A 72,089-nucleotide genomic window follows, 5' to 3' on the forward strand; every position below is an offset into this window, starting at 1 on the left:
GAGTAATGGCTCTTCTTTCAAATGTGTGAATCCAAGAAATAGTTATAAGGCCTGTGAAGACACAGGAAAACATAACCCAATAAAGGGAACAAAATGAATCTCTAGAAATTGACTCTAAAGAAAGAGATATATGAGTTATCTGACAAAAATTCAAAATAACCATCATAAAAATTATTAGTGAGCTCGGGAAAATGATGTATGAACAAACAAGAATATCAACAAAGAGATACAAAATATAAAAAACGAACCAATTAGAAATTTTGGAGCTGAAATATACAATAACTGAATAGCAAATGTCACTATAATGTTTAACAGCAGACATGATCAAGCAGAAAAAAAGACTCAGCTAATTGAGAGGTAATTTGAAATTATCCAGTCCAATGGGCAAAAAGAAAAAAAATTAAAAAGTGTGAAGAAAGCCTAAGGGACTTATGGGAAACTGTCAATTGGACCAATATATGCATTATGGGAGTTTTGGAAGGAAAAGAGAGTAAGAAAGAGGCAAAATGATTATTTGAAGAAATAATGGCCTAAAACTTCCTAAATTTGGGAAAAGAAATGGACATCCAGATTCAAGAAACTCAGATACTTCCAACTAAAATAAACCCAAATAAGCCCACAATGAGACACATTAAAATCTAATTGTCAAAACTTAAAGACAAAGAGAGAATTTTTAAAGCATCATGAGAAAAGTGATTCATCACATACAAGGGATTTCTTAGTAGAAACCCTGCAGGCCAGGAAGGAATGGGATAGTATACTTAAAGTGCTGAAAGAAAAACATGATCATCCACGAATATTATATCCAGCAAACTTGTTCTTTAAAAATAGAGACAAAAAGGGGCTGGCCCCGTGGCCGAGTGGTTAAGTTCGCGCGCTCTGCTGCAGGCGGCCCAGTGTTTCGTTGGTTCGAATCCTGGGCACGGACATGGCACTGCTCATCAAACCACACTGAGGCAGCATCCCACATACCACAACTAGAAGAACCTACAACGAAGAATATACAACTATGTACCAGGGGGCTTTGGGGAGAAAAAGGAAAAAATAAAATCTTAAAAAAAAAAATAGGGACAAAAAATTTCCCAGTTAAACAAACTGAGGGAGTTCGTCACCAATAGCCTTGCCTTACAAGAAATGTTAAGGGGAGACTTTTAAGATGAAATTAAAGGACACTAAACAGCACCATGAAAGCATGTAAAAGTACGAAATTCATTAGAAAAGATAAAGATATAGACAAATACAGAATACTGTAATATTGTAATGGTGGTGTATAAATCGTTTTAAATTCTGGTTAGAAGTTAAAGATAAAAGTATTAAAAAATATATAAAATGAATTAATGGATACAAAAAATAAAAGTATGCAATTTGTGACATCAATAAAATAAAGAGTAAAGGGAATAAAAGAATAGATATTTTGTATGCAATTGAAGGTAAGTTGTTATCAATTTAAAATAGACTGTTATAAATATAAGATGCCTTATGTAAGCCACATTTTTACCACAAATAAAACCCCACAGAAGATAGAGAAAAGAAAACGAGAAAGGAATCAAAGCATGTCACAACAAAAACTCAAAGATACACAAAAGAAGACAGAAAGAGAGGAAAGCAGGAAAAAAAACCAGTAAGATGGAAAAAATCAACAAAATGGCAAAAGTATTACCTAGTAAGTAATGATCTAATATAAATGGATTAAACTCTACAATCGAAAGACATAGAGTGGCTGAGTGGATAAAAAAACAAAATCCAACTAAATGCTATCTACAAGATACATTTTAGGTTTAAAGATACAAATGTTGAAAATGATAGGACAGAAAATGATATTCCATGAAAATAGCAAAAAAAGAGCAGGAGAAGCCAGAGTTATATCAGACAAAATAGAGTTTAAGCAAAATAAACTGTTACTAGGGATAAAGGAGGACATTATATAATGATAAAGGGTTCAATTCACCAGGAAGATACAACAAGTGTAAATATATATATGCACCCAACATCAGAGCACCCAAATATATGAAGAAACATTGATAGAACTGAAGCGAACATTAGATGGGAACACAATAATAGTAAGAGATTTGAATACACCATTTTCAGTAACAGATAGAAGTTCCAGACAGAAGATCAACTAGGAAACAGAGGACTTGAAAAACACTACAAACTAAATGGACCAAACAGATATATATAAAGCCCAAGAGCAGCAGAATGCACATTTTTCTGAAATGCAAACACAATGTCCTCCAGAAAGATGACATGTGAGGTCACAAAACAATTATTAACAAATTTAAGAAGATTTAAACCACACAACATCTTTTCTGACCATAGTGGAATGAAACTAGAAGTTAATGGCAGAAGTAATAACTGGACAATTCACAAGAATTTCAAAATTAAATATCACACTCTTGAAGAACCAATGGGTCAAAGAAAAGATTAAAAGAAAAACTAGAAAATATCTTGAGAAAAACAAAAATGTGAACAAATATATCCAAACTTATGGGATGCATCAACAGCAGTGCTAAAGGAGAGGTTTATAAAGGTAAACACCTAGATTGAAAAAGAAGAAAAATCAAACAGTCTAAATTTACACATCAAGATACTAGAAAAAGAAGAAGAAACCAAACCCAAAGTTAGTAGAAGGAAGGAAATAACAAATATTAGGTAAGAGATAAAAGAGAGAATATAAAAACAATACAAAAACACAACAAAACTAAGAATTGATTTTATAAAAACAGCAAAAAAGATAAACATTTAGCTAGACTAAGAAACGAAGAGAAAAGCTTGGAATAAATAAAACCAGAAACAAAAGAGGACACATTACAGCTGGTGCCATAAAAATAAGGATTTTAAGAGACTACTATGAACAATTATACACCAACAAATTGGATAACCTAGAGGAAATGGATAAATTCCTAGAAAGGGACAACCTACAAAGACTGAATCAAGAAGAAATAGAAAATATAAACAGATCTATGACTAGTAAGGAGAAGGAATCATTAATCAAAACCCTTTTAACAAATAAAATCCCAATATTAGATGACTTCAATGGAGAATTCTACCACATATTTAAGAAGCATTAACATTAATCCTTCCCAAACTTCCAAAAAATTGAATCAGAGGAAATAATTTCAAACTCTCCTTATAAGACCAGCATTACCTTGATATCAAAGCCAAAAAAGACACTACAAGAAAACTATAGGCCAACATCCCTGATGAATATAGATGGAAAAAACCCTCAACAAAATACAAGCACACCAAATTCAACAGCATATTAAAAGAATTATACACCATAATCAAATGGCGTATATCTCCAGGATGCAAGGATGTTTTGCTATATGCAATTAAATCAATGTGATACACCACATTCATAGAATAAGGAATAAAAATCACATGATCATCTCAATAGATGCAGGAAAATGCATCTGACAAAATTCAATACCCGCTAATAATAAAAATATTCAACGATCCAGGAATAGGACATTTACTCAACATAATAAAGACCATATGTGAAAAGCACACAGCTAACATCATACTCAACTGTGTTATACTGATAGCTTTTCCTCTAAGATCAGGACTAGGACAAGATGCCTACTCTCACCACCTCAATTCATCATAGTGCTGAAAGTTCTAGCTAGAGCAATTAGGCAAGAAAAAGAAATAAATGCCATCCAAATTGAAAAGGAAGATGTAAAATTATCTCTATTTTCAGGTGGTAAGATCTTATATGTAGAAAACCCTAAAGATTCCACAAAAAACTGTTAGATGTAATAAACAAGTTCAGCAAAGTTACAGGCTACAAAATTAACATACAAAAATCAGTTTCATTTCTGTATGTTAATGATGAACCATCTGAAAAGAAAATTAAGAAAACAACTTCATTTATAATGGTATCAAAAAGAATAAAATACTTAGGAATAAACAACCAAGGAAGTAAAAGGCTTGTACACTAAAAGAATACATTGCTGAATGAAAGTAAAGAAGACACCAATATTTGAAAAGACATCTCATGTTCATGGTTTGGAAAATTTAATATTGTTAAAATGTCCATACTACTAAAAGTGAACCACAGACTCAATATAATCCCTATCAATATTCCAATGGCATTTTTGAGAAAAAAAAAACAATGTTAATATGACAGCACAAAGTACCCCAAATAGCCAAAACAATCATGAGAAAGAAGAACAAAGCTGGAGGCCTCATATTTCCTCACTTCAAAACTTACAAAGGTATAGTAATTAAAACAGTATAGAACTGATATAAAGACAGACATATAGACCAATGGAACAAAGTACAGAACCCAATAACAAACCCATACATGTATGGTCAAATGATCTTCAACAAAGGTGGAAGACTACATAATAGGAAGAGGATAATCTCTTCAACACATGGTGTGGGAAAACTGGATATCCACATTAAAAAGAAAGAAATTGGACACTTATGCCACACACAAAAATCTACTCAATATAGATTAAAGACTTAAATGTAACACCTGAAAAAAACAGAAGGAAACCTTTATTGGTGTTGCCAATGATTTCTTAGATATGATACCTAAAGGAAGAAGATAAAAGCAAAAACAGAAAAGTGAGACTACACAAAATTATAAAGCTTTTGTATAGAGGCAATCATCAGAGTGAATAGGCAACCGATAGAATAGGAATAAATATTTGGAAATCATATGTCTCATGACAGGTTAACATCCAAAATCTGTAAGGAATGCATACAAGTCAATAGCAAAAGATACATACATACATGCATACATACATGCATAGACAAATAAATTGCCCAATTAAAAAATGGGCAAAGGAATTGAATAAGCATTTATCGAAAGAGGACATACAAATGGCCAACAGGTATATGAAAAGATTATGAACATCACTAATCATCACCCAAATGCAAATCAAAGCCACAATGAGCTATCATCTCACCCATGTTAAGATGGTCCTTATAAAAAAAGGAAAGTAAAAGAAAATAACAGGTGTTGGAGAGTATGTGGAGAAATTGGAACTCCTGTGCACTATTTGTAATGCAAAATGGTGCAGACATTATGAAAGAAAATATGGAGATTCCTTAAAAAATTAGAAATAGAATTATTCTATGATCCACCTATCCCACTTCTGGGAATTTATTCTAAAGAATTGAACACAGGATCTTGAGAAGATATTTGCATTTGCATGTTCATTGCAGCATTATTCAAAATATCCAAAAGGTGGAAACAATCTAAATATCCACTTAAAAATAAATAAAGAAAGAAAATGTGATATATACATACAACGGAATATTATTTAGCCTTAAAAAAGAAGGAAATTTTGTCATATTCTGCAGCATGGATGAACCTTGAGGACTTTATGCTATGCTACATCAGCCAGTCACAGAAGAACAAATACATGATTCCACATATATGAAGTATCCACTGTAGTGAAACTCATTGGAGCAGAAAGAAGAGTTGTGGTTGTCAGTGGCCAGAGAGGAGAAGAAAATAGGCTGTTGCTATTCAATAAGTATAGCATTTCAGTCATATAAGATGAAGAAGTTTTAGAGATCTGCTGTAAAACAATGTGCAAATTATTAACAATACTTTGCTCTTAGAAATTTATTAAGAGGGTAAATCTCATGTTATGTGTGTTTTGCAATACCACAATAATAATGATAATAATAATGATAATAATAACAAACCAAGAGGAGAGATGAAGTTAAAAAGAGGTAGGATAAATGGAATTAGAGGTTCTTGTGGGATTAAAGAATTATGCAGAGGGTATAAGTGGGGTAAGATGGATAGACTTTTTGAAATTGAATAAAGAATATGTAAGACCAGGGTAATGTGTGGCTGTATAGGAGGTGAAGGAACAGATTTTTGAAAGCAGAAAGAGCAAAACACTTCGATTCTAGGGTGTCAGAATGATAGTATTAATCTTAGAAAGGTGCCCAGTTTGAAACTTCAAAAGGACAAATGAGTGGCACATGGACGAATTTGGTAGGCACTGTTAGTAAATAGATATTTTAATGTGGATTTTGCATATAATATTTGGAAAATGACAAGTAGCATTTCAACAGTGACTTAAAGGGAATTCTAAAATTGGCTCATAGGGTTCTGTCCTTAATTCTGTACTATTTAACATTCTTCTTAAAGACTTCAAGACAAATCAATCTGAAAGTAACAGGAAGCTTAAATGGTCCTAAGTGTTACTTCTAAGGGTCATGTCTGGTAATAAACTCAACTTGATGAAAAAAATCACTTTCAAGTACATTAAATAGGTATATCTGAGGAGAAGGTATTTAAGTTGTTATTTTGATCAAATGTAGGAAGGTTATATGTGATAAGATGGGCTGATTGGTTTAAAATAATAGTCCAGAAGACTCTGTATAGATGCCATGATAGGGTCAATAAAATCCCAATGCCTTTCTTGCACAATCTTGAAGAAAGTTCAGTTAATTACATTAATATACATGTCTACACTTTTCCCCCATTGTTTATCCCTTCCCAGGAACTCAGCATGCAACATTTCCAACTCATTCAGCAGGAACTGCTACTTCTATTTCATCTTCTCTCTCCTTACAGACTGATGTATGGCAAGTTGCAGTGTGATCTACAACCAAAACAGAAAACAGCTTTCCTATCTTTGGAACTAACTAGATAAGACATTGCTAGAAATTCTTTTGTAAATACTTTCTAATTAATGGGCCTTGATAAGAGAATATATTTCCTTCTTAAGACTAATCATGAGGAAAGGTAAATAAATGGTTCTGGAAACAAAAGCAGACAAAGTGTTTATAAAAACTGACATTTCATGAAGTTTGAATAACATAACTGCTACACCAGTGCAGGTTAGCTCTGTGTTAAAATTTCAATCCTTTAATTAATTATTTTGAATTTTTTAATTTATTTATTGTTTTTTAGCCATCAAATTACATTTCCATTTTAATTAATATATTTGACTTGCCTAGGTATAAAATTGGTGATATTTTTCTATTGTGTAAAATTTAAAATTGACATCTAATGTGTACATTTAATATTGTTGAGTAGGAAACTTCATGGGTTTTTAAAATTTTTTTAATTAAAATTTTTTTAACATTGGTTTATAACATTACATAAGTTTCAGGTGTACATCATTATATTTCAATTCCTGTGTAGATTATATCATGTTCACCACCCAAAGACTAGTTACAATCCATCACCACACAAGTGCCTAATCACTCTTTTTGCCCTCCTCCCTCCCTACTTCCCCTCTGGTAACCACCAATCCAATCTCTATCTCTACATGATTGTTTGTTGTTGTGTTTATCGCCTACTTATGTGTGAGATCATATGGTATTTGACTTTCTCCTTCTGACTTATTTTGCTTAGTAATACCCTCAAAGTCCATCCATGTTGTCACAAATGGCAGGATTTCATCTTTTTATGGATGAATAGTTTAATCTTTTAATTTAAATTGAAGTGATCAACCTAAGAATGACAATGAAAGCCTGAAAAAATACACAATGACATTATGCCAAATCTTAATCCATACAAAGTGAGGTTTTTATGGCTTCCATTAAAAAGGATTTGTTTTGTCCTCTGTGCCAAATGCTCTCTGAAAATTCCGCTTACTGATCCAACTATCTGGGAATTATTCCTCCTGATTCAACTATCTGGAAATCTCAGTGATGTGTAGAGGAGGTGACTGAAAGAACCAGTTATTATTAAAATCTGGATTCAGTGAGATACTTCAATGATTCCATGAACTTCATCAATAGTATCCTAAATTTTGCGGATGTGTACATTTTTCTGAAGAAAAGTCCATGGATTTTACAAGAATCTTAAAGAGGTAAGTGACATCTCCATCCTCTCTCTCCCCAAAATTTTTAAAAGAACAATTGTTCTAAACATAGTGAAACTTACCGATAAATGACCTTTTTATGTTTAATACTCAAACTCTCCACACCCCAAACCTTATCATATGACAGCAGGGCTTGATGGTTTAGGAAAACAACAGATTTGATGCACCTAGATAGTGTACTCTCAGTACTTTTATGAAGAGTTCAGAGTCTGTTTCCTGTTCATGTTTATGGAAGATTTCTGATGATCTGTGTAACATTCTTAGTAAGTTTTTTTTCTATATTACATGATGTCATTTTGATAAGCAGAATATGTAGTACTTCCAAGAACATAGAAAAAGGTGCCAGACAGTGCTTTGGGATCCCAGTGTGATCTTAAGTTATAAAGATTGAATCTGAATTTCATTCCCTTTGTCAACATGAGCTACTTCTGGTCTTTGTGGGAATAATTTGTCTGTTGTACTTATTTGTTTGGGAACTACTACAGATAAAAATAACACAATTTTAACTCCTGCTATAAGAATAGCAATGATTCCCACAAACTCTTCCATACAGAGGGAGGAGAGAGAGGATCCCAAGGGCAGGAGGTCTGGAAGTGTCATACTATATTTTACTTTACAAAAAAGCAATCTAAAGTTGTCAAGATACATTGGTGATATAACCAGGAGGAAAGGGACACCCACCTCAACAAGTAGACTGGTTCAATCAATCCTGGCAATCAGCGGCGTATTGCAGGATATCACTCATTGCTATGGACTGAATGCTTGTGTCCCCCAAAATTCATATGTTGAATCCCCAATATGATGATATTTGGGGCTGAGGCAATTAGGTGGTAAGTAGGTCGTGAGAGTGAAGCCCACATGATGAGATTATTTTCCATAAGAAGAGAAAAAGAGCTAGCCTTTTCTCTCTCTGCCACTAGAGGATATAATGAGAAGACAGCCATCTACAAGGCAGGAAGAGGGCTCTTACCAAAACGAAATCTGCCAACACCTTGACTTTGGACTTTCTAGCCTCCAGAACTGTGAGAAATAAATGTTTGTGGTTTAAGCCACCCACTCTATGATAATTTATTATATGAGCCTGAGCTAAGACAACCACATATCTTAGGAATGACTCAGCCTCCTTCCCATACAAAGACGGTTATCAATTGCAGCCACATGACTATACTAGAGATGCTTAACATGTCCTGGAAGGAGCATCCCTGGTAGCTGTCTGATCAATTCCAACCACTGACTGCATGCCCCTAGTGCTTTAACTGACCCTTGTTAGAGTTTCAAGTCTTATCTCAAACAAGATACTTTCTAGTGTCTTGATATAACTTGGTAGGTGATTTCAGAAGAAACACTTAACTAGAATGATCATTTTTTTCTCTTTAAAGTACTTATATCTTTATATCTATTGAAGTTATCTAGTGTTTTATACTGTAACTCTCAGTGAGTTATTCTTCAGACTCTGCTTCCCCCAAAGGGTAATAATAATCACAGTCATTCAGCTCTCACTTGATTTTTTGGTTTACCACAACTGAGTTCACATGAATCCAAAATAACCATTGAATTCAGCTCCTTCATTCCAACGAGTTAATTAAGCAGTTGTTAAGGACTGCATGATTGTGTCTCCCTCAAAATCAAATGTTGAAACTCTAATCTTCAATGTGATAATATTTGGACAATGGGGCCTTTGGGAGGTAATTGGGTCAGGAGGGTGGAGTCATCATGGTGAGATTAGTACCCTTATCAGAAAAGACTCTAGGGAGCTTTCTCTCTCTCTCTCTCTCTCTCTCTCTCTCTCTCTCTTGTGTTCTGGGCCATTTGAGGATACAGGAAGAAGCCAGCTGTCTACAAGCCAGGAAGCAGGCCCTCACCAAATACCAGATCTGCTGGCACTTTGATCTAGGACTTCCCATCCCCCAGAACTGTGATGAATAAATGTTTCTTGTTTAAGCCACCCAGGCTGTGTGTGTTATAGCAGCCCAGACCTACTAAAACAGCAATGGAAAAACAATACCTCCAAAACACAGCAACAAAATATAATAATATGTGGATTGTGGTAATAACTTCCAAAAGGTTGATGAGCTTTGACTTTCACTTATAAATCAGTTGTAGACAGCAAAATATAAATCTGGCCTAAATCTGCTCCTTCACTGCTTTGGTACCCATTCATTACATTTAAATGTATGTGTCTAACTAAACATATCATCTCATTGTTTCTTCACAAGAGGCATGTGAAGGTGGCAGAGCAAGGGTTAATTTTTCCCAAAGTCAGTTGTTGGCACAGTGTCTGGAAGATGAAAATGTACTCAATGAACTTTCCATAAATTAATAACTAGTAAACAGCAATACTTCTACTAGAGCTCATAACACTTGGATTCTCACACAAGGATATCTTATAAGCTGTCATTTTCTATTTATTATTAACTTCTTATATGTGTTTGTCTTGTCCAGTCTTCTTAACTAGATTGTAAACTATATGAGAATGAAGATGATGTCTGGTTATTTTGTATCCCTCACAGATTCCACTATTATGCCTTGAATAGAGTGAATACTCAATAAATCTTGTTGATTTCATTTAAGACAGGTTATGGAGACAAACTTCTTTGGTGTAGTTTTAAATATGAGTAGTTAAAACTTGTAAAAATAAGACCAAAAATTCAACAAGTACACTTATGAATAGGAATTATTGTAATTATTAAATCTAAAGGGTCATAATTATCTCCTGTCCTTAAGAAGTCAACATCGAAAACTTTTACCTTTAAGCAAACATTGAGTAACACAGATGTTACAAAACAATGTCAGAGACAAGGATTTTTTAATGTTGTTATTGCCTATGATTTAATAATAGGATTGAGAAATAAAATATTAAATCTTAATTTTATCATTCTTTGTCTAGTCAGAGTTTTTCTATATATGCACATTTCATTGACTATAAATACTGATTTAGGGAGGTATTTTTTAAAGTAGAACTCCATGGGTTCCATGCTGCTAGAATAGCACAGTTACTCCAAGAATTGGCCTTTAATATGATCTATTAAATTCAGACACTGAGACTATTTACTGTGAATACATATTAAGTTTCATAGTAGAGGCAAGAGCTGCTTTTCTTGATGTGACTCTTACAATAAATCAGCTGAATCCAAAATAAATAAAAGGATGGTGTTTTCATAATAAGCTGCCTTGTAAATTCATTCATACATAAAAAAGCAACTGTTGCTGTGGCACAGAGTAAGTTTTATTATTTTTTCCTCTTCAGTTATAAGAGGAAGAAGAAGAAGGGAAAAAACACTTCATTGTGTATAAAACCTTTTGCACTTTGACATAAGTCCTTCCAGCCAAACTCTCTTTTTGATTGAAACAAACTTAAACCATATTCCATTTCACAAAAGCAGAATGTGCTGAACATGTGGTTTTTAAAATAGAAGCATGTGCATCAACTGTGCTACATGAAGATCCTTTCTGAGAAATGTCTCTGGGGAGAGTTCATTACCCAAAGCCAGGGAGTACAGGAAAAGGGTGAAACAGACTGAGATCAAGCATTCCTTAAAGTAGATGGCCCCGGCAGAGTCATAAGTGACATTTAATATGCACACTCAGGGGCTCCTGTTGAGTACCCTGTTTGGTAACCCGGATCAGGATGCTTGTTTAGTGGATAAAAGTGTAACTTTAGAAATTGGCAGGAACTCTTGTGCTTGGCCACCTGTATTCTCAGCTAGAGATGGTGGAAGGGGTATTAAATAAGCACACATTTCAAATTTTGTTCTATTTTGCTTTCTTACAATTTTCTGGTTTCAAAAGAGCCATTTAGAAAACTGGTAGTTTAAGGATGCATTGACAACACTCAGTGGCAATTATGATATAGTTCATATTCTGTCTTTCAGTTGCTAGAATTATTTTTTAAAAAGCTATAAATATAAACTCAGGGAAAAGTAGATATTATCTTTACTTATAGCTGAGGTGAATTGCCATATGAATGGGTAGCTTTGTTGTAGACTTTAGGCTATCAATAATACTATTTATATCTAAAATAAATCTGTGAACTTTGAAAGCAGTCTGCAGAGTCAATCAACAGTGAATATTAGCATTTCAAGGAAATCATCCCTTCCAGTCTGAAAAAAAAAGGAGATTGGGCTGTGAATTTTGACTTAAAAATATAATAATGTTTTCCTAGATCTCATTATGCTTTATGCCCATTTAAGGCCATCTGGGGCCCAGAATGATGAAAGAGTGGTGCAAATTTCTGACCCCCTAGATCTAGCAATAGACCTTTGGATATTAGGTTGGATTAGTAGATTTACTGCTAATCCAAACACTGTAGGCCAAATTCTGCCTGACACATCTGCACTGTGAGTCTCTGAAAATTGTAGCAAGTTGAGCTTTTGAAGAGCTCACAGCAGCCTTTATGCTCCAGGCAGAGGTTGCGTGTGGTTTGCTATCAAGTACAGTTTTTCAGATCTGCATTTCCTCCACGTTTTCAATGGCAGCTCCTTCCCCTCACCACACACACTTCATGGTAATGGCCCTTGTCAGCAACAAACTTAAATTAGTCATATGTTCTTTTTTAGACCAAGCAAATTTTGAGTCAATTTTGTGCATAAGCTATACATGATATTAGAAAGAAGAAGGCATTTATACTCTTGATACTTGTCAAAAGTTTAGCCAAAGAAGCTGTCTGAAAACAAAGATATACATTTATTCCTGCTAAATCACAGATTTGTTTACATTTTTTATCAAAGCAGCCATTATATGATCTGAGGATACTCTTTGGAGTTCCTGAATTTTTTCAAATTAGTGAGTCTGTGATATCAAAACATAAGTGGCACTATTTTCATCTGTTATGTGATAAGGTACATTTTACAATGTAATAATGTAGAGGCATCAGAAAGGAAATCATGTCACCAAGCATTAGATGCAAGAAATAAAATGATTCAGGAATTATATGTGTCATTTAAGACTGGTTGGCACTAAATTTACTAAATATAACCTGGCCTACCACTTATCTGACAAAAGAATCTTGCAATAATACTAATAACAATATAATTTTTGAACCCCCCACTATGTGCCATGCTTTTTACACTCACTAGCATTGATTTTCACAAAATATGATGGGGTAAATATTCTTATCTCCACTTAGCACATAAGGAAATGAGGCTCAGAGAAAATAAATGACTTACGCAGGGCCCAAAATGGAGCCAAAATTTAATCCCTGATATCTCTATTTCTAAAATTCTCAAGTTTTCAGTATGACACTGTTATGGGTTGAATTATATTCCACGCCACACACAGAAAAAGATATGTTGAAGTCCTAATCCCTAGTATGTATGAACTGGGATCATTTAGATATGTACGGCTTGATCTTGATCTTTCATTAATGTTTTATCATGAGAATTTCTAATATTATAAAATATTATAAAATGTGATATATAATGACTACATGATGTTCTATCCTGATTGTACCATAATTTATTTTAAAAATCTCCTAATTTGATACCTTTATATTGGTTCCACAAGTTTTATAATTACAAATGATGTAGTGCTGGCCCTGTGGCCCAGTGGTTAAGTTCGCCCGCTCCGATTTGGCAGCCCATGGTTTTGCAGGTTCAGATCCTGGGTGCAGACCTAGTACTACTCATCACGGCATGCTGAGGCAGCGTCCCACATAGCAAAGCCAGAATGACCTACAACTAGAATATACAAATATGTCCTGGGGGGCTTTGGGGAGAAAAAGAAGAAGGAAAAAAAGAAGATTGGCAACAGATGTTAGGTTGTGCCAATCTTTAAAAGAAAATTTAAAACGATATTGTAATGATTACCATTTTATATAAATAATTGCGCATAGCTCTAATAATTTCCTTAGGATAAGTCCTACAAATTGAATTCCTGAGTCATTTTAAAAGCCCTCACTACATATTACCAAATTGCTTCCTTTAAAAGTTGTACCAATTTTCACTTCAGTTAGTAGTGTATGATATTTTCTATTCCACCATTATCACAGTGGATGCTATGTTTTAGAAATCAAGCGTACATTAATTAGCAAAATGTATGTTAATATTTTTGAAGTAAGTCTACTTCTTGTTTTCAAAGTGGTTTTTAAGATAGTATAAGTTTACTTAGGTGTTACAATGATAATTTTTGAAACACAATTTTTCTTTTATTTTGATCTTTGTGAAAACTTATACATGCAGAGTTTTGTTAAACAAGATATTTTCACAAAGTGGAGACTCTTTAATATTTGTATACTCTTTAATAAGTAGATGGCTTGATTTACAAACAGTTCTAATGTGACATGTCATATATTGACTTTAAAGTAAAGCAAAATACAGATAGTCTCCAGAAAAACATTTGAACAGAATACTTTTTAAATGTACAAGGCCTCCCTGTAGGAAAATATAAAAAGTTTTAGAAAAATAATGGAGAAAAATATTAAAAAATATTATTTCAGTCAATATTCAACACTGGTAAGTATATGTTAACTAATACATGTTTATATGTAAACATAGAAGATATTGAGAAAAATTATGTCATGTAGTAAACATTTTGATTTGATTATATTTTCTTGCTCTGTATATTTTTTCTGTTTACGAAACATGATTAATGCAAGAAAGATTATTTTATTTTTCTTTATTCCTCAAGAACACTGGCCTATATTAATGACCTATTAATTACTTTAAATATAGCTTCCAATAAAATGGATTAAATTAATACATTGAGAAGTGACTAAAACTATTAAACATCAAAATAAACCATACTTAGTTTCTCTTGACCATTTGACTAAGTAAAATAAAATATATTAGCCTAAATGAGTAGGAAGAAGTATTTTTAGTAATAAGTAGAAAATAGATAACTAGTGTTGCAGTATTTTTTTTTCTTTTGGTGAGGAGGGTTGGTTCTGAGCTAACGTCTGTACTAATCTTCCTCTATTTTGTATGTGTGTTGCCACCACAGCATGACTTGTCTAGTGGTATAGGTCCACGCCTAGGATCCAAACCCGTGAACCTGGGCCGCCGAAGCAGAGCACGCTGAACTTAACCACTACACCACAAGGCAGGCTGCTGTAGTGTTCTTGAAGCTTGTCACATTAGCTTACTCAAAATTCCCCAAATCTAAATATCCAATGTTTACAAGTATTGCTACTTCCTAAAATCACTCTCAAAGGATTTTTTTGAGTCTGAAATATGAATATATAAATGGTGGTGGATTACAAAGTAAGAAACCAGGTGGTTATGGATTCATGGCTATATTTAATTTCTTTAATGATATTTTAAAATGTTATTTATTGTTTGATGTATTTTTATTAATGAAATATATAGTATAAATATTACATAATTTCTCTTCCCTTGTAATTGTGAAAATTACTTAGTCATCTGCCCATGTTTTATTGATGATGAGATAGATCCTTCAGGATGCCCCCTTTCCTTGAATATAAAGTATAGTAACAACAACGGCAACCACTTGAATACTTACCATATGCCAGGCCTTGTACCAGGTACCTTAAATGCATTGCCTCATTTAATCTTCATAGCCCTTTGGAGTGGATATCATTGCCTACATTTTGTAAAATGAAAAAGCAAAGCTTAGGGAGGATAAATGGACTCCTTGAAGGCATGCACTATTAAACGGCAGATCTGTTTTGAATCTACATTTCTCTGCTGTCACAGCCAAATGTGTTAACCACCATATTATGCTATCTTCTATTCTCAGAATGCTACCACTCTGCTTTTCTTGACCTGGTACTAGCCTGCTTTGTTCAGCTATAGCACATGTCACAGCATAAATATATTGAAATTCAAAATAAAAATATATATTTTTGTGCAAATGGCCTTAGTGTGAATCGTAATTCCAATGTTATGAAAACTTTGGGACCTTGGGCAAGTTATATAAGCCTTCTGAAACTTAGTTTCCTCACTTGTATAATGGAAATGTCAACTAACACCATTTACCCCAGAGTTATGAAAATTACTTGAAATAATGTGGGTAAAGCACCTAGAACAGTCTCTGGTGTAGTGTTAGGAGCAAAGCAAATATTAGTTCCCTTGCTCCTAGTAAGCTCTTAGCCTACATGATTTTTCCTATATTTGACGATCTTCTCTCTCTTAGTTTTCATCCAGTGAAATGTAAAACTCTCATGTCATGAAAGAACTAAATTGTATCTGTCTGCTTCAACATAAATAAGGAAAAGAGGGAGAGGAAGAAGACAGAAAAAATCAAGGAGAAAAGAAGAGAGAACATAAGAAGGGAAGATGGAAATGAATAAAGAGGGGAACTTTCACATCAGTGTACCATCTGGAACCAATCAATCTGGGACTCTCACACACTCGTTTTTGACAAGTCTGGTAAAATTCTAGTGGACAAATAGAAGACCTTTCAGCTAGGGGCTCAGAAAATCAGAGCCATTTATAACCTGTTAAAAGCAACTTGTGTAAAATAACTGAATTTCTCTTAATAAGGTTTAGCTGAAAGAATATGACTTTCAATTTCTTACTAAATAAAGCCAAGTAAAAATGTTGTTGACTTGTTGAACTGCTACGACTATATTTTGAAATCAAAGCATTAGAGAGTAAACTGACTGTGGAAATTCTGTTTCTTCATATACGTATTTTTTTTCAGTTCCTGAAAAGCAAGAATTTACTGGTCACTGTGGGCACAGAGTTTTATTAGCTTCCAAATTGCCATTTTTAGAGGGCAGGGGGTTGAGAAAAGGAGTAATATGAGTTTCTTATCATCCTTGCTCAAATGGACGTTTCATTTGGGGCCAGGGTATCTTCCATTTCAACCTGACTGAGAATAATACTGGTCTGAATTTGATTATATTTTGGTCCTCTGCACCTCGTCATTATAATTTCTATTCCTGAGAACATCAAATATAAACATTGGGCCAGGGGCTACATCAATTTCCAATTTTAAGCCCATTCTACTCTACTTTCTCATCCATATAATCTGTAGCTACCTCCTCTATCTCCTCAACATTCTCAGCATTCCCTCCTGTGTTTATTTTTAAAATAAACTTTTTTTATTTTAGAATTTTTCTGGGCTCCCAGAAAAGTTGCAAAGACAGTAGTTTCCCCTATTGTTAACATCTTACGTTATTATGGTATATTTGTTACAATTAATGAACCAATATTGATATACTATCATTACCTAAAGACTGTACTTTATTCAGATTTCCTTCATTTTTAACTAATACCCTTTTATTGTTTACCAAGATACCACGTTACATTTAATCATTATGTCTCTTTAGGTTCTTCCTGGCTGTAACAGTGTCTCAGACTTTCCCTGTTTTTCATGACCTTAATAGTTTTGAAGTTTACTGGTCAGGTATTTTGCAGAATGTCCCTTAATTAGAGTTTATCTGCTGTTTTTACTGGGATAATGGGTTTTGGGGAGAGAAATCATAGAGGTAAAGTGCCATCCACATCTCCTGAGTTGAGCTCAATGGAAAAAAAGAACAAAAAAACAACTAATACTTATTAGCCCAAACTTTGTCTCTCTTTTGGGCAACCCAGGCTTTAGCAAGACCAGACTTTTAGCAAGACTCCTCACCTCTCTTTATTAAATGATAAAATTGATAACAAAAATCAATTTTTAAAACATGGGGGTGAGAGTAATGGGGTTGTTAATGTTTGAAATGGTATATGTCAAGACGGATGAGATACTCTGTGGCTGGGGAGTCTATGGAAAAACCTAAGTAGGAAAAAAAAATTCCAAACTTTAGAGTTTTAAATGAAAAATTGGCTGACCAAATAGGAGAGGTGACTTAAAAAGGACACATGTGGTTAGGATTCAGAAACAGGACCAAAATATATTAAAATTTGACTTATTTATGCCAGTTCACTCAAGACTGATCTAGCTAATTAGGTAGATACATTTCATGCTTTGCTTTAGGGAGACTGGGAGAACTTATATGTATAGGGTCACAGGAAAGCAGTAAAAAACCTTAAAAGGAAGTACAGGAGAATGTGAAAATTAACTTATCTTTGGCTTAGAAACAGAAAAAAAGTCTTGAGGTTTATCAATGGTTTGGAAGATTATTATAAAAATTTGGGGGAAAAAAGACCATAGAAGTAAAGTGCCATCAACATCTCATCATATCAAGGGTACGTGCTATCAATAGAACTTATCACTGTTGATGTTCACATTGATCACCTGGGGGAGCTAATGTGTGCCAGGATTCTCCAGTGTAAAGTTATCCAGTTTTCCCTCTTTCCATGTTGTACTTTGTGGAATGGACACTATGCAAAATGTACACTTAAGGCGTGGGGGGTATGCTCCACCTCACTGAGAGTGGAGTATATATTTGGAATTTTTATTCACTGGAGCTTTGTTTATTCTCTGCAATTTCCTTATTTAATCGATCATTTATTTTATATCAGTATGGACTCATGAATATTTATTTTATACTTTGGCTTATAGTCCAATTGTATTTTATTTTTTTGCTGCTCAAATTGTTCCAGGTTTGGCCGTTGGGAACTCTTTCAGGTGGCTCCTGTGTACCTTTAACATATCCTCATAATCATTAATTCAGATATATAGATATAAAATATACATAAATATATATTATGTATAAATATATTTTTATATTTAAATATATATTTATATATAAAGATATGTATATAACTATATATAAATAAGGATATATAATTATATATAAAAATAAATGCAGATACAGACACATATATACACATATATATAATTTTTATATATATATAAAACACTTTCTTATTTTCTTACACTATAAAGTCCTCCACGTTCATATTCTGTATTTCCTGCCCTAGTCCCAGATTCTGAATCAGCCATTTGTACAAGAAGCCTTTGTTCCTTTAATTAGAGAATGGTATTAGAAAATAAGATCTAGTTGCTAAGTGTACATGTTGCTGCTGGGGTGTTGTTGCTTCTAGGCTTTCAGCTGACAGAGCAAGGAAATACAAATGTGTATACTAACCCATGTATATAATATATCTATAAATATTTATATGCATATCAATCTGTATCTATATTATACTAAACATGAGTCCATACTGACATCTACTACTGTAATCCATTACCACATGGACAATTCTAGCCTCTGTCCTCGCTTGTCTGAAGTTCCCAGTCCAACAGTTAAAGATCTGGCTTCTACCATTCATCATACACCATGTATTTACTTAATTGTTCAATTATAGTACATATGTACAATGTTTTAACAATTTTTAACCCATACCCTCAAGAGAAATGACTTTATAAACTAAAGTCCAGTGTTTACACACAGTTTATTTTAACATTACATAGTTATTTAGATCAACACCATTTTCCCTTATTTCCTTCAATCAGGGTATTTCATACATTTATAATACAGTTAGATATTTTTTGTTGCAATCTACATTCAATTCTATGATTTTCCAACCTCTTTGTTTTGTTTTAAATTTTAATATATTGATTCATTCTTTTTGCTGAAATTTTCTACAGGTTCTGACAGATGCGTACTGTCATGTAGTCACCACTACAGTATCATACAGAATAGTTTCACTTCCCTAAAAAAAATCCTCTGTACTTCACCTTTTGAATCATTCCCTTTCCAAAGCTGCCGGCAATCATTAAACTAGTTTCTGTCTCTATAGTTTTGGCATTTTCAGACTGTTGTATGAATGGAATCACACAATATGTAGCCTTTCAGTCTGGCTTCCTTCATTTAACCATATTCTTTAAAGACTAATACATTTTGTTGCATGGACTGATAATTCATTCTTTTTAATGCAAAATTATATTCCATTGTACAGATGTTCTACAGTTTCTTTGTTTGTCCATCTATTGAAGGATGTCTTGTTTGCTGCCAGTTTTTGGCAATCATAACGCTGCTCTAAACATTCTTGTGTAAGTTTTGAATGGACATAAGTTTTCAAATCAGTTGGATAAATACCTAACACCACGACTGCTGGATGGTATGGTAAGACTAGCTTCATAAGAAAATGACAAACTGGAAGTGATACTTCTTTAATGATGGAGTAAGAGCTTCAGCAGACTCTCTTCTCAGCAAAATAACAATTTAACTGGTAAAATTATAAAAAACGTTTTAAAATCTCAGGAAATTGTCCTAAAGACATACAGCAAAAAGAGAAATATTATTTCAAGAATATTTATTCAACCTTGGTAAGAATAGCAAGAGACTATCGTATTTGAGCTCCTCCCCTACCAGCTATGTGTTATAGAAGCTGCACCCAGGTTTATGCAGCCAATGAGAATGGCCCTCTTTTCCCTCCAGATCCCTGTCTGGGCTGTAGTTTTATCCTAGAAGAAGCAGACTGACGGCATTTTTCATCTTCCCCCAGCCCTGTATTGCAAAAGCTCTATTCCAGGCAATCACACAGAGAAGGCTGAATCTCCCTAACTTCAACAATTCGTAGGGTGGATGATCCACACTTGGTGCTGCAAGCTGAGATTACTGTTGCTCATGTCCCAGGTCATTCATAGAGGGAAGGTTCCCCATAGAAGAGCAAGTCAAGATGATCATGTACTGACATGCCCTCCAAGTATCCACTCATAGAGTCTGGTTGTCACTCTGGAAAAAGCAGATTGCTACTCCCAGCTACTATGCAGTGGTCTAGATGTTTTGCCATGGGGAAAGGGTGGTCATAAGGATGGAGAGCTCTGCATATATGCCTGAAAGATATGGTATTATCTTTATAAATAATGATATTATTTGGAATTAAGCAGAGAACATGCCTAAGAGTGTTATGAATATTAAAGGAGACCTTGTTCAAGAAGAATTAAAAGCAGGTTGGTATGTATAATACAAATGAAATGGCAGAGCATCTAAAAGTTTAATAGAAATAATCAGATGGAAAAGACATCCAAGAAGAATGCTCCTGGAAGCACAGTCAATTCTGGGTGTTGGGAAGGCTATACATATGTCCTAGATTGCACGCGGTCAGAACCAATTGGAACAAGATGTGGGGCAGGGTTGAAAGCATTCCTCAAGCCTTGCATAATCCATTAACATAGGACTAAAACCTCACTGGCAAAAAGGACTTAAACACAACCTCTGAACAATAAAGTACTCTGACCCAGGTGTAACACCTAGCATCCAGCCTTAAATATATCACAGTAATTTCTGGAATTCAGGAAGACTGTGCACATGTCCAAAGCTTCACTCTCTCAGAGTAAGAACATGCAAGCTACTAGTGCCCGGCTGAATGTGGAGCAAAAATATATTAATTTCCTGAACTGCAATATTGACCTTCAAGCCACAGGTATATCCAATGGTAAAGGATAAAAATCTCACTGGCCAATAAGGCTGAAGCACAACTTTCACCAATAAGTTACTTATGACAACCGAGGGGCAACCTCTAGCTAGGAGGCAAGGCTAACAGATAAAAACAAGGAAAAAGACATCTAAGCCAGAACATGATTAGGCACCTGTGGGAGAAAAATCATTACTTCATTTGAGTCACAAAACAAATAAATGACAAAGCAAACAACAACAAAAATCCTGGGGAAGGAGGAATGGGTATCCAGAATTGCTACAATATATTACTTAAAATTTAAACGAGAATACTGGGACATACACAGAAACATAAAAGTGTGACCAATTCACACAAAAAAGAAGGTAATAGAAAATACACTTGAAAGGGCATAGATGATGAACTTGTTGTACAAAGACTTAAAAGCAGCTGTGATCAATATGTCCAGATAAGTAAAAAAAATGCCCTTACACAATAAATTGAATTTATAAAGACAATGTCTCATCAAATAAAAATATCAAATAAAGGGACAAATTATTAAGATGAACCAAATGGAAATTGTTGAGTTGAGAATTACCATAATCAAATGAAAAACTTACAAGGGGCTCAACATTAGATTTTGTCTGGCAAAAGAGAGAATCAAGAACACTAGAGACAGATTAATAGATTTAATTAATAGTGATTGTGCAATCTGAAGAACAGAAAGGAAAAATAATGAAGAGAATTAAACAGAGTCTCAGAGAAATGTTGCATCCCCATTAACTGCACCGATATAAGTGTAAGTGTATTACATATTAGAAAAAAATATTTAAAAAGAAATGACCAAAAAATTCCAAAATTTGATTTGAAAAATTAATTTAGCCAAGAATCTTAACACGTTCCAGTTAGGATAAACACAAAGGGATCTACATCCAGAAACAACATGGTAAAATTATTGAAAACAAAAGACGAAGACACCCTCTCAAAAGCACCAAGAGAAAAATAACTTGTCACACACAAGTGAACCAAAATAATAGTAACAGCTACCCAGAAACGGTTAATTTTATGTATCAACTTGGCTGCGCCATGGTATCTAGATATTTGGTCAAGCATTATTCTAACTGTTTCTGTGAAGGTATTTTTTATTTGAGATTAAAGTGTAAATCATTAGACTTTGAGTAAATCAAACCATCCTCCATAATGTGGGTAGGTAGGCCTCATCCAATTAGTTGAAAGCTTTAAGAGAAAAAAGATTGAGCTCACCAGAAAGAAGAGGGAATTCTACCAGAAGACTACTCTTAGACTGGAACTGAAATTTCTCTCTTGGTCTCTAGTCTGAAGGCCAACTCTGTGGATTATGGATTTTGCAGCCTCTAGAATCATGTGAGCCAATTTCTTAAAATAAATATCTCTTGATAGATAGATAGATCTAGATAGAAATAGAGATAGAAATAGAGACATATATAGATAGATATAGATGTCCTATTGAATATGTTTCCTTTGAAAATCCTAATACATCATATTAATAACATAAAGGACAAAGGAAAATAATTACATGATTATCTCAATAGACACAAAAAATATTTGACAAGGCCGAACAACCTTCATGATAAAAACATTCAACAAACTAGAAATAGAAGAAAATTTCCTCAATCTTATAAAGTGCCTAAACAGCAACAAAATGCTATACTATACTTAATGATTAAAGACCAATTATATTTACCCAAAGGTCAGGAATAAGTCAAGATGTCCACTTTTACAATTTCTATATAACACTGTACTGGATGTAACAGTCAGGGTAATTAGGCAAGAAAATGAAAGAAGAGATACCAGAGAGGAAAAGAAGTACAATTATCCCCATATATATGACACTATCTTGTACGTAAAAATATCTAAGGAATATACAAACAATGTTAAAATTAGCCAATGAATTCAGTAAGGTTGTACAATACAAACTCAATATACAGAAATCAATTGTAATTTTATGCACTAGCAATGAACAATTCAAAAAGAAATTAAGAAAATTTATTATAAAATCATAAAGAATAAAATTCTTAAAAATAAAGTTAGCAAAGGAAGGGCTAGAATTTTACAGTAAAAATATAAAATATTGTTGAAATAAATTAGATCTAATTATACGGAAATACATCTCATTTTTATCAATTAGAAGACAATATTCTTAAAATGGCAATACTTCCCAAATTGTTCCACAAATTCAAAGCAATTCCTATTAGAATTGCAGCTAGATTCACTGGTAAAATAACAAGATGATTCAAAAATTCATATGAAAATACAAGGGACCCAGATTAGGGAAAACATCCTTGTAAAACAAGTAGAAAGTTGGAGGTTTCAAACTCCTGCTTTCAAAACTGACTACAAAGTTACAATAATCAAAACACTGTCATGCTTGCATAAGGATGGATTTATTAAATCAATGGAATAGAACTGAAAGTCCAAAAATAAACCTACATGTTTATGGTCAACGAATTTTTGACAAAGGTGCCAAGATCTTCATGAAGAAGGAATAATCTTTTCAGAAAATGATGCTGGGATAACTGGATATCCACATGCAAGTAAAATTTAAGATAGATTTCTTTCTGACATTATATACAAAGATTAGCTCAAAATGCATCAAAGCTGCACATGCAAGAGCTAAAAATACAAAATTCTTAGAAGAAAATATGGGAGTATGTCTTCCTTGACCTTGGGTTAGGCAATGGTTTCTTAGATATGACACCAAAAAGCTCGTTACAAACGACAAAATAAATTGAATTATATAAAAGTTAAAAGCTTTTATTCTGCAATGCCATCACAAAAGTGACAAAATAGCTCACATAATGGAAGAAGATATTTGCAAATCATATATTTAATAAGAGATATATATCCATAATAAATAAACAGCTCTTGGAACTTTACAAGTAATCCCGTTTAAAATATGGGCCAAGGATTTGAATAGACATTTCTCCAAAGAAGATTTACAAACAGCTAATATTTACATGAAAAGTCTCTCAGTATAAGTAGTAATTTGGAAAATGTAAATGAAAGCCACAAAAAGATACACTTTCACACCCACTAGGATGGTTTTAAAATAAAAAAGGTAGACAAGGAAAATTCTGGGCAAGGGTGAAATCGGGACCTGCGTAAATTGCTGCTGGGAATGTAAAATGGTGAAGTTTCTCAAAATGTTAAATACATTTTTACCATATGAGCTAGCAAATCCACTCTCAGGTATAAACTCACCAGAAATGAGAACATACATCCTCAAGAAGTTGTTTGTTGATGCTCATAGCATTTTATTCATAATAACCCTAAAGTGGAAACAAGCAAATGTCCATAAATTGATTAATGGAGATATAATATACAGTGTATCAATACATTGGAATGTTATGAAGCCATTATATAAATGAAGTACTGATACATGGTACAACATGGTTGACCTTGAAAACATCATGCTGAGTGAAAGAAGCTGGCCACAAAACACTGCTTACTGTGCAGCTCTATTATGTGAAGTCTCCAGAAGAGTCAAATTTATAGAAACAAATAGTAAATAAGTGGTTGCTTAAATCTGAGGCAAGGAAGGGAGAAATTGGGTTTGAACACTAATGGTTAAGCTGTCTTTTAGAAGAAAAGCGTCTAGCCACTGACCATTGTGTATGATACCAGCTGCAGATATTTTGTGGATGTTCTTTATCAAGTTGTAAAAGTTCTTCTCTGTTCCTAGTTTTCTGAGTGTTTATAAAATGAATATTAGATTTTGTCAAATTCTTTTTCTGCATCGATTGATATGATCATATGATTTATCATTTTTAGCCTCTAGATATGGTAAATTATATTGATTGAATTTTGAATGTTGAACCAGACTTGCATATCTGAAATAAACCTCACTTGGTCTTGTTGTATAATACTTTTTGTATATTGTTTGTTGGAATTTGCTAATATTTTTTTGAGATAAATGTTAATTTGAGATATCGGCTTATGGAGATTTTTTCTCTAATATCTTTACCTGATATTCATGTGTTCTCTATTCTTTTATTTTTCTGAAAGAGCTTGTGGAATTGGTGATATTTATTTCATAATGATCAGTAGAATACGTCACTGATAAACCATTTTGGAAAGTTTTAAATTATTGACTCAATTGCTTGAATATATACAGGACTATATGGCCTATGTGTTTTTCTTTGTGTGAGTTTTGTTAGTTTGAGTCTTCCAAAGACTTGGTTCATAATATCAAATTTTGGGCATAGAGTTGTTTCTAGTCTCCCGTTATTAGCTATTTAATATTCATGTAATCAGTAGTTATGCCTTCTCTTTTGATTCTAATATTGACAATAGTGTCATCTCTCTTCTTTGTTGGTTAGTCTGTCTATAGGTTTATCAATTTTACTTGTATTTTCAAAGAACACTGATAATTTCATTTCATTGATTTTCTTTACTGTTTTCTAGCTTTCAATTTCATTTATTTCTGCTCTAATTTTTATTATTTCCTTTCTATTTGTGTTATGTGTAATTTGCTTTTGTTTTTCTTTTTCTTTGGTGAGGAAATTTGGCCCTGAGCTACCATCTGTTGCCAATATTCCTCTTTTTGCTTGAGTAATATTTTCCCTGGGTTAACATTTGTGCCGATCTTCCTCTATTTTGTCTGTGGGATGCCACCACAGCATGGCTTGATGACTGATGTGTCAGTCTGCACTCAGGATCCGAACCCACAAGCCCCAGGCTGCCAAAGTGGAGTGGGCAAACTTAACCATTATGCCACCAGGCCGGCCCCATCATTTGCTCTTTTGTTCTGTAATTTCCTAAAGTGGAAGCTCAGGTTATAGATTTTAGATCTTTTTTCTTATCAAATATATACTTTTAATGCTGTAAATTTCCCTCTAAGCACTGCTTACTCTGCATCCCACAAATTTTGATGCATTATATTTTTGTTTTCATTTAGTTCAAAACATTTTTTTTAAGATTTTTTATCTTTTTCCTTTTTCTCCCCAAAGCCCCCTGGTACATAGTTGTATATTCTCCGTTGTGGGTCCTTCTAGTTGTGGCATGTGGGACGCTGCCTCAGTGTGGTTTGATGAGCAGTGCCATGTCCGCACCCAGGATTCCAACCAATGAAACACTGGGCCACCTGCAGTGGAGTGTGTGAACTTAACCACTCGACCATGGGGCCAGCCCCCAAAACATTTTTCTTTTTAATTTCTCTTGCGATTTCTTCTTTGACCCATGGGTTATATAGAAATATGTTATTTGATGTAAAAAAAATTTCAAGAATTTAGATTTACATTTCTGTTATTGATTTATATTTTAATTACATTGTGGCCTGAGAACATATTCTATTTGATTTATATTCTTTCAAATTTGATAAAGTGTGTTTATAAAATGTAGTGTATTTTTGTGAATATTCCATGTGAGATTGAAGAAAATATGTTGTGCTGTTCTTGGATGAAAAGTTCTCTAATTGCTAATTGATGAAGCTGATTTATAGTTCTGCTCAGGTCATCTATATCCTTACTGATTTTCTGTCTACTTGACCTATCAATTACTGACATTGGCGTGTTGAAGTCTCCAATTATAAAAGTAAATTTTTCTTTCTCCTCATAGTTCTGTTAGTTTTGGCCTCATGTATTCTATTTATAGTTGCATATGCATTTAGAATTGTTTTCTTGGAGAAGTCACCACTTTATCATTATGAAATGCACCTCTTTACTTCTGATAATCTTCCTTTTTCTAAAATCTACTTTTTCTAAAAATAAAATAGCTACTCTCACTTTCTTATAATTAGTTTTAGCACGGTGTATCTTTATCCACCTCTACTTTTACCTTATCTGTGTCTTTACATTTAAAGTGAATATCTTGTAGATACAAACAGTTGCTCCTCTTTTTTATCCACTCAACCTCTGTCTTTTAATTGGTATATTTAGACCATCATCTTTAAAGTGATAATTTATATTGTTGGATCAATATCTATCATATTTATAACTATTTTCTATTCATTGCATTTGTTCTTTGTTTATTTTTACCTCTTTTTCTGACTTCTCTGACATTGAGCATGTTATATGACTCCATTTTATCTCTTCTCTTAGTTAATCATTTATATTTCTTTTTCAAAAATTAATGGTTGTTTTAGGGTTTACAATACACATATTTAAAATATTCTAAGTCTACCTTCAAGTGACAATATACCACTTCATATGTAGTGCAAATGCCTTTTTGCAGAGTATTTCCAATTCCTTCCTCTAATCCCTTAAGATGTTGTTGTTATTTATTCTACTTATCCAAATGTCATAGTCCCACAATAACTCGTTACTATTATTGCGTTTAACAAATAGTTACCTTAATTTCAATTAAGAATAATAAAATAACTTATTTTACCTTAAATTATTGCTTCTCTGATGCCATGCTTTTCTTTATGTAAATCCAAGTTTATGACCTGTATTCTTTTCTTTCTGTCAGCAGAAAAATTTCTTGCAGTGTAAGTTTGCTGGCAATTAATTCACTCGGTATTTTCTGGTCTAATAGTCTTTATTTCCTCTTCATTTGTGAAGAAGAATTTTGCTGAATATGAACAGTTTTGCTTTCAACACAAAAGATTTTGCTACATGGTTTTGGGTGCATGGTTTCTGATGAGAAATCGGCTGTAATTCTTATTTTTGTTCTTCTACACATAAAGTATAAGGTGACTTGATTCTCTGGCCTCCTTTGGAAATTCCTTTTGTCTTTGGTTTTCAGTTGGAATATAATATGTCTTTTAAAAAGTCCTATTTGATGTTCTCTGAGCTACTTGGATATGTGGTTTGGATTCTGTCATAAATGTTGGGAAGTTTTGGCTTAATACCTTGAATATTTCTTCTATTATACCTTTCCTCTTCTCTTGGTGTTCTAATTACATTTATGTTATGCCTCTGATATTTCTCCACAGTTCTTAAACGTTCTGTTCTTTTTTTTTTTAAAGATTTTATTTTTTTCCTTTTTCTCCCCAAAGCCCCCCGCCGTTACATAGTTGTATATTCTTCGTTGTGGCATGTCATGTGGCATGTGGGACGCTGCCTCAGCGTGGTTTGATGAGCAGTGCCATATCCGCGCCCAGGATTCGAACCAACGAAACACTGGGCCGCCTGCGGAGCGCGCAAACTTAACCACTCGGCCACGGGGCCAGCCCCACGCTCTGTTCTTTTTTTAAAAGCTTTCTTCAATTTCTCTTTGTGTTTCAGTTTTCTTTTACTTATTTAAGTATTTATTTATTTGTATTGTAGTAATTGGTTTATAACATTATACGAATTTCAGGTGTACATCATTATATTTCAATTTCTGTGTAGATTACATCATGTTCACCATGCAGAGACTAATTACAATCCATCACCATACACATGTGTGTAATCACCCTTTTGCCATCCTTCCTGTCCCCTTCTCCTCTGGTAACTGCAAACCAATCTATGACTCTATGGGATTGTTTGTTGTTTTTACCCTCTGTTTATGAGTGAGATCATAATGTTGTCAAATTGGCTAGAATTCATCATATTTATGGCTGAGTAGTATTCTATTGTGTATGCATACCACATCTTCTTTATCCACTCATCCCTTGATGGGCACCTAGGTTGCTTCCAAGTCTTGGCTATTGTGAAGAATGCTGCAATGAACATAAAGGTGCATATATCTTTACACATTCATGCTAGCATGTTCTTTGGATAAACACTCAGCAATGGAATAGATGTAATGTATGGTACCTTTATTCGTAACATTTTGAGGAATCTCCATACGGTTTTCCATAGTGACTGTACCAATTTGCACTCCCACCGGTGGTGCATGAGAGTTCCCTTTTCTCCACATCATCTCCAACACTTATTTCCTGTCTTGTTAACTATAGCCATTCTGATGGGGGTGAGGTGATATTTCATTGTAGTTTTGATTTGCATTTCCCTGACAGTTAGTGATGAACATCTTTTCATGTGCCCGTTAGCCATCTGTATATCCTCTTTGGAGAAACATCTGTTCAGATCCCTTGCCCATTTTTTAACTGGGTTCTTAGTATTTTGTTGTTGAGATGTATGAGTTCTTGTATATTTTGGATATTAACCCCTTATCACATATATGGTTTTCAAATAGCTTCTCCCAATTGTTAGGTTGTCTTTTTGTTTTATTAGTGTTTTCCTTTGCTGCACTGAAGCTTTTTTGTTTGATGTAGTCTCATTTGCTTAATTTTTCTATTGTTGTCCTTGCTCAGGCAGACACGGTACTTGAAAATAGGCTGCTAGGACTGATGTTGAAGTGCATACTGCCTATGTTTTCTTCTAGAAGCTTCCTGGTTTCAGGTCTTACATTCAAGTCTTTAGTCCATTTTGAGTTAACTTTTGTGTATGGTGTAAGATAATGGTCTACTTTCATTCTTTTGCATGTGGCTGTCAAGTTTTCCCAACACCATTTATTGAAGAGACTTTGCTTTCCCCATTTTATGTTCCTGGCTCCCTTTTTGCAAATTTGCTGTCTATATATTTATAGGTTTTTATAGTTTTCTATAAAATGTATAGGTTTCTATACATTTATAGGGTTTATTTCAGGGCTCCAGATTCTGGTCCATTGCTCTGTGTGTCTGTTTTTGTGCCAGTACCATGCTGTTTTGGTAACTATAGCTTTGTATTATATTTTGAAATCAGAGAGTGTGGTACCTCCAGCTTTGTTCTTTTTTTCTTGGGATTCCTTTGGCTGTTGGGGGTCTTTTGTTGTTCCATATAAGTTTTAGGATTCTTTGTTTTTTTCTGTGAAAAATGTTCTTGGAACTTTGATAGTGATTGCTGTGAATCTAAAGATTGCTTTAGGAAGTAAGGACATTTTAAGTATGTTAATTATTCCAATCCGAGAGCACGGAATATCTTCCACTTCTTTGTGTCTTCTTCAATTTTGTTCAACAATGTTTTATATTTTTCAGTGTACAGATATTTCACCTCTTTGGTTAAATTTATTCACAGGTATTTTATTCTTTTTGTTGCAATTGTAAATGGGATTATATTCTTAATTGCTCTTTCTGTTACATCATTGTTAGTGTATAGAAACACAACTGATTTTTGTATGTTGATTTTGAATCCTGCAATTTCACTGCATTCATTTATTATTTCTAGAAGTTTTTTGTTGGATTCCTTAGGGTTTTGTATATATAAAATCATCTCATCTACAAATAGTGACATTTTCACTTCTTCCTTTCCAATCTGGATGCCTTTTATTTCTTTTTCTTGCCTGATTGCTCTGGCTAAGACTTCCAATACTATTTTAAATAGAGGTGGTGAAACTGGGCATTCTGGTCTGGTTCCTGTTCTTAGAGGGATAGCTTTCAGTTTTTCTCCATTGAGAATGAGATTAGCTGTGGGTTTGTCATATATGGCCTTTATTATGTTGAGGTACTTTCCTTCTATATCATTTTATTCAGGGTTTTTATCATAAATGGATGCTGTATCTGGTCAAATGCTTTCTCTGAATGTATTGAGAAGAACATGTGATTTTTATTCATTTTATTAATGTGCTGTATCACAATGATTGGTTTGCAGATGTTGAACCATCCCAGCATCCCTGGACTGTGTGCCACTTGATCATGGTGTATGATCTTTTAAATGTATTGTTGTATTCAATGTCCAATATCTTGTTGAGCATTTTAGCATCAATGTTCATCAGTGATATTGTCCTGTAATTTTCTTTTTTTGTGATGTTCTTGTCTGGTTTTGGTATCAGGGTAATGTTGGCTTTGTAGAACAAGTTTGGAAGCTTCCCCTCCTCTCCAGTTCTTTGGAAGATTTTGAGAAGGATCGGTATTAAATCTTCTTTGAATGTTTGGTAGAACTCACCAGAGAAGCAGTCTGGTCCTGGACTTCTATTTTTTGGGAGGTTTTTCATTACTGTTTTCATCTCCTTACTGGTGATTGGTCTATTCAAATTCTCTATTTATTCTTGATTCAGTTTTGGAAGGTTGTATGATTCTAAGAATTTATCCATTTCTTCTTGATTTTCCAATTTGATGGTGTATAGCTTTTTGTAGTATTCTTCTATCATCTTTTGTAATTCTCAGTTGTCCATTGTAATTTCTCCTCTTCTCTTTCTGATTTTATTTATTTGAACATTCACTGTTTTTTTTGTGCTGAGTCTAGCTAAAGGCTTGTCAATATTATCTTTTCAAAGAACCAGCTCTTCATTTCACTGATTTTTTCTATTTTTTTTAGTCTGCATTTCTTTTATTTCTGCTCTGATTTTTATTATCTCCTTCCTTCTACTGATTTTGGGCTTTGTTTAGTCTTCATTTTCCAGTTCTTTTAGGTGCACTGTTAGATTGTCTATATGAGGTTTTTCTTGTTTGTTGATGTAGGCCTGTATTGCTAAAACTGTCCCTCTTAGAACTGCCTTTGCTGTATTCCATAAATGTTGCCATGTCTTATTTTCATTTTCAGTTGTCTCCAGGTAATTTTTGATTTCTCCTTTGATTTCTTCAATGATTCAATCATTGTTCAGTAGCATTTTGTTTAATCTCCACATATTTTTGGCTTTTCTGATTTTCTTCCTGTAGTTGATTTCTACTTTCACACCTTTGTCATCAGAAAAGATGCTTGGTGATATGTCAGTGTTCTTAAATTTATTGAGACTTACTTTGTGTGGCCTAATATGTGATCAGTTTTAGAGAGTTTTCCATGTGCCTTTGAAAAGAATGTGTATTCTGTGGTTTTTGGCTGGAATTTTCTGTATATATCCACTAAGTCCATCTGGTGTAATGTGTCGTTTCAGGCCAATGTTTCCTTATTCATCTTCTGTTTGGATGATCTATCCATTGGTCTAAGTGGAATGTTAAATTCCCTACTATTATTGTGTTACTATCTCTTTTTATGTCAGTTAATAATGGTTTTATAAATTTAGGTGCTCCTATGTTGGGTGCATAGATATTTACAAGTGTTATATCCTATTGCTGGATTGTTCTCTTTATCATTACATAGTGCCCTTCTTTGTATCTCATTACAGTTTTTGTTTTGAAGCCCATTTTGAGTGATATAAGTATTGCTACCACAGCTTTCTTTTCATTGCCATTTGCATGGAGTATCTTTTTCCATCCCTTTACTTTGAGTTTGTAAGTGTCTTTAGGTTTGAAGTGTGTCTTTTGTATGCAGTATCTATATGGGTCTTAATTTTTATCCAGTCAGACACCCTATGTCTTTGATTGGAGTATTTAGACCATCAACATTTAAAGTATCTATTTAAAAGTATGTACTTATTGCTATTTTGTTACTTTTTTCTGGGTGTTTTCTTAGTTCTTCTCTGTTCCTTTTTTCTTCTTTTGCTCTCATCCCTTGTGGTTTGATGACTTTCTTTATTATTATGTTTAGGATACTTTCTCTTAATTTTTTGTGTATTTATTATAGGTTTCTGGTTTGTGATTATCATGAGGTTCATATATAATAACCTACACATAGATCAGTCTATATTAAGTTGATGGTCTCTTTAGTTTGACCTTTTGATAAAAGCTCTACTGTTTTACTCCTTTCCTCCCACACTTTGCTTTTTATTTTGTATCTAACCTCTTTGTGTGTGTGTATCCATTACCCTCTTATCAATGGAAATTGATAATTTTACTACTTTTGTCTTTTGACTTTCATATTATCTTCATAAGTGTTTGATCTGCTTTGTTTACTGTATATTTGCCTTTACCAGCGATTTTATTGCTTTTGTTTTGATAATTTTCTTATTCTTATTTGGTCTTCTCTTTCCCATTTAAATAAGTTGCTTTAGTGTTCCTTGTAGGGCTTGTTTCTTGGTGATAAACTCCTTTAATTTTTGCTTCTCTGGGAAACTCTTCATCTTTCTTTCCATTATGAATGATAACCTTGCCCATAGAGCATGCTTAGCTGTGTTTTTTTTTTTTATTTCAGCACTTTAAATATATTATGCCACTCCCTTCTAGCCTGTCAGGTTTCTGCTGAGAAGTCAGCTGATAGTCTTATGGGGTTTCATTTGTATGTAACTTGTCTTTCTCTTATGGCTTTTAGGATTCTCTCTTTATATTTAATTCTTGACATTTTAATTATAATGTATCTTGGTGTGGGCCTCTTTGGGTTTATCTTCCTTGATGCTCTCCTTGCTTCCTGTACCTGGATGTCTTTTTTCTTCCTTAGGTTACAGAAGTTTTCAGCTATTATTTCTTCAAATAGATTCTCTGCACCTTTGTCTCTCTCTTTTCCTGGGACTCGTATAATATGGATGTTAGTGCACTTGATATTGTCCTGGAGGTCCCTTAGACTGTCCTCACTCTTTCTAAATATTTTTTCTTTTATCTGTTCAGCTTGGGTGATTTCCTCTAGTCTTTTGTCCAGTTTACTGATCCATTATTCTGTATTGTCTACTCTGGTATTGAGTCCCTCCAGTGAACCTTTCATTTCAAGTATTATATTCATTTCTATTTGGTTCTTTTTTATATTTTCCAATTCTTTGTTAAAGGTATCACAGAGTTCATCCATTCTTCTCCTAAGATTAGTGAGCACTGTTTTGACTTTCTGTTTGAACTCTGTGAGGTAGATTGTTTATTTTTGTTTCATTTAATTCTTTTTATGGAGTTTTGTCCTGTTCCCTTACTTGGAACATAGTCCTTTGTTTCCTCTTTTCACCTATTTCTCTGTGCTTATTTCTATGAATTAGATTGGTCAGCCACAACTCCTGATCTTGGAGTGGTGGCCTTATGTAAGAGATGTTTTATGAGGCTCAGCAGTGTGCTTCCCTCTTGCCACTGGTTCCAAATATCCCAGGATTGCCCCCTGTGTGGGCTACATGCGTCTTTCTGTTGTAGCAGGGTTGCTCTTGCTGCAGGTGCACACGGAGTCTAGGCTGTCCCCCTGGCCAACTCGTAATGCTCAGCTACATGTGGCTGCTATGGATCCTTCAGTCACTTTGTCAGGCATGGGGAGCACCAGCACAGTTGGCTGAAAGGTCTAATAGCACATTCCTGTTGCAGTTTTCTTGTTATGTGAGTAGGACCCCTGCATGGCTGTTTACCAGGCTCAAGGGCTTATAATTGTTATAGGCCTCTGGCTTGACAGTCTGTTGTCAATGCTCTCAGGATTGCAACTGAGTGGGGCTGGCTCCTGGAATGGGAGCACCCAATTGTTTCAGGCTTTGGAAGGTGATGATAATCCCCCATGTGGCTGTTTGAGAACACTAGCCTGCTGCAGCTGACAACCCCCACTGCCAATGGGGCCACACACCCCATCAGCACAGTCCTGCCCCTTGCATGTACCCCACTCCACTGACATAGACCCAGTCATCCCACTGCAGAGGCCCCAGACACTCCACTCACTCCTCATGCACACCCTGCACCACAGAGCTGGACCCACTCACACAGCTGCAGAGGCTCCAGGTACCCTACCTATGTGGGCCCACAAGTTGCCTGATGACTTGCTGTTGAGTGAGGCTAGTGCCTAGGCTGGGCTGCCTGCCCTGGCTGAGCTGGATTAAATCAGTCTTCTAGTGGGTGTGGCAGACACCTGGGCTAACAGGCCAGGGTAAGAACTCTAATGGCATGTGACAGCATCTGTGTCAGTACACCTGTACTATGTCATAGTAATGGCTGCCAGTAATGTGTCAGTCCATGTAGAGGTCTCACCTCTCACTGAGATGCACCCAGAGCCTATTAGGTGAGTCTCTTTTCACCAAAGGACTGTGCACTTTTATTTCTGGTGATTTTATTTTGCTTTCCAAAATGGGTGAATTTGTGTTTGGGCCCTTTAAGAGCAAGCTTTTCTTTCACTTATGTCCAATAGCTTTTCTGGAAGTATCCCTCATTGTAGTTAGCAGCCAGCAAAGCCAGATATTATGACACTCATCTCAGTTTTGCTTAGTCCAAAAGCTGCTTATAGCAGTAATGCTCCCCTGCTCAGACCCCCTGCTCCTCCAGGGAAGGCTTTGTACCTTAGGATTGCTCCTGGCCAGCTGTGAATCACTGCGATCATGAAGGTGGCTTTTCTACACTACAGAAAGGGATTTCTGATTCTTCCACCTTGGTCAGCACTGTCTCTTGTTGCAGGGGTCGTTTTATGCAGTTTTCAGTTCTCTCTGGGGGGTAATTGTTCCAAGAGTGGTTGTATTTACATGTGTTGTGTCCATGGGAGGAGATGAGTTCAGAGTCCATCTACACCTCCATCTTGACAGTGTCTCCCGTGTTTCAGTTTTGAGATGTTTCTACTCATTTATCTTGAAGTTAACTGATTCTTTCTTCAGCCACTAAGTGTACTGAGTCCATCAAAAGCATTATTCATTTCTTTTACAGTGTTTTGATTTCTAGCATTTTGTTTTGATTATTAGAGTTTCCATCTCAGTACTTACATTTGTTCTTGCATGTTGTCAATTCAGTCCATCAAAGTTGTTAATATATTAACTATAGTAATTTTAAATTTCATATGTGAAAATTCCAAAATCTGTTTCATATATGAGGCTGGTTCTAAAGCTTCTTTCTTTCTTTTCAAACTTTGCTTTTTCTTACCTTTCTTCATCTCTTGTAATTTTTGTTGAAAGCTGGACATTCTGTATTAGGCAGTTAAACCTGAAATAAATAGGCTTCATATTGAAGATTTATGGTAATTTGGCTAGGAGTTGGGCTGTGTTTAATATTTACTTTAGATGTCTGTGCTTCAATTTCCCCTAGTGTCCTTATTTTGTCTCTTCTTTTGATTTAGGAATTTTCTAATTACTCCTTCTCAAAGAGAGTCTGTGTCTTACAATTCTTCCAGCTGTAATCTACTGTTAAGATACTAGAGTCCTGTTGTGGTGGTAACAATGTGGGGGAAAGAAATGTCCTATATTTGATTAAATCTCTGTCTTCAAGTAGTCCTGGGTCTCAGGGATGTGACTTTGATGAATTTTCCTCTAGTAGTATTACTTTTTCCACCTTGCCTGCTTTCTTCCCTGACTGCAGCATTCTCAATCCATTTCTCTGAGGCCCAGAGCTTTACAGCATATTTTTCCCCTTAGGTGAGACAAGAAGCCTGGAGGCAGTTGCTGTGGGAAGAAATCCTCTTTCCCCACCTGTTTTATGGTTTCTGAAATGTTCTTTGGAGAAGATACTATATATATTTTACAATGGTCACTCTTCCCCTCCTCAAACCAGAGCCACAGGTTAATTCTAGGATCTGTACTGTAAGAACCTAGTACAGTTCCGGGAGGTAAAATTCAGGAAATTGTGGGTCATCTCTCAAGCCTGTTTCTCTCCACGCGATTCTCTCTCTCCTGTTAGTCAACAGTGAGGCTCCAGCAATTCAGAAAAAAAACCATTTAAGTGTTCATGCCAGTTTTATGACTCCAATAGTTTTAATCTAGTTGTATAGATCTCACACTTCTCCAAATAAGCCTGGTTTCTGTGTTTTGGAATGGTGCTTTGCCCTGCAACCTTAGTTCTCTGATTGGTTCATGAAAAGTATTTGCTATCCAGTTTATTTGTTTATTTTTCCTGTTTTAACCACAAGAGTGACCATTTCCAAGTTCTTTACATAATGGAACTGAAAATTGAATTGTCTCCCGGTTTCTTTTTGTCTTCTCTCATATTTCTTAATAGTAAAATCAACACAGTCTTTAATGTCAGGCAAATCTGTGTTCAATACCCAACTCCACAAGTTTCCAATAACCTTGAGTAGGCTATTGAACTATTTGAGTGCTTGTTAAGATTCACAAAGATAATTATAAAGGTGCTTGGCACATAGTCTATATTCAGTAAGAATTCCATTACCCTTCCCACGTCATATGTGTTAAATCCATCTCTGATTAATGAACCTCAGCCCAGTATTTACAGATATATACTTTTGTAACTGGATAGTCAGGCATTGAATCATAACCTTGCAGAGACCAGATGGCTGATACTCAGGAAATAATTTGTGTATCTGCTCTGAACGATGCACTTTTTTATTCTCGTATTCTCAGCAATAATTTGGGAAAAAAATTACTTTCCTTAGTTATCTGTATTTTTAAAAATTGCTATCAACTCTAATAGACAATTTATAAATAAAGAAACAGTGTCATCTCTCAATCAAAACAAACCATAAATTTGTGAAACATAAGGTTCACAGACTAATTGATGAGTTAGGTGTGTACAGAAAGGAACTACTTGGAAGGAATTGTGTATTCTATACTAACAGAGATTATATTGCCTCCCAGACTTTATCTAATGTCTATAATTGGACATGTGAATATCCAATATGTTCATCTCATGTGAAATAAACCATTTGATTGTATCACACTTTGCTCTCTCCCAGTCCTCCTCTGAACCTCTGACAGAAAGAAATTTGATGAGATTAATTTGGTTCTATATAAATAAATGAACTAGCCTAATTTTACATGTATTTATCTGTACCCATGCACGTTAGTGTATGTATATATGATGTGCTATCTTCCTAAAATTGTAGTTTACAGTGTGCCTTTATTTCATTGTCTCTACCTTCACTACAACCCAACGAGGCTGACAGGGCAGGATTTTTTATATTACCATTTTGCAGATAAGAATATTGAAGGTTATATATTAAACAATCTTCCCTGAGTCATCCAGCTACTATTAAACTTAGGCATATAAACGTTGAGGAAAGAAAAATCCAATGTGCTTTATGCTCCTTTACTCTGCTTCCTCTGTATGTCTCTGAATGTATACATGCTTAAAGAACATCTCTATATGTTTATCTTGATGGCACTCAAACAATAAATAGTTGTGTTCTTTTGTATTTTATTAGCTCAACATTCTAATACTCTAACAATACTTTTAAAATCTCTATTTACTTTCCAAGGCACTGTTATATCTATTATGTTATTTAATTCACAAAACTACTATACAATAATACTCAAAAGTTGGTGGCAAAGGTAAGTTCCAATATACAGGAGAGTAAACTGAGGAATTGATAATTGAGCAAAAATGCCCATGTTGATACCAATAATTAGTAGCATGTTTATTTTGCTAGCCCAGATTATCATATTGTCATATATTGACATGGCATTACAGTTTAGAAATCACTTAGGTACAAACTATCTCAATAGACCCTCTCAACTATTTTGTGGGTTTGGTAAAAGTCATAGTGTCATCCTTGGATTACAGATGAAGAAATCTAGTGTCAAATAATTGCTAAATGCCACAGAGCTCTTAGTGGTATAATTATATGGAGAATCCAAATTTTACTGACTCTCAGCAACTGCTTTGTCTCATAGATCACACTAACTCTTAAGGTAGCCTGAAGATTTTCAGAAGTTTAGAATTGTATTTCAGACACTCTTCTGTTGGGCATATCAATTAGAGAAAAGGGCATTTCTGGGTTTTTGACAAAAACACCACAATGTAGGTAAACAGTTTCTGGTAAGTTTGATGAAAATGTGCAATTAAAAGTGTTCTGTAGCAGGGCTGGCCCTGTGGCTGAGTGGTTAAGTTCATGTGCTCTACTTCAGTGGCCCAGTGTCTCACTGGTTTGGATCCTGGGCGCAGACATGGCACTGCTTGCCAGGCCATGTTGAGGCAGCATCCCACATGCCACAACTAGAAGGACTCACAGCTAAAATATACAAGTATGTATTGGGGTGATTGGGGAGAAAAAGCAGAAAAAAAGGAAGATTGGCAACAGTTGTTAGCTCAGGTGCCAATCTTAAACAAAAAAGTGTTCTGTAGCAATTGTACTATTCTGTGTTACTCTTTATCATAAATTTAAATAAATATAATTTCTCAACTTTTGTTTTTATTCTATTACTCTTGATTATCCAAATACAGTGAAGCAAAATCCTATATAATTAGAGGCTGAATTCACTCAGTATCAAAGCCAATAGCCAATTCACTGGAGTAGGGGTGAGAGCCAGGACATCATGGGCAAGTAAAAATTTGTCTGATTGAATTAACCCGATTTTTTATTACATTTTTTAGAAACACAATGTACTATTTTTTATACACAAACTAGGGTTCATAATAATTATTCTGTATATATTTTTTTGCAAATGGTCACATATTCATTGAGGGGAAAGTAGGGACAGTAATTATGAAGTTGGAATTTTCCCTGATCACACTCTCAGTCATTTTTATAGGAAATTATGAATTTACAAGCATTAATACATTGACTGTCAAAGTTATAATAATTAAGAAATCTGCTTAATTACTTAAATGTTTTGAGAAGTCAAAAATTGCTAGAGAATTCCTGATATACTATTATTGTTTTGTTTTATAAGGCATCATATTCTTTGATGTTCCAGAAAATGAAATTTATTTTCTGTTTAAAATGCTTGCATATTTAGCAAAGTAACTTCAACTAGAGCTTGCTTGCTTAGAACTATATTTTTAAAATTTTGTCTTGCTTCTTTTCTGACTTGGAGTTTTCCAATAAGCAAGGGGTGTTGGATTAGAAAAAGAGAGAATGAGTATTTAAATATACCACAAGAATACAGTTAAAGTCCAAATGAGCAGTAAGCAATTTAGCTGACTTAGTCAATCTTGTGGGAAAAGTACTATTAAAAAAAGCAGCTTAGGAACATAAACAGAAGCCAAGTCTGTATATATTTGCAATTTTCTAACAGAAAGAGTCAAATTTAAACTTAAATGAAGAGAAAATGTTTGACGCTGGGAAATAAAGATAATAGGAAGGCAAATAGCTCTGTGAGAAACTGGATAAATAAGTCATGAAAGGAAGACATAGGATCTAAGTTTTCACTCCTTCATTCAGTTATTGTTCTTTGCTTTGTTTTATTAAAGCATAGATGGTAAAATTTGGAGAATATGTGATTCCAGTAGAAAAATATGTTTCATAACTATAGTCCATCAACGATTGCTTTGGCTGTCAGCCAATTTGGCTGTAGATTCTCACTCCTCCACTCTCAGTGAGATGCTTGATTGTTGCAAAACAAATTGATCACTTATTTCAGGGGCTTTGTAGAAAGGATTTATGCTCAGCTCATTGTAGTTATCATTTTGTCTTTTCTACCATGTATGTCAATATATGATATAATGGTGTCTATTCTAACCATAGAATAAGTGAGACAACACAAAAGTTTTTAAAGTGTAGTTTTTTATTTTATGTGTGTGTGTGTGTGAGGAAGATTGGCCCTGAGCTAACATCTGTTGCCAAACTTCTTCTTTTTGTTTGAGGAAGATTGTCACTGAACTAACATCCGTGCTAATCTTCCTCTATTTTATGTGGGATGTTGTCACAGCATGGCTTAACAAACAGTGCTGGGTTCACACCCGGGATCTGAATCTATGAGCCTTGGGCAGCTGAATTGGAGTGCGTGAACTTAACCACTATGCAACTAGGCTGGCTCCCTAGTTTTATATTTTGAAACATAAAATTAATTGATATCAGAGTGACAAAGTAATCTGAGAGAGTTCTTCTTTCTCTAGCCTGCATCATATTGAAAACCTCACTAAGCCCAAATTTTGACCAAGTCACCACAAGCTGCCTAAACTCTAGCACCCAAATTTAATTTAGGGAGTTGTAAACAGAAGCTTACTTATGCCTCTGGCAAAGAGTATTTTCACTCTTGATTACCTACCCAATAGCCACTTACCACCCTCTTGTCTCTTATTTTTCTTGTTAATGACAAGACGACTTTGGTTCAGGTACTGGGTGGTTTACGCTTTATGAAGATCTCTATAGGGAATATATTGGATGAATCTAAGCCATTTATCATAATGTCATGGTCAGTGATTGGTTAAGGCATGGGCATGCAAGATATAAAAGGCATCAGTTAGGGTTACCTGGGGGAAGTTGCTTTGATTTTAATGAAAACACAAAACAAAGTTTGCCTCTTCCTGTCTTTTGACATTGCTGTATGAGGAAATAATGTTTGGTGATAAAGCAACTATCTTTCACCCATGAGAGAAAGGTCAAGACAATCACAAAGAAAGTGACCAGGAGTCTTGAATTTTTGAATTAACCAATCTGGAACTATTACCTTTAGACTTCTTATGGAAGACAATATACCTCTATTGTTCATTTGACTTTTATTTGCACAGTGTTTTACTTGCAGACCAAAGCATTCTAACAGAATATAAAAATAATTGTTTTTGTTCTGATCTCTTAGCTCAAATCACTCAAATTAGCACAAGGTGGTAGAAATAAAATTGTAGTGGGAGTTTGCCACTAGATTAACCTGGATTAGCCATGAAGAATAATGGTGTAACTTTGGAAAATCAGTTAATCTCTTGCACATCAATGACCTCATGTGTCTTTTTTTTTTTGAGGAAGATTAGCCCTGAGCTAACTGCTGCCAATCCTCCTCTTTTTGATGAGGAAGACTAGCCCTGAGCTAACATCCATGCCCATCTTCCTCTACTTTATATGTGGGACCCCCATCACAGTATGGCTTGCCAAACGGTGCCATGTCCGCACCTGGGATCCGAACCAGAGAACCCCGGGCCACAGAAGCAGAATGTGCATACTTAACTGCTGCACCACTGGGCCAGCCCCTGATCTCATGTGTCTTGATCTTTTTTATTTTAAAAAATCTGACCATGCTGTCTAAATATTTCTAAACATTCATTTGTCCCAGGATTGGTTACAATGTTCCAAATGCATTTTTAAAAATTGATTCCTTTTTGTATAAATACTCTAGATGTACACTAAACACACTATTCAGACTAGCTATGATGTTGCTGAAATTTTGGATGCTTGTACTTAATTCCTTATGTTCATATAAAATGTGAGCTCACACTGTTAACAGTTGAGTGGAATTCCTGTTGTTTAAAAGTCAACACACCAGCAATCCTTGTGGCACTGTTTCCTATAACATATAACTTATCTTACATTCCAAGATGTTTTTATCAACAGTGCTTAGAACCCTGAGTTGGCAAAGAAAGTACCCTTTGCTCCATCTGTGCCATGGTTTCATGCTCAGATTGTTGAACTGATGACATGCAGTTAATCCTGCCTCCTTGCAAACTGAAACATATGCTAATTGATTCCACAGTAACCTTATTTATGTAGTATCTTCAAACTGAAAAGATTTCAACAGCCCACTGTGGCAACCTGTCTGCCAAAGACAGCCAGCCACATGATGCTGATATTGCATAACATGTCATGTCAGTTTGTGCAGCCACACACCACTGAGCAACACTGACAGAAAGGGACAAGTGGCAATGCTGCCAGTATTCCATTTTGATTGTATCTCATAATTAATTGTAAAGACATCATAACTTTCCTTATGTACATTTTCCAAAGACCAACAATTTAAATGATGTTAAAGCATTGTGAAAACATTTTAAGCCTGAAATAACAGTGTTTCATCCTGAAACATATGAATGGAATTTCTTTATATGAGAAATGTGGTGATAGTGCTATCTTAGAATAAATTGCATTTCACAGTTAAAACAGTGATATTCTTACTGTGTTAACAATAACATTGTTTTTTGGCAGCTAATATAATATCACTATCTGGAAGCAAGATCGTTGTGATTATATCTATATAACTATAGCATAAATGTGTTTGTGTTTTGAGTGAGAGATTAATTCTATATTACCAGATACCAGCACACAGTAGGAGTTTAATAAATCTTTATTGAATGAATAAACTGGCAAGAAAACTTTTTATAGTTTATTTTATATAGTTAGCTTATTGGCATGGATAACACTTAGTGTAACATATCATCAGAATGTCTTTCTCTCGTTCCTTCCCTGTTGCTCTACTTGCTTCTCTTTTTCTCTGTATGTTTTTCTACTGAATAAATCAGATTAATAATAGTTTTATTTCATAAAAATCCCAGACATTCAACTTCTAAACAGTTAAAAATTATTATTTCCTAAAAACATGGCATCCTGTAGAAGCAAAATTTTATGAAGTTTATACTAAGTGTGTTGTAAATACTGGACCAATTTTAATGAAGTTCTTAAGATTATAAAGCTAGGGGTAGATGCATGGTATGCTATAAACGGTGATTATTGAAGGTATTAGTTTAGGTAAATGTAGTGAAATAATACTGACAGATGAAATACAGTTACCTTCAATAGTAACTGATGCAACTTTTTACTGCCTTAAATTTCATTGCGACATGTTTGTGCTGTGTTGAGTTATGGTTTTCATTGGTTGCAATGTGGCATAATCCTCCTAATGTAAAAGTGAGTAGTAGTGGGGATGTCAGTAAAATGCCAGGGTAGGCAGCTACAAACACCTGTCCTTCTAAACCCAAGCAGAAACTGTCAAACTTTGTCAGAATCTGGAAAACAAAAAAAGGTTTACAACAATCAAGCACACATTGACTCAAAGAAAGGCAACTTAAAAATGGTGGGAAAGCTCTGTGAACTTTTTACTTTCCCCTGATCCACCTTGGTTTGGTAGTGGTCTTAAAGACAGTGCCCATGTTCTCAGTGTGATACCTGGTTTCTGGTTCTAGAGAAAGCACATTAAACTTAATTAGAAAATTATTGTGTTTTTTCTAACCCAACTGGAGACTATCCAAAAGACTGACATGAGGTAGTTGTCTGTGCTTCACCTAACTCACAACCCATCTGGGGTAGACAAACAGCAAGTATTGCTTAAAAACATTGTAAGATGAAGGAAAAACCCACAGCTGTTTGGCAGAAAATATTATGAGATTGTACAACCCATACCTACAAGAAAATAGACAGCTTAAAGCATGGAAGGAAATCTGTGAAAAGAGTTTTGTTGGGTATCAAAACATTCAAAAGTGCCCGTGTATTCTGGTGAATTTAGAAAGCCGTGTGCATGCCCAGGACAGAATGTATGTTTGAGAAAGACCTGAGAAGATCCTAAGCTTCTGCCTTTGCCTGATCTCTATGTTTACTGTAAGGAGGAAATAAAGGGTAAGGTAGCAAAGAAAAAGGCCTGACTGAAGAATGAGTGCCCCAGCACAGAACCAATCTGCAAAGGCTGGAAGAATTGTTTGTTTCTTTTTTGTCCTGACATTCAAGGAAATCTTTGGCAAAACGCTAGCTAATTACAAGCTACGGGAAGAGAGATTTCAGCGACCATACAAAAAAAGAATACAGTCTTTACAAAAGTAGTGTGGGAGACTCACTAAATCAAAAGAAGACTGAAATTTTCAACAAGCAAAACAGCAAAACTTGGAATGTGAGAATTTCTGATTTCCATAGTTATTGTAGAATAATATTCAAATATCTGGTTCTCAATGACAAAATCACAAAGCATAAATTGAACATGACTATCTGTGAGGTAGCCCAGTGGTTAGACTCAATCGATGAAAACTTCAAGTAAACTGTCATAAATAGTCTCAAGAAAATTATATGCTAAGAACTAAAGGAAATCAAGAAAATGATATATGAACAAAATGATATTATCAACAAAAAGTTACAAATTACAAAAAAGAACAACCTAGAAATTCTGGAACTGAAAAGTACAGTAACTGAAATTTTAAAAAACATGCTAAAGGGATTCAACAGAAGATTTCATCAGGCAAAAGAAAGAATCAGTGAACTTGAAGATAGGACACTTGAAACTGTACAGTCTGAAGAACAGAGATAAAAGGTTAAAAAATGTGGCCACATCATAAAGGACCTATGAGACACTATCAAGAGGACCAAAATATACATTAAAAAATTTCAAGATGGAGAAAAGAGAGATTAAAGATCAAAGAGAATATCTGAAAAAAATGGCCCACAAATTCCTAAATTTAATGAAATATATTACTCTACAAATAGGAGACTCAAGAAATTCTAAGTAGGATAAACTTAGAGAGAAAGACAACTAAAAACATTGTAATGAAAGTATCAAAAGTCAAAGAAGAAGAGAATCTTAAAAGCATCAAGAGAGAAGCAATTCATCAAATACAAGAAAATCTCAATAAAATTAAGACCAAATTTGTCATAAAAATCCATAGATGTCACACATAAGGAATATAGGCAATAATATTGTAATAGCTTTTTATAGTGACAGATGGTAACTAGACTTATTATGGTGATCCCGTCCTATAACGTATATAAATATCAAATCACTATGATGTACACCTGAAACTAATAGGATATTCTATGTAAATTATATTTCAATAAAAATATATGGAAGCTGGAAGGCAGTGTGAAGACGTATTTTAAATGCATACTCAAATGAATATGAAAGGGAATAAAAAAATAATGCAGTAAAAATTAAACACAAAATAAAGCATGGTGGAAATAAGTGACAGAAAAGCTATGACATACAGAAAAGAAATAAGAAAATGGCGGAGGAAAGTCCTTCTGTATCAGTAATCACTTTAAATGTGAATAGATTAAACTGTCCAATCAAAAGACAAATTGGCAGAATTGATTAAAAACATGATTCAACATATGCTCTCTAAGAGAGGCTTATTTTAAATCTAGAGACACAAACAGGTTGAAAGGGAAAAGATTGAAAAAAATATTTCATGAGAATAGTAACCACAAGAGAACTGGAGTAAGTTGGAGTGAATATATTAATATCAGATAAAGTACACTTTGAGATAAAACGATTACAAGAGACAAAGAAGAAAATTATGAAGTCATGTGCTGCATAACAACATTTCAGTTAATGACAGACTGCATATATGACAGTGGTCCCATAAGATTATAATGGAATCCAAAAATTCTTATCACCTAGTGACATAATAACCATTATAACATCATAACGTAACACATTACTCATGTGTTTGTGGTGATGCTGATATAAACAAACCTACTGTGCTTCCATTCATATAAAAATACAGCACACACAATTATGTACAGTACATAATACTTGATAGTGATAACAAATTATGTGACTGGTTTATGTATTTAATATACTATACTTTATATTGTTATTTTAGTGTACTGTTTCCACTTATTAAAAAAGTTTGCTGTAAAACAGTATGCCGTGTTACACTAGCAGCTGCTTCATACATCTCATGTTTGCTGCATCTCTTGGTTGCATCATTTTCTCTTGTGCTTGATTTAATCTCATGTTGTTCTGTTCATCATGGCCCCTAAGCATACCAAATTCACTGCTAATGTTGCCAATAAGAGGTCACTCTGTGTGATCTAGAAAAAAAAGTCAAAGGCGATTATGGAATGAAAAGGTGGAAAATCAGTGATGGTTATTGCTCACCATTCAGGTGTGCTCTATTCCACTGAAGCTACAATCTTGAAGAACAAGAACAAAGTGACAAAAGCTATTAAAGAATATGCCTCACTGAAGGCAAGGAGACTAACAAAAATTCAAGAATGGTCTATATCAGACTTGTAGAAACTTCTAATGATCTAAATTGAGACCAGACATAGAAGCATGTCCCTCTCAGCACCATGATGATCACAGTGAAAGCAAAATGCTTGTGATGTTGAAAGAAAAGGCTGGACCTGACTACAACGTTGAATTTAATGCTAGCTCTGGGAGGTTTGAACAATTCAAGAATTGTTATTCATTACATAATGTGAAAGTGAGTGGTGAGTCTGTAAGCGCTGACGTGAAGGCAGCTGAAGAATTTTTAGGAAACTCCAGATAAGCTGATTGTGGAGGAAAATTACTTACCAGAGCAAACATTCAATATGCATGAAAGCTGCCTATTCTGGAAACATGTGCTTGAAAGAAACTTCATCCATAAGGAAGCCAAGTCAATGCCAGGTTTCGAGGCTTTTAAAGACAGGATAACAGTCTTGCTTGGGGATGATGTTGCATGCTACAAATTAAAACCCTGTGTCATCTGGCACAGTGAAAACCCCAGGGCCTTCAAGCTTATCAGTAAGCATACACTGCTAGTGCACTATAGGATGACCAGGCTCCTCTTCCAAGATGTCCTCTTGAATTATTATGCCACAAAAATAGAGAAATATTGTTTGGAGAATAACATACACATCAAATGTATGTTATTTTGCTTATTATTGATAATGCTCTTGAACATTCTCTTTTTATTGGTGATTTTTATCCCAATATCAAAGTCTTGTTTCACCCTCCAAACTCTACCTCTTTGATCCTACCAATAGATCAAGGAGTTATAGCAGTTTTTAAGTCTTATTACTTGAAGAGGTCCTTTGTACAATCTATGGCTGCAACTGTGGAAGACATTGAGAAGAAACTGATGCAATTATGGAAAGATTACAATATCTACAACTGCATCAAAAACATTGCTTGGGCTTGGGGGGATGTCATCAAGGAATGTATGAATGGCATGTGAAAGAAGACACTCAAGAGTTTTGTCCATGACTTGAAAGGATTTGCAAAGGATAAGAAGGTTGCAAAAATCAGCAAGACTGTAGTTGAGATGGCAAACAACTTTGACCTTGGAGTGGATGAGGATGATATTGACAAGCTCTTAGAGGTGGTCACTGAGAAATTGACTAATGGGGAGCTGTTAGAACTGGAATAGGAATGCATGATGAAGAAGTGGCAAGAGAAAAGTTTTCTGCAGGAGAAGAAAAAGAAGAATCTCCAAGAAAATTCATAGTGAAGGGTTTGGCAGAAGATTTGCAGACCTAAACAAGTTCCTTCAATTGTGAAAACATAGACCCCAACACCAAAAGTTTTTCCTTAATAGAGAGGAATGTTCATGGTGCATTGTCTGCTTACAAGCAAATCTATGATTAAAAAAATCAAGCAAACCACTATGGATATATTTTTGAAAAGAGTGACATCTCCTCAAGAAGAGCCTCAGGCAGGTCCCTCAGGAGGTATTCCAGGAGAAGACATTGCTACCTCAGGATATAGCTCCATGCATGTAATTGTCCCTGAAGACCTTCTAGTGGGACAAGATGTGGAAATGGAATACAGTGATATTGATGATCCTGACCCTGTGTAGGCCTGGGCTAATCTGTGTATTTGTGTCTCAGTTTTTAACAAAAAGTTTAAAAAGCAAAAAAATAAAAAAAATAGAAAAAGCTTATATCATAAGTATATAAAGAAAGAAAATACTTTTGAACAGCTGTACAATGCACAGTTTTTTTAAAAAATTAAAAAATTTATAATGAAAAAAGTTACAGTAAGCTGTTTAATGTATTATTGAAGAAAGACAAATATTTTCTTTATAAATTTACAGTAGGATAAATGTAGTGTTTATAAAGTCTACAGTAGGGTACAGCAATATCCTAGGCCTTCACATTCACTCACAACTCACTCACTGACTCACCCAGAGCAACTTCCATTTCTGCAAGCTCCATTCATGTTAAGTGCCCTATATAGATGTACCTTTTAAAAAATCTTTTATACCATATTTTTACTGTATACTTTCTATGTTTAGATGCCCAAATATTTCCCATTGATTACAACTGCCTATATTATTCAGTACAGTAAAATGCTGTTCAGATTTGTAGCCTAAGAGCAATAGGCTATACCATATAGCCTAGGTGTGTACTAGGCTATACCATCTAAGTTTGTGTAAGTGCACTCTATGATGTTTCACAATGATCAAATTGCCTACTGACATGTTTTCAGAATGTATCGTTGTTCTCAAAGGACACAAGACTGTATATTGATGAAAAGGTCAATCATCAAAAGGATATAACAATTATAAATATATGTACACCAAAAAACACAGCCCCAAAATACTTGAAATCACTGTTAGATTAGAATAGAGAAAAAAATTCTAACATAGCAGCTGAAGATTTTCACACCTCCCATTCATTAATGGACAGAAGATCTAGACACAAGATTATTAAGGAAATAATGGATGGAAACAATAGTTTAAAACAAACTGGACCTAAGATATATTTATAGAACCTTCCACCTAACAATTGCAGAATACATATTCTTCTCAAGTGCACATAGAATCTTCTCTAAGATAGACAATATATTAGGCCATGATCAAGTCTCAATACATTTAAAAAGATTAAATAATTCAAAGTAACTTCTCCAACCATAATAGAATACTGCTAGAAAACAATAACAAAAGGTAAACTAAAAACATACAAATATATGGCAATTAAATTTTTAAAATTCTAAACAAAAAATAGGTCAAGGAAGAAATTATAAGGGAAATTAGAAAATACATGGAGAGGAAGGAGAAAAAAGCACACATACCAAAATTTATAGGATGCAACAAAAACACAGCTGAGTAAGTTTATAACAGTACATGCATACATTAAAAAGAATGACCTCAAACAAATGATCTAACTGCAAACCTTAAGGAATCAGAAAAAGAAGAGTGAATTAAACTCACATCTAGAAGATTGGAAAAAAAATAAAATTAAGTGTGTATATAAACAAAATAGAAAATCTAAAAACAACAGAGAGTGAAGTCAGCAAGATGGCAAAATAGGAAGTCACAGCAACACTATTCCCACAAAAACACAAATAAAACACTTATATTTGGGTTCATATGCCTAAATGAGAATTTCATATTCCAGTTAAGAATTTGCAACATCTCAAAGGAGAATAAAATCGTGTAAAACTGCTTTGAAATAGATAAAAGTAACAGTTTTGCTTTATCCCCATTAGCCGTTCCCCGAAACCTGCACAACTCAGTGCCAAGAGAGATTCACTTGGTCCACAGTTTCTTCCTCAGGCGATAGAATGAATAAAGTCTCCATCTGGCACCCCCAGCCTTTCAGGGTGCTGGTTGTGAGACATGCTTCTGTCTCATCTCACTCAGAGGGCTGAGACAATTAGCATAGTTAGAATGTCTGTAGACAGCTAAGTAAAAACAAGAACAGGGGCTCTCAGGAGCCTGCCTGGTCCTATGGGATGTGGAAAATATGCATACCTCTGAAACTTTGCTTTCAAGAGGAAGTGAAAGAATTAGAGTTGCACCTAGTCTCTTGGCATTCCAGTACACTCCTCCAGGGATAGGGAGCAAGTAACTTTCAGTAGCCTGCATGGCTCTGTGGTACTGAGAGAAGATGCACAATTCTGAGACTTTTCTTTCAGAAGAAGGGAGAGAAGTGGAGCTGCATCCAGCCTTCTGTCATTCCAGTACACTCCTCTAGGGAAAAAGGGCATGTGGCCCTAAGCAGCCAGATCATCTCTGTGAGACTGACAGAAGGAACATAATACTAAAACTTTTCTTTCAACAGGAAGGTAGAGATTAATTTGCATCCAGTCCCCAGGCACTCCAGTGCACTCCCTTGGGGAAAAAGGGCAGCCAGCTCTCGGTCTGCAAATCTCTGTATGTCTGAGAGAAGGTGTACAATACTGAGACATCTCCTTCAGAAGTAAGGGAGAGAGATGGATCTTGCACCAAGCCTCCTGGCATTCCCATGTACTTCCAGAAGAAAAAGTAGGGGGACAGTTTATGGCAAACAGCATGACTTGGAGAGACGGGGAGAAGATGCAACACCCTGAAACTTTTTCACCAGGAGGGAAAGAGAGGAGTGGAGAATGCACACCCACATAAAACATTTGAGAGATTCCCAGAATCTCTAGCCAGGCTGATTGATGAAGGTATTTTACTGCCAAAACCAGTCTATAAAGGATAGAAGAGGTGGCTTCGTCTTCAAATGTATAAATAAGAAAGTTACTAGGAACAAAAAGAAACAGGGAAATATGAGATTACTGAAGGAGCAAAATAAATCTCTAGTAACTGACACTAAAATAAATGGAGTCAATGATTTGTCTGACAAGAACTCAAAATAATTGACTTAGAGAGGATAAGTGAAATGCAAGAAAACATAGACAACTAAATGAAGTCAGTAAAATTATACATGAACAAATTGAGAATATCAATGAAGAAATAAATAAACTAACAATAATACTGGAGTTGAAGAATACAATAACGGAACTAAAAAATTTAGTAGAGAGCTTTAACAGCAGGCTTGAATAGCAGAAGACAACATCAACTGAGTTCAAGATAAGTCATTTGAAATTATTCAGCCAGAGGAACAATAACAAACAAAAAAATGGAATGAAAACAGTGACGAAATCTGATGGGTCCTATCTATGCAATCAAGTGAACCATTATATGCATTAAGGAAATCCCAGAAGGAGAAGAGAGAAAGTACCAGGAAGATTATTTAAAGAAATAATGGCTGAAATTTCTCAAATCTATGGTGAGATATGGACATTCTGATTCATGAAGTCCAAAGACCTCTAATACGAAGAACCTAAAGAACTCTACACTGAGAAACACTAAAATCAAATGGTCAAAGACAAAGAGAATTTTGAAAGCAGCAAGAGAACAAATGACTCATCATGTACAAGGGAGCACCCATCAGGCTATCAGTGGATTTCTCAGCATAAACATTGCAGGCCAGAAGTAGGATGATATATTAAAAGTGCTAAAAGAAAAGCAAATGCAAACCAAGAATACTTTATGTGGCAAAGTTGTCCTTCAGAATTGAAGGAGAGATACATATTTTCACAAACAAAAGCTAAAGGAGTTCATAACCATTAAACCAGCCTTATAATAAAAGCGAAAGGGAGTTCTTCAAGCTTAAGCCAAAGGAAGCTGAATACTAACATGAAGACATATGAAAGTATACAATTTACCAGTAAGGATAAATATATAAATTCAGAATACTCTAGGGGCTGGCCTCGTGGCTGAGTGGTTAAGTTCATGCGCTCTGCTGCAGGCGGCCCAGTGTTTCGTTGGTTCGAATCCTGGGCGCGGACACGGCACTGCTCATCAAACCATGCTGAGGCAGCATCCCACATGCCACAACTAGAAGGACCCACAACGAAGAATATACAACTATGTTCCGGGGGGCTTTGGGGAGAAAAAGGGAAAAAATAAAATCTTTAAAAAAAATTTAAAAAAAAATTTCAGAATACTCTACTATTATATAGTGGTGAATTAATCACTTATAACCCTGTTATAAAGGTTACAATTCAAAACTATTCAAAATAATTGTAGCTACAATAAGTGATAATGAATATATAATTTAAAAGATTTGAATTGTGACAATAAAATTATTAAATGTTTTATGGTGAGAGAAAATGTAGAGATTCTATCTGTAGTTGAAGTTGTTATTAGCTGAAAGTAGACTGTAATAACCATAATATGTTTTGTAAACCTCATGATAACTACAAAACAAAACCATATAGTAGATTCACAAAAGATAAAGAGAGAGGAATCAAAGCAGAAAATCATCAAATGATATAGGAAGACAGCAAGAGAGGAAGAAAAGGAAAAAGAGACATATAACACCTAGAAAGCCATTAATTAAATGACTATTGTAAACCTTATGCATCAATGATCACTTTATGCAAATAGATTAAATTATTCAATCAAAAAACATAAAGTGGCTGAATGAATAATAAAGAAAAGACACATCTATATGCTGCCTCCAAGAGACTCACTTCATCTGTGTGGACACAAAGAATGAAAGTGAAGGATGAAAAAATATAATCCATGGAGATGGAAATTGAAAAAATAAAACCCCAAACAGTGGTAGCTATACTTATATCAGACAAAAAAGACTTTAAGTGAAAAACTGTAATGAGAGACAGAGAATGATATTATATAATGAAAAAGGTTGAATTAATCAAGAGATATAACAATTACTAATATGTATACACCTAACATCAGAGGACCTTAGTATATAAAGCAAATATTAACTGATTAGAAGGGAGAAATAGACAGCAATACAATAATAGTAGGAGACTTCAATATCTCATTTTCAACAATAGGTAGATCATCCAGACAGAAAATCAAAAAGGAAACATTGGGCTTGAATAATACATTAAACCAAATGGACCTAACAGACATGTACAGAACATCCCGTTCAACAGCGGCAAAATACACATTCTTCTCAAGTGCACAATAAACATTCTGCAAGATAGATCCTATGTTAGGCCACAAAACAAGTTTTAACAATTTAAGAAGACTGAAATCATATCAAGCATCTTTTCTCATCACAATGGAATGAAACTAGAGATTAACATCTTGAAAAAAAGTTGAAAAGTCATGAATATTTGGAGATTGAACAAAATGCTCCTGAGTAACCCATGGGTCAAAGAAGAAACCAAAAGGAAAGTAAAAAAATATCTTGAGATAAATAAAAATGTAATCAAAGCATACCAAAGCATGGAATTCAGCAAATGCAGTTCTAAGAGATAAGTTTACAATGATAAGCTGCTGCATTAGGATAAAAGAAAAATCTCAATCTAACTCTGTATCCCAATGAACCAGAATAAAAAGAACAGAGTAAACCAAAATTGTTAAAAGCAAAGAACTAATAAAAATCAGAGCAGAAAAAAGGAGAAAGAGACTAGAAATACAGAAGATGAACAAAAATATTTTGTTTTTTGAAAAGATAAAAATGGCGAATGTGTAACTAGACTAAGAAAATAATACAGAAGACTCAAATAAAACTATAGATAAATGAGGAGAGATTATAAGGGATACCACAGAAACACAAAGGATCACAAGATACTACTATGAAAAATTATATGTTAAATAATTGGGTAACCTAAAAGAGATGTAAAAAATCCTAGAAATAGACAACCCACCAAGACTTAATTATAAAAAAAATAGAAATCCTGGAAAATTATGAGTAAGGAGATTGAGTCAGTAATCAAAAACCTCTCAACAAAGAAAAGTTCAGGACCAGATGAGTTCACTGTTGATTTCTACCCTTCATTTAAATAAGAATTAATGCCAATCCTTCTCAAATTATTCCAAAATTTGAAGAGGAAGGGACACTTACAAAGACATTTTATGAGGCCTGAATTACCCTGATACCAAAACCAGATAAGGACACTAAAAATATGTACATGTAAAATTACAATCCACTATCCCTGATGAACACCAATGAAAAAATCTTCCACAAAATATTAGCAAACTGAATTCAACAGCACATTAAAAGCATTACATACCATGATCAAGTGGGATTTAGTCCTGGGATTCAAGGATATTTCAACATTCACAAATCAATAAAGTTGATGCACCAAATTAACAAAACAAAAGATAAAAATCATATGACAATCTTGATAGATACAAAAAAAGCATTTGACAAAATTCAATATCCTTTCATGATAAAACCTCTCAACAAATTAGGTATAAATAGTTTGGACGTGAATATTATAAGGACCATTTGTGACAAGGCTACAGCTAATGTCATGCTCAATGATGGAAAGCTGAAAGCTTTTCCTCTACAATCAGAAACCAGACAAGGATGCTCATTCTAGACACTTCTATTTAAAATAGCACTGGTAATCTTAGCCAGAGAATTAGGCAAGAACAAGAAATCAAAGGCATCCAAATTGAAAAAAAAGAAGTGTAATTGTATTTATTTGCAGATGACATGATCTTATATCTAGAAAACCCTAAAGATTTGACCAAAAACTGTTGGGACTAAAAAGTGAATTCAGTCAAATTGAAGGATAAAACAATTAATATTCAAATTCTGTTATGTTTCTATACATAATGAATTATTTGAAAGTGACATTAAGAAAAAATCCCATTTATAACAGCATCAAAATAATAAAATACCTATGAATAAATCTAACCAAAGAGGAGAAAAACTTATGCAATGAAAACTATAAACGTTGATGAAAGAATTTGAAAAAGACACACATAAATGGAAAGACATCCTGTCTTGATGGATTGAAGACAAAATATTGTCAAAATATCCACACTACCTCATGTGATCTACAAAGTCAATGCAATCCCTATGAAAATTCTAAGCGCACTTTTCACAGACAAAACAATCCTAAAATCCATATGAAACCACAAAAGACCCCAAAGAACCAAAGCAATCTTGAGTAAGAAAAGCAAAGCTGGAGGCATCACACTTTCCGATTTCAAACGATATTACAAAGCTGTATCAATCAAAATAGTTTGGTATTGGCATAAAACAGACACATGATCCACTGGAACATATAGATGACTAGAAATAACCCATGCATATATAGTCAAATAATCTTCAACAAAGGCATCAAGAATACACAACGGAATAAAGACAGTGTCTTCAATAAATGATGTAAGTAAAACTGTAAACCCACATGCGAGAGAATGAAATTGGACCCCTATTTTACACCATACACACTGATCAACTTAAAATGAACTTAAGACTTAAAAGTAAGATCTTAAACTGTATAACTCCTAGAAGAAAACATAGGGGAAATGTTCCTTGAAGTTGGTCTTGGCAATGTTTTTTTGGATTTGATGCCCAAAGCAAAGGCAACAAAAGCAAAAATAAACGAGTGGGACTACATCAAATTGAAAAGTCTCTTTACAGCAAAGGAAACAACCAATAAAAATGTAAAGGAAACCTATGGACAGGGAAAAAAAATCTGTATATCTGATAAGTGGTTAACATCAAAATATGTAAGGAACTCATACAACTTAACAAAATAAAAGAAAAAACTAGAAAACAACACAATAAAAATGGGTAAAAAACTTGTGTGGATATTTTTCCAAATGCATACATATGGTTGGTTCTTTGAAATGATCAACATTGATAGCCTCTAGCCAGGCTAACCAAGAAATAAAAAGAGAACGCAAATTACTGATTTCAGAAATAAAAGAGGGGGCATCACTACAGATCCCATGAAAATTAAAAGGACAATAAAGGAATGCTATTGACAAATTTATGCCCACAAAGTTGATAAACTAAATGATATGGGCTAATTACATGAATAGCACAATCTGCTAAAACTCATACAGGAAGCGATAGATGATCTGAATAGGATTATACGTTCTAAAGAAATTGAATTAATAATTAATAACCTTTCCAAATAGAAAGCACAAGGCCAAACTGAGTTCACTGGTTATTTCTATCAAACATTTAAGGAAGAAATTATACCAATTCTCTACAATTTCTTTCAGAGGATAGAATCAGAGGGAATACTTCCTAACTCATTCTAGGGGGCCAAAATTAGGTAAAGATATTGAAAGAAAATAAAACCAGAGAGCAATAACTTTCATGATCATAGATAAAAAAAATCCTCAACAAATATTAGCAAAACAAATTTTAAAAAGTATAAAAAGAATTATATACCATGATCAAGTGAGATTTATCCCAGGTACACAAAGCTGGTTCAACATTCTAAAATCAATTAATGTAGCCTATCAAATCAACAGACTAAAAAAAAGAAGAAAAAAACACGTGATAATATCAACAGATGCAGAAAAAGAATTTGACAAAATCAAACACCTATTCCTGAGAAAAATTCTCAGTAAACTAAATATACAGGGGAACTTTCACAACATGACAAAGACTATCTAAAAAACCTATAACTAACATCATTGTTAATGGTGAGATACTCAAAGCTTTCCCTCAAAGATCAGAGACAAGGCAAAAATATCCTTTCTCACCACTCATTTTCAACATTATACCGGAAATCCTTCCTGAGGCAGTAAGGCAAGAATAATAAAATACATAGTATACAAATTGGGAAGGAAGACATAAAACTCTCCTTGCTTGCAGATGGCATGCTTGAAAAAAATCAACAAAAAAAGTTCTGGAACTAATAAGCAATTACAACATGGTTGCAGGTCACAAGGGTAATATACAAAAGTCAATAGCTTTCATATATACCAACAATGATAATGTAGAATTTGAAGTTAAAAACAAAATGTCATTTACATTAGCATACAAAAAATTAAATAATTTGGTATAAATCTAACAAAATAGATAAAGGATTTATGTGAAGAAAACTAGAAAACTACAATGAATGATATCAAAGATGAACTAATTGGAGAAATATTCCACGTTAGTGGATAGCAAGACTCAATAGTGTCAATATGCCAGTTCTTTCCGACGTGACTTATAGATTGAATACAGTCCCCTTCAAAATTTCAGCAAGTTATTATATGAATATTGACAAATTGATTCTAAAGTTTATATGGAGAGGCAAAAGACCCAGATTAGCCAACATAATATTGAAGGAAAAGAGCAAAGTTGGAGGAGGGACACTACCCGACTTCAAGACTTACTATGGAGCTTCAATGTATAAGACACTGTGATAAAAGTTAAAGAATAGATAAATGAGTTAATGAAACAGAATAGAATCCAGAAATATAACATCATAAATATAGTCAACTGATACTTGACAAAAGAGAAAGGTAATGCAATGAAGCAAAGATAATCTCTTCAACAAATGGTACTGGAACAACTGGACATCCATATTCAAAAAATGAATCTAGACACAGTTCTCACACCTTACACAAAAATTAAATCAAAATGGCTCACAGATATAAATGTAAAAATAAGAATAAACCTAAATGCAGTTGGGTATGGTAGTGACTTTTTAGATATAATGCCAAAGGCACAATCCATGAAAGTAATAATTGATAAGCTAGACTTCATTACAATTAAAAACTTCTTCACTGATAAATACAATGTGAAGGGAATGAGAAAACAGTCTACATATTTGCAGGAAGAGGACTGTTATCTAAAATATACAGAAAAACTCAACACTCAACAATAAGAAAACAAACCACCTAATTAAAAAATGGACCAAGACCTTAACAGACACTTCACCAGATATACATGTGGCAAATAGGCACATGAAAATATGATCCACATCTTATGTTTTCAGGGAAATGGAAATTAAAACAATAATGAAATATCACTACACACCTATTAGAATGACCATAATTGAGAACGCTGTCAACCCCAAATACTGGCAAGAATATGAAACACCAAGAACTTTCTTACTTTGCTGTTGGGAATACAAAATGTTACAGCCACTTTGGAGGACAGTTTGGCATTTTTTCACAGAACTAAATACACTATTACAATGCAGCAGTTGTGCTCCTTGAATTTTACCCAAAGAGAGCAGGAAGCACTTTCAATCTTTTTTGATAAGGCCAGCATTACACTGATTCCAAAGCAAGACCAAGACATTACAAGAAACAAAAACTAGGGGACAGCCCAGTGGCGTAGTGGTTAAGTTTGCACACTCCACTTCAGCAGCTGAGTGTTCAGATCCTGGGTGTGCACCTAGCACCACTTCTTGAGCCACACTGTGGCAGCACTCCACATAAAATAGAGGACTATTGGCACAGATATTAGCTCAGTGACAATCTTCCTCAAGCAAATAGAGGAAGATTGGCAACAGATGTTAGCTCAGGGCCAAACTTCATCACAAAACAAAAACAAAACGAAAAACTATTGGAGAATATTCCTGATGAACATAGATATAAAAATCCTAAACAAAATACTAGCAAATCAAATTCAACAGAACATTAAAAATATCATATACCATGATCAAATATGATTTATCTCAAGGAGGCGAGATTGGTTCAAGATATGCAAATCAATCAATATGATATACTACAGTAACATAATGAAGGATAAAAATCATATGGTTATCTTAATAGATACAGAAAAAGTTTTGACAAAATTCAATACACTTTCCTTATAAAAACACTCAAAAAACCATAAAAATAGAAGAAATAAACCTCAACATAATAAAGACTGTACTTGACAAGCCCACAGCTTACATTATATTCAATGGTGAAAACTTGAAAGATTTTCCTCTAAGATCAGAAGCAAGGCCAGGATGCCCACTCCAGCCATGTGTATTCAACTTAGCACTGAAAGTCCTAGCTAGAGTATTTAGACAAGAAACAAATAAAATGCATCCTAATCAGAATGGAAGAAGTTAAGTTATCTCTGCTTATATATATGACATGTTCCTATATGTAGAAAATCCTAAAAGCTCCACAAAAACAATTTGAACTAATGAACAAACTCAGTAGTTGCAGGATTGAAAAGAAACAGGCAAAATTTAGTTTCATTTCTATACATTAAAAATAAACCATCGAAAAAGTAAATTAAGAAAATAATTCCATTTGGGCATCAAAAAAATAAATTACTCAGGAATATATTTAACAAACAGGGTAAAAGCCTTGTAAACTAAAAACTATAAAACAATAATGAAAGAAACTAAATCAGACACAAATAAATGGAAAGACATCGTGTTCATGGATTGGGAGAATTAATATTGCTAAAACTACCCAAAGCGATCTACAGATTCAGTGCAATATCTGTCAAAATCCCAGAGGTATTTTCTACAGGAATAGAAATAAAAATCCTAAAATTCATATGAAAATAACAAAAGATCCTGAAGAGCCAAACCAATGTTGAGTGAAAAGAAATAAGCTTGATACACCACACTTACTGATTTAGAAATATATTACAAAGCTACAGTAACCAAAAGAGTATGGTGCTGGCCTAAAAATAGACATATGGATCAATGTAACTGTTTACAGAGCTCAGAAATAAATACATAGTCAACTGACCTTCAACAAGGGAGCCTAGGATGCCCAATGGAGAAAGGATGGTCTCTTCAATAACTGTTGTTGTATGAACTGGATATCCACACCAAATGAATAAAATTGAACCTTTATCTTAAACCATACATAAATTTTAACTCAGTATAGATTAAATATTTAAATGTAATACCTGAAACTGTGAAAATCTTAGAAGAAAACAAAGGGTAAAAAAGCTTCTTGATATTGGTGTTGGCAAATTTCTCAGATACAACACCAAAAGCACAAGCAGTAAAACCAAAAATAGACTGGTCGGACTACGTCAAATTAAAAAGCTTCTACACAGCAAAGGAAAAAATCAACAGAGAGAAAAGGCAACTTATAGAATGGGAGAACATAATTACAAACCATATATCTGATAAAGGGTTATTTTAAAAATACATAAGCAAATCCTCTACATCTCAATAGAAAAAAAGCGAATAAAAAATGAGCAAGGACTTGAACATATTTCTCTAAAGAAGACATACAAAAGGCTGATATGAAAAGATGCTTAGTATTGCTAATCATCAGGAAAATGCAGATCAGGAATTGAAATCAGAATCTTGAATAGCTAGCTGGACACCCATGTACACTGTAGCACTATTCACATTAGCCAAGACATGGAAACATCATGTAATTTTGCAGGATTCAAAATCAGATCAGCAGATCTATTGAGAGATGAATAAATAAACAAAATGTAGCATATACATAAAATGGAATACTATGCAGCCTGAAAAATGATGGAAATCCTACCATTTGCAAAAACAAGAATAAACCTGAAGAACATTATGCTAAGTAAAATGTCAGTCACAGAAAGTCAAATAATGCATGATTTCTATTATATGAGGCATCTAAAATAGTCAAAGGTATAGAACTAGACAATTGTATATGGTTACCAGAGTATGGGGAGAGAGGTATACGTGGGGTTGCTGTTCAATGAGTATAATGTTATAGTTATACAAGATGAGCAAGTTCCAGAGATCTACTGATATGCTGATTTTGAATCTTGCAATATTACTGAATTGAGTCATTAGTTTTAACAGTTTTTTATGGAGTCTATAGGGTTTTCTACATAATAGATCATTTCATCTGCAGATAGAGATTATTTTACTTCTTCCTTACCAATTTGGATGCCTTTTATTTCTATGTCTTGCCTATTTGTCTCGATAGGACCTCCAGTACCATGTTGAATAGGGAGAGTGGATGTCCTTGCCTTGCTCCAAATATTAGAGGAAAAGCTTTCAGTTTTTCACCATTGATTATGATTTTTTTTGTGTGTGTGAGCTTTTATTTATGGCCTTTTTAGTGTTGAGGTATGTTCATTCTATACTTAACTTATTGAGAGGTTTTTTTTTTAGTCATGAAAGTGTGCTGAATTTTCTCAAATGCTTTTTCTATATCTGTTGAATCGATCATGTGATTTTTGTTCTTCATTGTGTTAATGTGGTGTATCACATTGATTGATTTGCCTATGTTGAATCCTTGATTCCCAAGAATCAGTCCCATTTGTCTATGGTGTCTGATCCTTTTAATGTGGTTCTGAAACTTGTTTGCTAATATTTTCTTTGAGGATATTTGCATCCATGTTTATCAGGGATATTGGTCTGTAGTTTTCTCAATTGTTTATGATTTCTTTGTCTGACTTATGTGTCAGGGTGATGCTGAACTCATATAGTGAGTTTGGTTGTGTTCCTTCTTCTATCTTTTGGATGAGTTTAAGAAAAATTGGTATTTTTTAAATGTGTATTAGGATTCACCTGTGAAGCCATCTGGTCCTGGGCTTTTTTTTTGAGTGGGGGTGGTTATTGCTGATTCACTCGCCCAATTCGTTATTGACGTGTTATGGATTTCTATTTCTTCTTGATTCAGTCTCAGTGGGCTTTATATTTCTAGGACTTTATCCATTTCTTTGAAGTTGTCCAATTTGTTGGTGTCTCATTCTTCATAATAGTCCTCTATGATCTTCTTTAAATTTTTTACTAATAAGTCAGAGGGAAAAAGTCAAATACCATATGATCTCAATCATAAGTAGAAGATAAAAACGACCAACAAAAAACACATAGCATTGGAGATTGGACTGGTGGTTACCATTGAGGAAGGGGGCAGGGGGGAGGGCAAAAGGGGTGATTAGGCTCACATGTGAGGGGATGGACTATAATTAGTGTTTGGGTGGTGAACATGATGTACTGTACACAGAATTCGAAATATGATGTACATCTGAAAAAAAACATTTGTGGCATCAGTCGTAATGTCTCCTCTCTTGTTTCTGATTTTACTTATTTGAATCTTCTTTCTTTTTTCTTTGTTAGTCTAAGAATTTGTCAATTTTTTTCTTTTCAAAAAAACCAATTATATTCATTGATTTTTTCTATTCATTTTCTATCCTCTATTTGATTTATATATGTTCTAATTATATATGTTCTAATCATTATTATTTCCTATTTTCAAAACTTTAGGCTTTGTTTTTCTTTTTTCTAGTTCTTTGAGGTGAAAGTTAGGTTGCTTATTTATTTTTCTTATTTTTTAATGTAGGTGTTTATTGCTATAAATTTCTCTCGTTACTTCTTTTGCTCTCTCATTACTTCTTTTGCTGTATTATATAGGCTTTGGTATGTTGTATTTTTATTTTAACTTTTTCAAGATATTTTCTAACTTTTTTGATTTATTCTTTGAGCTGGTGGTTATATATATATTTATACGCACACATAATTGAATATCATTCAATCACAAAATGGAATGAAGTACTGATACAGGCTACAATTTGGATCAACTTCTAAAACATTGTGTTAAGTGAAAAGATCCTTACATACAGGGTCACATGTTATTTCATTTGTATGAAATACCTAGCATAGATAAATCCACAGAGACACAATGCAGATGGGTGGTTTGTCTAGTTGGTGGTAGGGGAAGTGAGAGGGGAAATAGGGAGAAACAACTTTGTGATTAAGGAGTTTTAGTTTGAATTGTTGGAAACACTTTGGAACTAGATAGAAGTGGTGGTTGTACAAAATTGTGAATGTATTAAATGCTAATAAACTGTTCACTTTGAAATGGTTACTTGTATTTTATGTGAATTTTTCCACAATAAATTAAAAAAAAATAAAACATTATAGACAAGAGGAGCCTAAAGAAACATATCAACTAAATGTAACATGGTATCTTGGATGGGAGTGAGGAACTAAAAATGGACATTAGGTGAAAACTAAGTAAATCTGAATAAACTATGTGCTTCATTTAATCAAATTTAAAGAAAACACTGGAAGCTAATTGATAATATTACAGAAAAGACATTAGTTCTCAGATGAAATGCAGGTTCAAAGGAAATATAGATTTGAAGTAAATTCCCAAGTCACAAAAGAAAATGCGACGGTTTAGAATGGAAATGGAGGCCAAACAACTTGTTGTGGCCATAATAATAAAAATAATTATGATAATAATGTATGTATTATATTATAAACATGATTGTTATATGTTTTTCTTTTGCATCTAGGACAGTGTCCAGCATATGGTGGATAATTAATAAATATTTTTAAATGAACGAATGCTAATAATCTAGTCATTTCTTTGTATAAAAAATAAAACAGATTAAAAAGGAGCGAAAATAATGTTTTTGATTGTCTTTTAAAGTAATGTGACTTGATTACACAGCTGGTGCATTTGACTGCTTAGGGATCAAGCAGTAAGATGAGAAAAAGGAAAACAGCAATTTCCACTGAAAAACAACTGATTTGGTGACCCTGTCTATTCATAGTCTAAACTTGCTAAATATGCAGTCTGTGAAACTTAATACACAGGGAACAAATGTCAAATGAGGCCTGAGCTCTAACTAGAATGCTAAAAGGAAGCCTTCTTTTGCAGAATAGTATGTATAGTATGATTCCACTTTTGCAAATAGAAGTATACGCATAGATGTGTTTGTATAGGTGAAGTGAAATTTTTAGAAGATTGTAACAGTTTCCCCTGGGAAGTGAGACTATCATAGGGGTGAATTTTAATTCCATACCCTTCTAAAATGTGTGATTTTTTTTTTGTACCATTGGTATAAATTACATTATGGTTTTAAATATTACTAAAAATGTGTGTCATATGAGAGAGTCCTTCCCTCCCGTGTGAAAGGTGGCTCCTATGCTTTGGACTCCATAGGCCTCATAGAAGCTTCATCTTTGAATGAAGCTGTTGAAGATTCTTTTTCTTCTTTGCATCTCTGCTCAACCGTTAAACCACTTAGAGTTCAGAGTCTTGCCATATCCCCAAATTACAGATTAGTCTTCTTCAATATTTTTTCTGACTTCAAAATTTATTATTTTTTTTTCATAATACTCTACACATGCTCTGATTTTGGTTAAAAAACCACCGCTATTTTAGCTTAAAGTGAAAAATAAAACAAGGCAAAATCTTTTTTACGTGAAAACTTTGCATGTAAGCACATTCTATAAAGTGCCTTCCTATATTCATGAAATATTCTTCATTATGAGATTATCTAAATATACTTGGTAATACAGTTTATGCAATTCGTAGACGTGGAAGGGTCAATCTTCTAATTTGCTCTTTGAGAGGGTTGCGGAAATGAAATGAATTACTAACTCCTCATCAACAACGTTAGATATGATTTTAACTACAGGATTTCTTCTTCTAAAATTGTGTGGTTGTTTTTTTAAGGCCCTAGCACCTTGATTTTTGTGATAGAGGACCACTACAATTTGCTTATAATGAGTTTTACTCAAATGAGGTTATTGAGGAAGAAATCTTACATCAAAATTGCAATTCTCTCCCAGCTAATTTTCCTACCTCCAGCCTCTTTTTTACTCCTCCATACTCTGGCTATTTTTAAGGCAGTGAGTTTTCTTTCTAAAATATAACTCTGCTACCCTCATAATGGGCAACCAACTGCCTCAGTTTGTCTTAGACTGAGAGATTTCCCAGGACATGAAACTGTCATTGCTAAAACCAGAATAGTCCTTGGCCAAATGGAACTATTTTTTAAAATCCTATTTTACATCTCCTTGCAATCCTTGAATGGCTCTCCAGTTTTTACAGGATGAAAATCCAAATTCTTTATTCTAGGATACAAAACCTTCCATGATATAGTCCTTGCTTAGCTTCTCTGTTTCTACTAGTGTTTTTTCTGGCAGGTACACTGTAGCTATGCTATATTGCTTCTGGTCAAATACCACAGCAAACGTCACTTGTTTCATGATGCTTTCATATTCCTATAATATTCCTCCCACCAGGGATGCCCTTCACCATTTCTTGACCTGGAAAATTTATACTAATCTTTCAAGTTTATCTTTATTATTTCTGTGAAGGTTTCTCTAACTTTCAAAACACATTCCTCCACTGATAGCAGTCCCACAGAATTCTGCGTATGCCCCTATTAAGACTTATTACATTGTTTTAATTATATGTTTACATGAATGTCTTCCCTGCTAGACTACGAAATCAAGAAATTCGAGGATCCTCTTATTCATTTCTGTAACCATAATGTCTGACATAGAGTAAGCATTCAATGCCAAGTTAATTATTTAATGCAAATAAATTCTAAATTTTACCACATCCATCAATAACTGCTAATTGAGTACCTACAAGCATTGCTCTAGATGCTGTGGTGAATTAAAAAAAGTTTTAGGTTAAATTCTTGCATTCAAAGAAGATACAATTTTGAGTAAAAAATTAATTTACATTTTCTTTGGGTGGTAAACTAGGGCTCAGTAACTGAAGTGTGACCCATAAAAGAAGAAAACCTCTGAAAAAAGCTTCTGGTCACAGAAATGCATAAATATTTTATATGGCTGGTGTACCTTTTAAAAACTTTTTTATCTTAGGGCCATTGCAGATTAACATGCAGTTGTAATAAATACAACAGAGAGATCTTGTCTGTTGCCCTTTTATATTCATGTGAAGATTTTTGTGTAAACATAAGTTTTCACTTGTATGACACAAATGTTTAAGAGCAGAGTTGCGGGGTTGTATGAGAATTTTATGCTAAGTTTTGTAAGAAACTTCCCAGCTGTTATCCAAAGTAGTACATTCTAAAGTAAAATGTACCATTTTATATTATCAACAGTAACCTATGATTGGTCCAATTTCCCCATATCCATTACAGCATTTAATATTGCCACTATATTTTTGTGTGAGAAGGATTTGCCCTGAGCTAACATCCATTGCCAATCTTCCTCTTTTTTGTTGAGGAAGATTAACCCTGAACTAACATCTGTGCCAATATTCCTCTACTTTCTACGTGGGCTGCCTCCAGAACATGGCTGATGAGAGGAGTAGGTCTGCACCTGGGATCCAAACCCAGGGTCCAAACCAGTGAACCCTGGGCCACCGAAGTGGAGTCTGTGGAAATTTAACCACTCAGCCACAGGGTTGGCCCCTTGCCACTATTTTTTATTTATCCAATTTGAAAGATGTGGAGTGATATATTATTGTGGTGTTAATTGGAATTTTCTTGAAGGTTATTGATATAGAGTATTTTTAAATGTGCTTATTTAGCATCTGTATATCCTCTTCAGTGAAATGTCTTTTCATGTCTTTTGCTTATTGTCTAATTGGATTGTCTTTTGTTTCTTTTATTATTTGAGTTTTGAGAGTTCTTTGTATATTCTAGATACTAATTCTTTGATGGCTATGTGGTTCTCAATTATTTTCTCCCAGAGTGATGCTTGTCATGTTCATATTCTTAACAGTTTCTTTCAAAGAGCAGAATATTCATTTTGATAAAACACAATGTATTCGTTGTTTTCTTCTTTTGTGGGTCATAATTCTGTTACTGAGCACTAGTTTGCCACCCAAAGAGCACAGAAGCCAATTCTGCCGTACATAAGTGTTTGAGAGAAGAAGTTTATTACACAACCAATTGGTAAGGAGGCAGAAGGACAGGCTCTCAAGTTTGTGTCCTCAATCTGTTACCACCCAAGGGGGGTCATCTGCACACTACAAGACATGCCAATAGTCAGGAGCCAGTATAAATTCCCCCCTGTCAGTATACCCCCAGCATAATCATATGCTGGTGTAGGGAATAGGGCCATCGTGTTCAATCTGGTTACTTCCTGCTGAATCAAGGCAACGTGAGTGGACCATGACATGGAACAGTTACCTTCTTCTTAAAATGGGCCAGGGGGTTTCTAAGAGGAAGTTGTTGTGCTGTCAACCTGGAAGCCTTAGTGGTTAAGGTAGCTATACATTTTATTCCCAATTTAGTGACTAAGCATAACAGTAGACCTGTTAATACTAAGGTGAGGCCCCCTTTATTATACCCACAAGGGTGGATCAGATCTCAGTTGGTATCCAAGAGAAAAGTTACTAAACCAGTCACGTAAATCTGATAAGAAAGGGGTTTGATGGCTTATAAGTTGTTTGTATCCTAGTGGCTTGTTCTCTTTTTACTAATGCTGGTTTCTACTTGAGAAGTATTGACTTAGTTGCAGCAGGTTGGGCTCCCAAAGTTAAGCCTATATTGTGTGAGCAAGCAACCAGGTATTTAATAGGAAGTATTTCTAGAGAGACAAAGAGAACAAGGTTAATGGTGGGAGAAAATTATAAACCAATTTCTGAGCCCAGGCAGCAGCCAGTCAAAAAGATTTCTAGCTGTGAGAGTCAAAGCATCTTTTGCTTGAAGTGTCTCTGATGATATCATTGGGTGTTCAGGTAACTTTTTGAGTGGCTTTCACAGCAGCAGACATGAATCTCTCTTACATTTATACCAAGTTCTCCAGCATCAGTTTGCAAGGCTTCAGGAAAAGAGGCAGGTTCAGTTCACAATGATTTTGAATGAAAATGATGGAAAAAATTGAAAACATTAGTTTGGAGATTTGTAGCCAGATATTTCAGGAGACTATAAGAATTCAGGATCCAGTCCAACTCACAGGTAGAAAACAAAAACCTCAAAGACAATTAACAGAACTAGGATCTAATATCCACAAATGTGTAGTTTTTTACTGAAGCAATTTTCTATCTAAAATCATCCTCATTTTTACCAAAGATAGCCACATTAAGACTAATCAGTTTGCAAAATGTTTAGTTTCAATAAACTTGGCCTAATTATTTATATAAGTGCAGCAAGAATAGCCATAGATCATATAGGCTCTTTTAAATCTGCTTTGCTAGAACTTTTTATAAGGAATCTCAGATTGAACTTTAAAGCCCTCTCAAGGCCAGGAAATCCAAACCAAGGATTTGTCATCAGGTTTTGCCAGCAATACTTACAGATATGTGTGGATTCCTCTCTGTTTGATGTCCCCCCAAATATTTTTAGGTTCCTTCCTCCTGCCAGATAAGTAAGCTTCCTTAATTACCAGGTAAGACTGCTGGAATCTCTGTAAACAAGGTACCAGGCCCATATTTCCAAGCTGCTTTATTACATAAAGTCCAATCCTTGTTTCTCAAAAGCTGTCTGGTCATATCTGAGTCTATGTCTGTTTCTCTCAAATATGACATTCCAGTCAAAGTTTTGGTAAGATAACCAATATTTCCAATTGTGTCCTGTCATAAGGAGAACAGATTCTTATTGAACTTATGCAAATAATTATATTGCCATGAAAATAACCATAGTCAATCGCTAAGAGTTTCCAAATTCTGGAGGCATCAGGTAAGGAGAAAAAGGTAAATGTTTCAATTCTGATTGCAAAAATATAATTTCACCAAATTGCTATGTCATAGTTAGCATAAAAGAGAAAAAGATTTCCTTAAATCTGAGAAAACAAAACATAAAAATCTGCAATATGTCAAGGAAAAGCCACAAATTACAAACATCCTCAGTTTCATTCAGTCCTGTATAATTGATTCTTGACCTTAATCTTGTTAGCAGTTCATGAAGTCATCAGTTTCTCTATTATAGTTCTCTAATTTCTTACCCAGATCAGTTTTACAATCTCAAAGTTTATCAGAAACCTGCATTCTAGAGTAAGAACCAGAGTAGTTTCCATGAAATTCTGTGAAGATGAAACATGTTTTGCAAAAGCAGAGTAAAATAATAACTGTCTATAAACAACAAAAGACCCTAAATGGAAATTGACAAAGAAATTTGGTTAATTTTGTGACATACAAAACTTTAAAATAACCAGAATTATGGCTCACAACCAGGACAGATTAGAATTTTATGAATATTATATAATTTTTAAAATATTTATACCAATAACATTTACCCACATAATACCACCTAAGAAAGTTTATCATCACTTATCCGACAATGCCTCCCAGGTAATTTAACATACTGAATAAGCCTAATTAGTTTAGTATTTTCCTTCTTATAGGAAGAGAGAGCAAATTTGTTTCAGAAGTCTCTGGGCCCTCTGAAAATCAGAGAAATTCTCTTCCTTCTTCCAGGTCTAAAGAAAGCCTTCATTCAGGATTTGAATTTATTTTTTTTTGAGGGAGAAGTTTGTCAAAAATATCAAAAGGTTTTAAATACTTGTTCAAATAGGAAACAATGCTCACTGCGAAACAATGCTTAGGTATGTATTCAAAGTGACAATAGAAACAGTCAAGAGCAGTTAAAACAGTGAAAAAATATTAATAGAGACCTCTCTTTCTGAACATAGGAAATTATTTTAGCAAAACATAGATTTTCTGTCTTTTAGGTAAACTTAGAGCAGGCCAAAAGTGAAGAAAATTATCTTTTGAAAGAAAACCAAATTTTAATTTCTGCACCAACCATCTTATTTTTAACATTAAAACTCATTTACTCAATTGGATTTACTTTAATTTTAGTCAATTTGACCAGCATGAAACTCCTTTCAGAAGTTCTCCTTCACAAACCTTCTACAGCTTTCTTTTACCTTCAGAATTTGTCCCATGCTTTCTTTCTTCCTTACCAGGAATTTAGGACAAATTTATCTTTCTTAACCCAACAAACAAAAATACTTCATTGTTTTTACCTCCTTTACTGAAAACATACATTTTGCTTTCCTTGAATACAAAGATGTTTGCCTTATTAGTTTCCAGTAGCTTTCATTACATACATTAATTATTATTTTTAATCCTTATAGATCCTAGTGAAAACTAAAAGGGTAAGCAATTATGGACTGGTTTTATACCAGCATTCTAAACACTTTTCATAATTTCTAGAAACATGCCACTTCACGGTAATAAGACACAAGGCATGTTTACTAATAGACCCAAACGCTTTTAGCCTCTCTGTAATAAGAAGCCAAAAGTAGATAAACTTAGACATGTTCAGCAATAAAGTTTCAGTGTTCCATTCTATCCAAAAATGAACCAGATACTCAACAGATTTTTATCATTTAACTTAACTTGGCAAAACTCTAAAGTTCTACCTTACCAAAAAGAACATGGAGGCTGTTTTTTACAAGTATACAGAGCATAAAAAAATTGTACCCAAAAACTTACCCATTTTTCATCTAAATCATTTGTTTTCAAAAATTATGTTCAGATTACCTACAAAAATTTCATGAGACATTAGACAAAATTACCTATCATTTAAAGCTGTTATTTTGCTGACAAATTTGTAACAGACAAGATGAACTTACTTGACTAGTAAACCCAGGCTGCATGCCTGCATCATATCCAAATACTGACAACTCTTGGAACGTGCCTATTTCAATTAAAGCAACAAACTTAAACAAGCTTTCATTTACCAAGGATTAATTTATGTCATGTGAACTTGGAATACACTGGGTTAGTTTCTATTACATTTAGAATTTATGTAAGCACTTACTTTAAGCCAATTAAAGAGAGCTCTTAATTTTGTCTGTACCATACAGAAGTAAAATATTACACACATGTAACACACATATAGACACACACGCACAGTCTCCACACCTATTATTTTAAAATTATTGCCATGACTAAGGTACAGTAAGATACATCTCCCTAGATATGGATCCAAATTTTGTTTTAAGCCTTTTTACCAATATTTGTGGAGAAGACACTCAAGATGCTAGATTTTTGGTGAGAGTGCTCTTATGGCCATTTTTTCCTTTTCCCTTTTTTTCCTTCAGACCTAGGAATTAACTACATCACAAAGACACAGAGAATCCACTTAAGTTTTCTCCCAGATAGAGTTTCTGGGGCATAAACCACCCAGTTGAAAGTGTTTCCAATTAGTTAAAATGAACCTGAAGGATGAGTCTCTGGGGATGCTTGAGACATTCCCCATGGAATTGAAGTGGGTGTCTGACTGACAGCAGGCCAGAGAAGGGTGCAGGGCCTCACTGAACGTCTCCATATTGTTATAAGATTTGGTCAAGTTCCGCACAGCCCAGGCACTTGGCCCCTGGGCCAGCACAAGGTGAGCCAGGGAAGCAGGAGGGAAAGGCCTGGAGCTGACTGGGGGCTGGTGCTCCCAGTCCCAGGGCTGAGAGTTAAGTATAGAAGGTCCATGTTCTGCTCAGATCCAGCCTGAACTTAACCTCGACTTGGTGACAACAGAGGAGGTGATGAACAAGACAGACAAAGAAGAGAAAAGAGGGGATCAGGCCTCACCCTCACAGCCTCTTCCTGAAGGTTATCAAGATAAGAGTCACACAACGGTTCCCATGCTGGGGCACATAGCCCTAGTCGAACAGTTCACAGAATAATTTATGGATCTCCTATCCTCATAAGTGACTCAGTAGGTGCCTAAAATACTCAACAGGTTAACCACCAAGACAGGGCACCCCACTTGAGGGTCAGTGGGGTGATCAGGCTCAGAAAACAGAGGTGCGGCTGCCAGTGGTGGAGCCTTTGAGTCTAAAGATTTCCTTGTTTCTTGGTCTGAAAGCTCAAAAGGAGCCCAAAATGGCCACTCTAACTTTAAATTATCCAAGGTGAAGGGAAATGGAGGTACTATGGACAATTAAACCAGAGCATCTTCAGGGCAGATGTGACTCAGCATGTCTGCTGCAGGCAGCGCATGTTTCAACCATGTATGTAAATACCTTATGTAACCTGCATAATGTAAACATTGTATGTCATCTGCTGGCTCTATGTCACTTTTGTCTAGGGGTCATATAAAAGTGGCCACAAGGGGAGCTGCTGTGCTCCCACCATCTGTTAGTCAGAGTGAATAAAATGTATGACTGCCTTGACACCAGCTGCTCACACCTTTTTCAATTCCCGGGGCTCCATGGTCCAGTCCTCAGCTGTTTCTCTCCTGCATACACCAAGTTATCTTGCCAGCTGTTTACAGTTATCTCCAATTTTTTAGGGGGCCTTTCCCAGGTGGCCACAACAAGTAAGATAATTTCTAAAGATAGTTTATTATGAACACCAAGAAACTCTTTCCCCAAACAGCCAATTTTAAGCTATTTGGTGACACGGACACAGACACACAGAAAATACAGATACCAGTGAACTAGTTCCCAGATTTAGAGTACAAAGTCTTACAACTGTTCCCACTCCAAGTGCATGCCAAGACTGTCTTATTGGACCCCAGATGGCTGTGCCATAAATGGAAGGACCCCTATGTGGAGGGGAAGTAAGTTCACAAGCATCTTCGAGGCCACTTACCCATTCCAGATTGAGCCCGTTGACTTACCAGATAGCTGTTTCTCTCTGCCACAATCAGCTCTGGGGGGCAGCTGGCATCAGCCTGGGAAAGCAGAGGGGCAGTTCCCTGAGACAAAGAGCCTCAGTGGCCCCTAGGGACTTACCTAATGGGTTGCCCATCCAAAGTTGACTGGCTGTGAGCAGGACGTAGTGTCCCATCTGGGTCACCAAATTGTTACCACCCAAGGGAGGTCATCTGCTCACCACAAGACATGCCAATAGTCAGGAGGCAAGGTGGTAGGAGAAGAAGGACTTTATTACAGCTTGCTAGCAAGAGGGAAGTTGGCCAACTCATGTCCAAAAGAATCATCTCACAAAACAAAGACTACAAGCCAGTTATATATGGTCCAGTCTTCTGGTGGAGGAGGTGGCTGGTCTCTGGGTGTGGCAGACATCTGGTCCCAGTTCATGATAGTCCTTTGTTTTACTGCATATGCATCAGAGAATGGAGCAACACCCTATACCTTGATCTTTCAGTTGCCATTGATGATGGCTATCAGCATAGCTCTCTGCCCAGGGGTCATCACATCCCTAAGGAAATCAAAAGAACAAAGTTATCATCTTAAAGCAGCTGGGGGG

Source organism: Equus quagga, chromosome 10 (genome assembly GCF_021613505.1).
Source record: "Equus quagga isolate Etosha38 chromosome 10, UCLA_HA_Equagga_1.0, whole genome shotgun sequence".
Taxonomy (NCBI): Eukaryota; Metazoa; Chordata; class Mammalia; order Perissodactyla; family Equidae; genus Equus; species Equus quagga.